The 72089-nt window shown below is 32.1% G+C and overlaps 1 protein-coding gene across 1 annotated transcript; it reads right to left on the bottom strand.

Annotated features, from left to right (window-relative positions):
• Positions 1-50337: 50337 nt before the first annotated feature.
• Positions 50338-51201, bottom strand: LOC105778931 (uncharacterized). Its single transcript, XM_012602692.1, has 3 exons — positions 50847-51201; positions 50530-50729; positions 50338-50424 (listed from the first exon to the last, which is right to left on the bottom strand). Exons 1-3 carry the CDS (start codon positions 51199-51201, stop codon positions 50338-50340), a joined length of 642 nt encoding a protein of 213 aa, XP_012458146.1.
• Positions 51202-72089: the final 20888 nt, after the last annotated feature.

Genomic DNA, 72089 nt, shown 5'->3' with positions numbered 1-72089 from the left:
ACTGCTGTTCTTTTTCTTTTCTATCTTCTTTCTTTGTCCTTTTTTGCAGGTGATGACGGAGGCGGAGAAAAGGTGCCTTTGCCGTTTTGGTGCAAGGTAGCAGATGAGGGGTTAGGCTTCGGGACAAGGCACGGGCGGCGCGATCGAGGGAGGGGTGCGGCGCACATGGGAGCATTAGGGTTCTAAGATAGTTTAGGTTGTGGGCTTGTAATTTTTGGGCTAGGGTTTTTGTATTTTAGGCGTGTAATAATTTTTCTTTTGGGCTTGTAATTTTTGGACTGGACTGTTTAATTATTTTGGAAATTTTATTTATTTTTGTATTTGGTTTTTTTCTGGTTTGGTCTCGGGCAAATTTGGGCATTTACAGCTACCCCTCTATGCTCATTGTCGTGTAACTGGAATGAAGCAAATACTTTAAAAAGGGACAAATTTGCCTGGTCTTGTTGAATCTCGACTTCTTTGGTGTCTCGTTTTTTTCAAGTAGCCTTGTTCTAATCTACTGCAACTTCAGGGGTATAGGAATTGTCGCTTCGATCTGCCCCACTGTAACTTCAGAAAGATAAGATCAATAGCTTCAATTTTTTCCACTGCAACTATAGGGAAATGAGATTTGTAACTTTAATTAGCTCCACTACAACTTCAGGTAGATAAGATTCATAAATTTAATCTGCTCCGCTGTAACTTCAGGGTAGTGGCTTCAATCTGCTCCACTACAAATTTAGGGAAATAAGATTAGTGACTTCAATCTGCTCCACTACAACTTTAAGGAGATAAGATTTGTCATAATGACTTCAATCCATCCCACTACAACTTCAGGGGTGTAGGATTTGTGATTTGTAGCTTCAATCTATTCCACTGCAACTTTAGGGAAATAAGATTCACATATTTTGCTAAGATACGAAATGAATAAGATGAAAATAGGTGACCCAGATATCGTTGCATGAGCTTCTCTGCACAAAACTTCTCGAGGACCCTTTGAACTTGATACGTGTTTAGAAGTCCTAGAAGACTTTGTTGATGCCCCAGGATGAAGCATCCCTCCTTCTTGTTAATTTGGAGAGGACTAGACTACCACATGCCCCTCCTTTGATCAAAAAATTGAATTGCCCATTCTTAGGTTTTCAACTCAAAACCCCTTTGGTCTTAAGGTGCCCTTTTGAGAGTTTTCTCCTTGGCCTCTTCCTTCTTTTTTCTTTTCTTTTTTTTCTTTCTTTTCTTTTTTTATTCTCTTTTCATTTTTTTCCTGTACTACACCGTTTATTTTGGGGTGATATAGTGTTAATATTGACCAAATTGCAAACTTCTAATATCGTGCAGTTGTTCATATTTAGTAACATTGTCAGATATGATTCTTTTTGGCATTCCATACCGACATATGATTTCTATTTTTCAAAAATTTACTAACTATCAACTTTGTGATATTGGCATATGAAGCAGCTTCCATCCACTTAGTGAAGTAATCGACGACCACAAAGATGAATCGATGACCGCCAGAAGCTTTTGGCGAGATCGGGCCAATAGCATCCATGCTCCACATAGAGAAAAGCCATGGATTCCATTGATTCTTTGTAAGGTAGGATATGTTTCTCATCTTGTTCTACCATCCTTAACAAATCAGGAGATAAGCTACAGTCTCGGTTATCTTCAAAGTCTCGAGGTTCTTCTGGACACATATCTTGCTCAAAAGGAGGTTCTAAGTCAATAGCAGTGTCGCTCATATCATTGATATATGGAGACTTGTTATAGGGACGAAGGAAGATTAAAAGAAACTAAGAATGTTTATCTGTATAGTATGATTATGAATGAAATGGAAACAATAAAAGAATATTCGCTCGAAGTGAGAAATAAAGATGCATTTTATTAAAATAAAGATGTTGGACATAAGTCTATCTCACAAAAGGATTCTTATTGCTCCTAGGATTAGAGCAACAAGCGTGTTTTGCACATTACTCTGAATTAGGTCTAAAAAATTCAGGGATCTCTTCCACAGTCCTATTGTTCAAAACACTCCCAGGTTTGTAAGGGCATATGCCTGATAAATTCTCTTCTTCGACTCTTTCTTCGGATATGATGTTAACGTTCAAATTCCTCAACATTCCTTCCTAGTCTTTGACTTCTTCAAGGAATTCCAACTCTTTATTATCCATTAGACTCTGCACCAAAGCTTTGAATTTAGCGCACTCTTGGATTTCATGACCTTTTTCAGCGTGGAACTCACAGTAGCTCCTCATCCCTTTTGGTCTCTTCTCCGAATTCTGAATGATTAACCCCATGTCTATCATTTGTTTCAAAACCCATTTTAGTAGGGTTTTTACTTCTGCAACATTGGTTTTGGTTCTCTTTCCTCCATTCTCAATTATCGCGTTTACCCCTGGGTCTAGATGACTGGGTAACGGATTTCCTACCACATTAGGTCCTGATGGATAGTCAAAATTCACGATGTCCATCTTTATGAACCTTTCAACTAACTTTCTAAATGTAGTACAATTTTCAATTGAGTGTCCTGTTATTCCCGCATGGTATTCGCATTAGGCATTCGCATCATACCACTTCAGGAATGGAGGTTGCACGGGTTTTGAGTAGAACGAAGATACCACATGCGCATCAAACAAATTCTGATACAACTCTCTATATGTCATCGGGATAGGTGTGAACTGGAGTCTTTCTGTGTTTGGCTTTGAGGTGGATTCTTGCCTTGAAGGGCCTTGATAGCTAGCGGTTACGGCCCTCAGGTAGCCTACAGTGATCGATTTGGAATACCCTTTATTATACATGCTCAGGTTATTCTCTTTATTTTTCTTGCTCTTTGGGGTTGACCTTTTGATGCTTTCCCCCGCATCTATCTTCCTACTTCTTATTGTGTTTTCAATCATCTCGCCAGACATTACTATAACTGAGAAGCTCTTCGTAGCGCTTCCCAAAATATGGTTAATGAATGGGGCTTTTAGAGTGTTGATGAAAAGCATCGTGGTTTTTTTCTCCAGAAGAGGTGGCTGGACTTGTGTCGCTACCTCTGTCCATCTTTGAGCATATTACCTGAAGCTCTCACTTTGCTTCTTTTCCATATTCTGCAGTGTAATTCTGTAGGGTGTCACGTCTGTTACATGGCTATATTGCTTCATGAAAGCCTGTGCCAAGTCATTCCATGAGTGAATTTTGGCACGGCTCAACTGGTTGTACCATTTGGCAGCTGACCTAATCAGACTATCTTGGAAGCAATGAATCAGCAGTTGATCGTTATTAACGTATCCTGTCATTTTTTGATAGAACATCATGATGTGGGCATCCGGACAACTAGTCCCATTATACTTTTCAAACTCTAGAATTTTGATCTTTGGTGGGAGCACTAGATCTACGACTAAGCTCAAGTCCTTAACGTCAACCCCGTAATAGTGGTCAGTATTTTCCATTGGCTTGAATTTCTCTTCTAGCCATCTATACCAGTCCTCAAGTTGTTTCGGCAGATCTATCCTTGCCTTCTCTATTTTTGCTACAACATCAAGATCAAGGACAATGGGATTAGTTGGATTATCCCCTAGATTAGAACCTAAGCCCATTGGAAAGTTCATCGGTGTCGAGGTATCGGCCTGATGTTGTTGGGATCTGATGGTAACGGGTACCCTTCATGGGTATGCCTTTGGTTGGGTCTGGAAACTTACCGGGGTAAAAGCTGGGGGATAGGCAAGGTCTTCATTATCATCTCCAGAGTTGACCACTGGCTTTTCCCTTTTTCAAGCCCTCCAGCCAGTAACTGCATTAATTGGCTCATCATATTTCTTTGGGATTCTAGCATCTGATCCCTCATGTCTTGTTGAACTTTGGCTAATTGCTTTTGCAGCTATGCTTGCAACTGATCTTGCATATTCTTCTGCATTTGTTCTAATCTTTCTAATCTTTGACCCATTGCTTTGGTTTTGCGGCGGGTACCGTAGCGATATTTAGTTGGTGGATTTTTGTTAGTTTCCAGGGTAACTGTAACAATTTTGATTAATTAGGGTCCTTTTGTGAAATTTAATACATGCAATGAAATGTAATATAGATGAATGGAATGAATGCAAAAAGAAACGTTGGTTCTGATTCAATTCTATTAGAACAATTTTACTAGAAAACAAATCTCTTTATATAAAATGGATACTTACAAATACAGCATTGCCCTAATACTCAAAGTGAAGATATCGATCCTTTTCCTCATATCCGTATGTTAAGATCGAATCTCGCAAACTCTTCAAAGGGGTGCCTCCTCTATCTCCTTTTTGCTTGATCCGAGCTACGACCCATTGTTCACTCATCTTCGTGATGCTTGTTAGCTTCTATAAGAAAGTTGGAACGTTGGTGGCTCTCGAATAATCTTTGTTAGCTTGAGTCCTCGGGCAACGAAGCAAAGTCCTGTACTCATTCATCAGATTATCACCCTTCTATCATTACATTTTCTCGGACCATATTTGGACGACCGCATTGTCTTTCACTTTATCAAGAAATTTATTTTCCATGACCAGCTCTCTATTTAGGAACTGAACGTGAATCAACACCTCTTTTCTATGATGACAATGCAATGCAATCATAACCAAAACAAAAGAAAACACGTCAGTACAAAAACATAAATAATAAAAAGAGCACATATTTGGATGACCACTAGGGGTTTGGCGTGGTTCTACTTAGGGTAGGCTCTTAGGGCTCATTATATGCAGTTCGGTTCTAAAGTAAGGGTACCTAAACCTACAGATTCCTCGATCCTCACTCATTATAGGCTCATACGGACCGAGTTCAGTTTAGGGGAATACATTTCTCTATGGCTATACGAAGATGGAAATCTCACGAAGACATAGGTACGGATGTATCCCAAAAGCGATCCGCTATCCTATACAGAGGTGAAGACCTCACGAAGGAATAGTTTCTCACTCCTACTTAAAAGGTAAAATCGACCGATTATGGGATGCAATAAGCGGATATTAAAAGACTCAAACCAAAAAAGCAGACATATCAAAATGATGCAGACCATAAAAAATTAAATGCAATGAAAAGATCGTAAATTTAACCAAAATTATCAATTTTCGACAAAAAGACAAGAACTAATAAACTCGTGGCTTGACTCTCTTATTTTGGACCCCAGTAGAGTCGCCAAGCTGTCAAAAACATTTTTAATATCGACTTTTTTATTTAAAAATGAAAATGGAGTAGCCACCAATCATTTTTTATGAGGCATAATCGGGTCACTTCGTAATTTGATTATTTTAATGAATGGTTTGATTTACTAAAACAATGTTTTTCGGTCTACAAAAATCCAGAAAATGGGTTCGGGAGTTGGTTACGCACAAGGAAGGATTAGTACCCTGGTTTCGCCCAAAATTGGTACCTAGTTGATTATTTGGTGTCTTTAGTGTCGAAAATTGAAAACTTGAAGAAAATTTAAAATAAGATCCCACTTTGCATAATGTTATTTTTATTTGAAATAATTTAGTTAAATCCAAACTCATATAAGAAGCTTTCTTATTTCGAGTTGACGAAAAGGTTATGTCTCGTAAGTTAGGACATAACATCTCGTATTCTCAAAAATAAAATCTCTCATCATATAATTATTGTTTAAATCTCATGTATTTTAGTTTTAAATTGTATGTTCGATTATCTAGATTCAAGGAGAAAGTCGAACCCTATAAGTTAGGGCGCGACTTCTCGAATCTCCAAATACAAAATATTACCTTAATTTTAAAATTTCCTTCCTTAAATAATAACTAATGCGACATTTAAACAACGTGTATTCATCTCATTTGGGGTATAATATAAAAAATGAGATATAATATAAAACTGCCAATTATATTTAAGCATAGTACATGATGTAATAAACAAATAAGGAAATGTTAAGTTAATGCTAATGTAATTATAGTAATAATAATATCATTAATCGAATCATAATAATGATGAAATAAATGAGGTAATTCAAGGTAAAATGAAAAGCGAAAATGCATGATTTAAAAACATGGTGTGAGAATGCCTAAAATAATAATAAAAACTAATAAATGAATAAGAACACTCAAAAAATTAAAATGAAATAAAATAAAATAATAAAAGACAATACTAAGTAAAATGTACCCATAAAACATGTATATAATTCAATTCTTAGGTATGTATAAAAGGGAGTAATAAATAAATGAATAAACAAAATAATAATAACAAATAATAAAATAAATAAATAAACAAAGGCTCGGTGAAAAGAAAATAAGAATAAAAAATTTGAATATAGCCACTGAGTAAATAAATAAAAAAGTTAAACTAATTGAGGGACTTAATCATAACCCAAATCAAATTAAAAGGATAAATTAAGATAAAGTAGACAAGTAAAAGACTAAAATGAAAAGTGCGAAAAAAATCGAGGACCAAATAAGAAATTATTCTGATTTTTCAGACACGCGTCCGTTTTCCAGGAGATCAACGAACTGAGGACTAAATTGAAAGCAGGGTAAAATTGAATGGTAAAATATTCAAAAACAAAAAATAGTGAAATTAGGACTGAATTAAAACAATCCAAAAAGGTGGAAGGACTAGCAATGCAAATATCCCATTGGTTGCGAAAATACGTGGATCCTGGAGTGGGTCGGGTCGGTTTTTGGGTCGGCCCCAAAACGATGTCGCTTTGGGGCGCTTGGGGCCTGCGTGAAACTACGCCGTTTCACTACAGCTATTTAAGTTGAAAGTTTTAAAAAAAATCTCATTTCTGCTTTTTTTTCTTCTAAAAAGAAACCCTTCCCCTTTTTTTGTCTCAAAACATCCCAGGCCAGTCATAGCTCCCGCGAACCACTGCTGCATTGACCGCCAGTTACCGGGACTTCTCCCCCGTACACGGTGGCCGAAAAATGCAAAACTCAATTTTCTGCCCTGTTTTTTTTAATAGAGCCCAGATTTGAGGCTAATATACCCAAAAAATAAAAAAGTAACTTTTGACCCGTCTTTTAGTTGATTTCGACACTGAAGAAAGTTTCCGATGAGTATGCGAAACGACTCAGGTGAGTTTCTTTCTTTTCTTTTTCTTTTTTTATTTTTACATGTAAAATATAAGATATTTAAGAGTAAAAAAATAAAAATAAAAAACAATAAAGGAATCACCTTTTAAATTTTTTTTGTATTCGATCTTTTTTTCTGTATCTTTTTTTTTGTAAACGTTACAATCTATGGCCTTTGTAGCCGATATTGCACTGTTTATTATTTCTCTTTGCTACTGTTTCTGCTGCTATTCTTTTGCTTTTCTGTCTTCTTTCTTTGTCCTTTTTTGCAGGTGTTGACAGAGGCAGAGAAAAGGCGCCTTTGCCATTTTGGTGCAAGGTAGCAGATGAGGGGTCAGGCCTCGGGACGAGGCGCAGGCGGCACGATCGAGGGAGGGGTGCGGCGCAGATGGGAGCATTAGGGTTCACAGATATTTTAGGTTGTGGGCTTGTAATTTTTGGGCTAGGTTTTTTTATTTTGGGCTTATAATAAATTTTCTTTTGGGCTTGTTATTTTTGGACTGGACTGTTTAATTATTTTGGAAATTTTATTCATTTTTGTATTTGGTTTTTTTCGGGTTTGGGCTCGGGGAAATTTGGGCATTTACAGAAAGCATAAATACAAAATCAACCAAAACCATAAAATTGTCATAAGAGTATACAATATTATCAAAATCACAAGTTAGTACTCTTGTACATGGTTCAAATGAATTCATCCATAAACAAGTATATTTGCACATATAATCTCACCATTTAGTTCATAATTCATATTCATAAGTTCATGATACATTCCATTTCAAAACTTACCATTTCGTTCCTTTTCATACCCGTTGAACCATCTAGAATTTCCTTGGATACTCGGGAAAGCTCACACGATTTGTGCCTTTACATATAACCGTAACATTTCATTTACATCATTGCTCAAATGAGCTGTGAAATGGACATGCTCACGCGAGCTATAGGTCGGAATGTAAGTTACATGATGCTGCTCACACAACCTGTGGTAAGTCCCTCAACCTTCAAAAAGTTTGCAAATTAACCCTCGGGCTAGCTAGATTAAGCTAAAACGAACTCAAAAACATAAAAATCATTAAAATTGGAGATTGAATACACTTATATGCAGGGAAATAAGCTTGAATGAATACCCTAGCTTGTTTCAATGGTGATTTTCGATGAAGATGTGAACTAATGAAGAAGATGAACATGATTTCTTAGGTTATTTTAGTTTTATTTACTAATTTATTTTTTACCCTTAATAAGAATCATAATTTTCAATAAAAAATATCCATCTTTATCCACTAACACTTAAATTGGAATATTTACCATCTTAATCCACTTACTTTAAAATTTCATAGCCATTTGACCCTTTAAACTAATATAACTCAAATTTTTCACCTTTTACGATTTAGTCTTTTTCACTTAATTAATCATGCAAACATCAAAATTTCTTAACGAAATTTTAATATGGCCTTACTATAATCTCGTAGACCTTAAAATAATAATAAAATAAATACTCGTTTGTCAGAATTATGGTCCCGAAAATCTTACCAGCAAATAGGTTCGGGTATTGCACTTTCATAGCTTCTTTCGGTTCACAGGTAGCTTCTTCGATTTCGTGACGTTGCAAGAGAACTTTAACTTCTGGAGCTAAAATTCTGATCGGTTCTTCACTGTATGTTATATCTGGCTGAATCTCAACATCCATAGGTGAAATCACATGTAAAGGATCTGATCAATACTATCGTAACATCGACACATGAAACACGTTATGAATTTGCTCTAATTCTGACGGTAAAGCCAACCGATAAGCCATTGGTCCAATCCTCTCAATGATCTCATACGGCCCGATGAAACACGGATTAAGCTTTCTTTTTTGGCCAGACCAAAGCACTTTTCTCCAAGGTGATACTTTTAGAAATACTTTGTCGTCGACTTAAAATTCAATATCTTTCTTTTTCAAATCTGCATAAGATTTCTGATGATCAGAAGCAGCTTTCAGATTGTCACGTATCACTTTGACCTTTCCTTTGGTTTCCCTAATCAAATCAACACCGAATAACTTTTTTTCACTCAACTCAATCCAATACAATGAATTTCAACATTTTCGACCATACAAAGCTTTGTACGGTGCCATTTTAATGCTTGCTTGATAACTATTATTGTATGCAAAGTCAAACAACGGAAGAAATTTCTCCTAGTTACCTTCGAACTCTAAAACACAAAATCGGAGCATATCCTTGAGTACCTGGATTACTTGTTCAGATTGACTATTGGTTTGTGGAAGAAACGTTGTGCTAAAATGTAATCGAGTACCCAGAGCTTCATGTAACTTACTCCAGAATCAAGACGTAAACCGTGGATCCCTATCTGAGGTAATAGAAACTGGCACATTGAGTTGTCTAACAATCTCATAATCATGTAACTCTGCCAATTTCTCAAGTGAATAATCCGTATGCACTGGAATTAAATGTGTGGATTTCGTTAAATGATCAACAATGACCCACACAACATTTTTCTTTCTCAGAGATAGAGGCAATCTCGATACAAAGTCTATTGTAACTCGTTCTCATTTTTACTCTTGAATCACCACAGGTTGTAACAAACCAGAAGATACTTGACGCTCAGCAACTTGCTGACAAATCAAACATTTTGATACAAACTCTGAAATCTCTCGTTTCATACCTGGCCAGTAGTACATCTATTTCAAATCATCGTACATTTTATTATCACTAAGGTGTATCGATAAACTACTGTTGTAAGCTTCTTGTAAAATCTTATGAATAACATCAGAATTCCTCGGAACACAAATCTTGTTTCTGAAATACAAACTACCGTATGAATTAATATGTAAGTCCAAATCAGGTATCAACTCAATTTGTTTTCGTTTCACGATCAATTCAGCATCACTTTTCTAAGCCTAACAAATTTTTTTGTAAAAATGTCGGTCTAGCTTTTAATTCAACTAGTATAGAACCATCATCAATCAATGTCAACCGTGTATTCAAAGCTCGCAAAGAAAACAAATATTTTCTACTTAAAGCATCAACAACAACATTAGCTTTTCCCAGACGATAGTTAATAATCAAATCATAATCTTTCAGTAATTTAAGCCATCTACGTTGTCTCAAATTCAGATCTATTTGTGATATCAAATACTTAAGGCTTTTGTGATCTTTAAAGATATGTCATTTTTAACAGTGCAAATGGTGCCGCCAAATCTGTAAAGCAAATGAAATAGTTGCAAGCTCTAAATCATGAGTCGGGTAATTTTTCTCGTACGGTTTCAACTTTCGAAACGCATAAGCTACTACTTTTTCTTCTTGCATCAAAACGCAGCCCAAACCATTCAAAGAAGCATCACTATAAATCATGAATTTATTACCGGACTCTTGCTAAACCAACACAGGGGTTTCAGCCAACAACACTTCCAACTGAAGCAGACGTCTTTCAAACATGACGTCTTTCTGAAGCAGTTTTGTTAACGACATAGCAATTATCGAAAATCCTTTAACAAATATATGATAGTATCTGGCTAAACCCAAAAAACTTATAACTTCTAAAACATTTCTCGGAGGTTTCTAATCCACTATAACCGATATTTTACTCGGGTCAACTCTAATACCATCTGTTGATACCACGTGTCCCAAAAATCTAACTTCTCGAAGCTAGAACTCACATTTGCTAAAGTTAGCAAACAACTGTTATTCGCGTAAGTCTGTAAAACAATTCTTAAATATTGGGCATGCCTTGATTCATATCAAGAATAAATTAGAATGTCATTAATAAAAACAACAACAAATGTGTCTAGATACGACCTGAATATTATGTTCATCAAATCCATAAATACAGTAGGTGCATTGGTCAAACCAAATGGCATAACAAGAAATTCATAATGTTCGTACCTAGTTCTGAAAGAAGTCTTTGGCACATCCAAGTCTTTAACCCGTAACTGATAATATCCAGAATGGAGATCAATCTTTGAAAACATTATTGCACCTTTCAATTGATCAAACAAATCATCTATACGGGACAAAGGATATTTTTTCTTGATCGTGACTTTGTTGAGCTGTCGATAGTCGATACATAATCGCATAGACCCTTCCTTTGTCTTAACAAATAATACTAGAGCACCCTAAGGAGAAAAACTAAGCTAAACAAAGCCCCTATCCTTCAACTCTTGCAACTGCACTTTTAATTCTTTCAACTCTGTAGGTGTCATTCTATATGGAGCTATCAATATTGGAGATGTCCCCAGCACTAACTCAATAGCAAACTCAACCTCTCTAACTGGCGGTAACCCTGCTAATTCTTCTTGAAACATATCTCTGAACTCACATACAATTTGAACTGACTCTAATTTCAGTTCTGTACCTCTGGAATCAAGTATGTAAATTAGATACATTTTACAGCCTTTTCGAACATATTTTTGTGCCGTCATAGCTGAGATAACATTAGATGCACCATCCAATCTATCCGATTCAATTCGAATAATTTCACCATTTTGACATTACAACACAATATGTTTTCATCTACAATTCACAACAGCATCATCTAGATTTAACTAGTCCATACCTAGAATCATATCAAACTCATCAAAGGGTAACAACATCAAATCAGCCGAAAAGTTACAATCCTGAAGCATCAAAGGACAATTTTTACAGACTTTATCAACTAACACATACTGGCCACTAAAAGGTTCGGTATTTTAACCACAAATTCAATAAACTCATAAGATATTTTCTTATCTGACACTAAAGTTGTGCATACATATGAGTGTGTTGACCCCGTGTCAATCAAAACATTAACATTAGTATCAAAGATAGAAAATGTATAATGATTACACCAGGGGTCGAAGCTTCCCCTCGAGCACGAATCACATAAGCCTTAGCTGGTGCTCATGCCTCAGATCTAATAGTAGAATCTTTCATTCCACTCCGAATGTTACCTGCATTACCACTATTTCTGGGTGGTGTTCCTCTCGCAGCCGAATTACTCAAACAAGTATTCTGAGCTTGCTATTTCTCTTATCTTTCAGGGAATTCTCTGAGAAAATTATCATAAGAACCTCATTTAAAACATGACCCATCTTTCAAGCTGCATTCATCGAAGTGTCGTCTATTGCATTGTTGACATTTGGGTTTGTTGTTTCTGACACTACCCACACTCGCTACAGATATAGCCTAAGGTCTCAAACTCGAATGTTACTTCCATTTATTTCTCCCCGAGAAACCTACTAAAGCTGACGAATGATTGTGGAATTCCTTTGATTTTTTCGATTGAGATGAGAATGACTTTCCCACACGTCGTTTCCTGTATCATAAGCCTCAAAATCTGCTTTTCTTTTTACTTTGCTAAGTTCCTCGGCCTTATGTTTTCTATCAACCAAAACCACAAATTCTTTCAACTCTAAAATCCTAAATAGTAACTTGATATCTTTGTTTAAACCATCTTCATATCAGCTACATATAACAGCCTCGGATAGTATGCATTCCCGAGCATATTTATTGAGTCACACAAATTCTCTCTCCTACTTGGCTACTATCATATGACCCTGTTTCAATTCCAGAAATTCTTTGCGTTTCTTGTCGAGGAACCGTTGGCTAACATATTTCTTTCTAAACTTTGTTTGAAAGAATTCTCAATTCAAACGGTCTTTCGATACTACCAAAATCAATGTATTCCACCAATGATATGCTGACTCTATATGTAACGATACAACACATTTGAAGCATTCAATCGGTGCACAAGATAATACATCAAACACTCTCACAGAGCATTACCTTAGAATCGAAAACATTTAAACATCATATCATTCAATGATTTAAATATATCATGAATCATTCACTCACATGCATACTCTCCCTAAATCTAGCCCTCGAGTCCCTAAAAATAACTTAAGAGTAATTTGGGACTAATTTGAAACAAAAGATAAACTTTAGGAAAATGTTGCAAAAACTGGAAATAGGGGTCACACGACCATGTGACATGGCCCTAGGCCATGTAACTTTCGAAATAAGAACATGTGGCCATGTCCCAGTCCCTGTCCTCACCTGTGTAACTCACTGAGTACGATCACATGACCGTATCACACGCCCGTGTGCCAGGCCATGTGCTAGGACGTGTAACTTATTGACTTGTACCCTTTGAAATCCTTAGATGACACACGGCCATGTCGCCAAACTGTGTGCCTCACACGGCTGAGTCACACGCCCGTGTCTCAAGTCGTGTGAACCTAAAATTTTCCTAAAATCAAGTCATTTCAAACCATTTCATGCATAATCTATCAAACCATTTAAGCACACTTTAAATGGGCCTAAACATCACCCAAACACACATCAAAATATCATCTCAAGATCTTAATTCAATTAGCCAATATGTCATTCAAAGGCACCACAATTAACATCCAAACATAACATGCCAAAACAAATCAATAATTCCTTATTTCAAGCATCATAACCTGGTTGAATTGCTTACCAAAACATACCACAAGGTGTCCATTATCAGACCTTTCCAAAAATACCATAAAGAGCTTTATAAACATGTATAATAAGGTAACCAAAATGTCATATTTTGACAAAGCATCAAATGGTACCAAACCAACATAACTTTCAAAGCTTATACATGTCAAACCATTAACTCATACATCAAAATACCATTATAAACACCCTATACATGCCATTATAAACCTTGGCCAAAATGTTCAAAAACTACTGAATTAACTGTTAGATAGTGTGATAGATCTCCGACGAGCTTCCAACCAAATCGAGCTTTCGACAATCTATAAAATAAAGGAAAACAACTACGTAAGCAATGAATGCTTAGTAAGCTCGTATAAACCAAAACATAACTTACCATTTCATTTGCATAGTAGAAAGCATAAGTATAAAATCAACCAAAACCATAAGATTGGCATAAGTATATACAACATCATCAAAATCACCAGTTAGTACTCTTGTACATGGTTCAAATGAATTCATCCATAAACAAGTATATTTGCACATACAATCTCATCATTTAGTTCATAATTCCTTTTCAAGTTTATGATAAATTCCATTTGAACACTTACCATTTTGCTCCTTTTCAAACCTGTTGAACCATCTAGAATTTCCTTGGATACTCGGGAAAGCTCACACAAAGTGTGCCTTTACATATAACTGTAACCTTTCCTTTACATCATTGCTCACCCGTGCTGTGAAATGGTTCTGCGCACATGAGCTGTGGGTCGAAATGGAAGCTACACGATGCTGTCACACGAGTTGTGGAGAATCTGCAATAAATGTAGGACCTCAGCCATCGGTAGGACATTCAAGACCGGCACCAGAAACATGAAATCCCTAATGACATGTCATTTGTGTAATAGCCCGATTTAAGCTAAATCAGAATAGTGGTTTTGGAACAAAAAATTTGAAGTCATAAAATTATTTTAATATTATTTTTGGTATTTACAGCATGTTATTTGATATGTGTGAAAATTTCGTCATTTAATTTTACCGATTGGTTAGTGAATTTGATAAAATGACTAAATCGCGTAAAATAAAAAAGCGGCATACTAATTTTTAATTATTTATTTGCTATGATTAATTAAATGTGAGGTCCTTATGATGTGGTTAGACCATAAAGGACATAGTGGATTTTAATGGCTTGGCATTTGTGTAATTATTAAAGTTTTAAAAGGTTAAAATAGTAAAAAGGTAATTAAAGTTAAATTAAAATAAAACAAATTAGGTTATCATCTTTCTTTCTTCATTTTGAGCTGAACGTAAATGCTTGGGAAGCCATTTTTGGGGTTTTTTTCATTCGGCAATCTTGCATGCTTGATTAGGGTATGTTTTGAGCTCGGTTTTTGATGATTTTTATTTTTTGATATCGTTGTTTCGTATACTAGCTAGCCCGTGTTTTAATTTTCAAAATTTTTGATGATTTTGTGAAATGTCATTGGTGAATATTCAAGCTTTTTGATGTTTGATGATGGAAAATAAATATTTGATGTTAGATTATTATGTTTTATTAAGTGATTTTTGATAAAAATGTTTATTAAGGATTAAATTATTAAAATTGTAAATTGAGGGGTTAAGATGTGAAATAAATAGAATTTATGGATTGCTATTGACGTAGGGAAGATTCTTCCAAGCTTGAATATATTGAAATTTTGTGTATTTTGTGTTATTTTAAAATAGGGACTAAATTGTAAAAAAGTGAAATTTTAGGGGCAAAAGTGTAAATGTGCCCAAATGTGTCTTTTGGATTAAATTGAATATAGTAATGATTGAATAAGCTGAATTTGATATTATATAGATCAAGAAAAGGGAATTCGGACCTAGATCGGGGAAAAACTAAAGTTGTCGACTAAACGACTCGATTCGCCGTCTTAGCATCCCAAGTAAGTTCATACGCGTTAAACATTGTTACAATTATATTTTTAATGATTTTTTATTGCATAAATTATATACACGAGAATACGGTCAGATTTAGCGATAAATCGGCTATATTTAGCACTTAGTCTGAAATTCGAGATAGCTTCGACTATTAATGACACTTAGTGTGCGATTTGGAATAGCTTCGGCTATATATGGCACTTAGTGTGCGAGACTGAGATAGCTTCGGCTATGTAAGGCACTTAGTGTGCGAGATTATAATAGCTTCGGCTATATGATGGCAATTAGTGTACGAAACATTGAGTGTTCGATAATGTTACGAGAAGGTTTAAGTTCGTTATGAATTTGTACAAGTATATACAAGTAAGTAGGAAGTTCAAATAGAAAAGGATAAGATTTTGCACATAAGTATATAAATAAGCTTATGGAAGGTTTGAAATTATCATTAGTTATATATTAATTGTTCAAATTGTTGATTTGTGTTTTATGAATTGTTGAATATATTTAGTACGAACTTACTAAGCTTTGTAGCTTATCCTATTTGTTTTTCCTATGCTATATAGATTTTGAAAGCTAGCTCGAGTTCGGGAATCGTTCAGGAACATTGTCACACTGTCGATCACTATTTGGTACCTTATAAATTTGTACTTTCGACTTATGGCTTGTATAAGCTAATTTCTATATGGTACATTTTGATTAGTGTATATATAGCCAAGCGAAAATGGCTTAATAATACTGTTAATGTTTGTGAATATTATACCATGTATTGAGCTCATTTTGGAAGTATGTTATATAGTATATAATTGTGTGATAATAAGTATGTCCAAATAAGTTTGTCGATTTCGCTTCTTAATGTTCGGATATGAATACCAAGTCATGCTACAAATGTGTTTCAAAGACATTAAAATATGGTTATTTCGCATATTACTATGATATTCAAATGTGGCTATTTTTATATGTTATAATGCTGTCCATTTTGAGCATATTGATGCTGTCCAATTTGATGTATAATGCTATCCAATTTGAGCATATTAAAGCTATCCAATTTAATGTATAATGCTGTCCATTTTGAGTATATTGATGTTACCCAATTTGATGTATAATGTTGTCCATTTTGAGTATATTGATGCTGTCTAATTTGATGTATAATGTTGTCCATTTTGAGCATATTAATGTTTTCCAATTTGATGTATAAATGTTGTCCAAAACAACGTGGGTTGCTTATGTTTGTATTATGTTGCATAGTTAGTAATTTGTTAATGAAATAAATGTATACAAATAGATGTTTTGATATTTGCTCGGATATGATATGTATTGATAAATGTTTAAAAATATTTTAAGTGTTTGAATGATATAAAATTTTGATTAGTTAAATGGTAATGAAAGGGTTGAAATTGAAACATGATTTGAAAATGTAATTTAATTAGTAAAGCATGATCGATATTTGGTGTGGATTGTTAATGACCTATGTTTTGACAAATAAATTTTTTTGATCATTACGTGAGATAAATTAGGGTTTAAATATATATTTACATACACGGCGCATATTTATATACAACTATGGTATTTGGTTCATTTTGTTAAGTTGAGATTTTGATATTTAGTAATGCTTTGTAACTCTAATCCGGTGACGGATACGGGTTAGGGGTGTTACAATTTGTATCCTAAGAATTCCTAAGGTTCAACCGAGACTCAATATCCGTCAATTCATCATAGCATTGATACGTTTATATATCCCTCATTTATAATAAACATAACATATAAAATGTTAAATTTAAATAACACTAACACGGTACCCGTTCATACAAATTTAACTCGATAGTTAGGGCATAGTAGTTTAATCGAACTAGTCCAAAGCTTTAGCTTTTACTCGATATAAGTCCAAACGTCATTTATCTTTATCTAAATAGGTAATTTCAATCAATTAAATACTAGATTAAAAACTTATAGTATTGAATTTAATCCACATTTCATATTTATGAAAAATTAACAATTTACCCCTAATATTTTAACTTATCACAATTTGGTCCTTAAGCTTATAACTTATAATCTAATCATTTTAATCCCAATCCATGTTAATCAAAGATGCAAATGACCTTGAAACAACCCGTATTTATCATCAGTTCAGAACAAAACCCTAAAATTTATACCTTAAAGAAATTAATCCCTATTTTAAAATTTCATCAAAAAATCTCTTAACAAAACATGTTTATTTTTCAACAAAGATTCCTAATCGATCAACTAACATCAAAAATCATTCAAAAGCCTTGATGGTAAGTCCCTCAACTTGTAAAAATTTTCCAAATCCATCCCCAGCTAGCTAGATTAAGCTAAAACAAAATAAAAAATATAAAAATCATTAGGAATGGGGCTTAAATACACTTACATTCAAGGAAATAAGCTTCACTGAATACCCTAGCTTGTTTCAATGGTGATTCTCGATGGAGATGTAAACAAATGAAGAAGATGAAAATGATTTCTTAGGTTATTTTAGTTTTATTTACTATTTTAGTATTTTACCCTTAATGATAATCATAATTTTCAATAAAACCTATCCATCTTTATCCACTAACACTTAAATTGGTATATTACCATCTTAATCCGATTACTTTAAAATTTCATAGCCATTTGACTCTTTAAACTAATAGAACTCAATTTTTTCACCTTTTACGATTTACTCCTTTTCACTTAATCATGTAAACATCAAAATTTCTTAACAAAATTTTAATACGACCCTACTATAATCTCGTAGACCTTAAAATAATAAAAAAATAAATACTCGCTTATCAAAATTGTGGTCTCAAAACTACTGTTTTCGATATCACTGAAATCAGGTTGTTACAAGTTTGACCAAACTTATTATGACAATGATAACCTTTATGCTATGAAAAATACCCCAGATAGATACATGGACTAGATTAAAATTTTAAATTCTATCTATTGAACATTCTCCAATGTGGAAAACATAAATAGTCGAAAGTCCTTATTACCTTGTAATCTGATACAACCCCAAATACTTTCTCATGAGGAGACAAGCCACTGATAGCTTTAGAAGGAAGTCGATTCATAAGAAAGACTGCATTGTTGGAAGCATTAGTTCGGTAAGTAAAAGATAATTTAGCTCGAGCCAGCAAAGTCAAGTCGATCTCTACAACTTATGCATGTCACCGTTCAACGATTCTATTTTTCTCTAATGTTGGAGGACATAAAAACCTGTGAAGAATAGCTCGAGCCTTTAAATATGCTTGAAACACTCCAAATTCCTTAGCTCCATCTGTTGGTAGCTGTAACGCCCTGAATAATTTAAGTTTGCTTTTGGTGAAAATTAATGCAACTGAGTATCTGCTTCAGTGGCTAAGTGTGTTGGGTGTGTGTGAGAGGTATTGGGTTCAAGTCTCATTTATGCAAAATTTTGATATTTTTATCCTAGCTTTATCCCTGTTTGGTAGGCTTATATTATATTGTTTGTAAACTTATATCAGAATGAGTCTGCTAGTTCAAGTGGTAAGGTGTTAGCTTGCCTTGAGGTCTTGTGTTTGAATCCTGTGTGAGCGTGGATGCTAATTTTTGCTCTTATGAGTGTTTCGGTGGTATAGTAGAGGTTCAGTGGAAGTGGAAGTCTGTGGTAATGGATGAGAGTAATTGGTTAGTTTTGGGAGGATTTTTTAGTTAGTGGGATAATGGGGAGTTGGGATAATCTTTTTTATTATTTTTATTTTCTTTTTATTTTATTTTTCCTCTCTCCTAAAATCAATCAGTTCTTTTAACATATTTTTCTTTGGGTTTTCTTTCTTTTGTTTTTCTTCATCTACTTTCCTATTCAAGAATTTCAAGTTTGGTTTGGGGAAATCTTTGTTGTGCAAGTTAGATTGCTATTGTTTTAGGGAAATTGTGAGTCAGTGGGTGTTTCTCCAGCAAAGTGATTGTTTCGAGGTTACTAGGATCATCACCTTTGGAAGTACTCTAAAATATAACCAGGAGTGTACTCTAAACATGAAAAATCGAGGTTCAGTGAAAGTCAAAAAAGGGCACTGTCGACACCACACGGGCATGTGTCTGGCTGTGTAGTTTGTCGTGTGTGAAACACGACCGTGGGAATGTCGTAAGTGTGGCTGTACGCGAGACACAGTCGTGTGACGGTGTGAGTGTGGTTGTGTAGGCCACACGGGCTAGGCCAGATTGGGTGTGTGGGCCACACGGGCTGTGGGATTTGAACCAGGCCGTGTGGGCCACACAGGCAAGGCCAATTTGGGCGTGTGGGCCCAGGATTCTAAAATTTTCCTTAGGGTTGCACGAGTTGTTCCGATTAACTGTGGGCCTACTGTAGGGTCGATAAGGGCTAACCAAACCCAAACTCTTGTGATATTATATTATAATGGTTAGATCTAAGTAGGACATTGATAGGTATGTCTGACTATTCTATTTGAGAATATATGATAACTATATACGAGCATGTTAAGCATGTTAATCATGTTAAGTCTGTATTCTGTATCTGTGTTTTGAGTAGGATTTACATATGTGGAGGAAGTGATCTGTCTGATGACCTTTCACCAATATTTGCCAGCTTGACTGTATATTGTTCTGTTATGTGTCGCATCGATACTATATGGTGTGTTGGGATGGGTGGGTATTTTTTTAACCCCACATGGTGTGATGGAATGGTCGGAGATGGTGTGTAAAGGATGGGGGTAGGATTCTGTATATCTGTTCTATTTATCTAATTCTGATATTTGTATCTGCTATGGACTTAGGTCTGAATTTGTATTTGACTATACATGAAATTCTGTGCATGTTGGGTTAGTCACTGAGTTTACGAAAACTCACTGTTGTTTGTTTGCTCTGTTTAGGTAATCCAAAGACTTAGACAGATCGGTGCAACGGAGGCTCAGTGGTGACCATTCGACAGAGAACTGTTTTTATTTAGTAGTAACGGTTTTGTTTTAAAATCTGGTTTTTCTTGAGAGTTTGTAATTTTTACGACTCTCTGGACAGTATGGTTTTAAATTTTGGATTTGAATTTTGTTTTCTTTTCTTTTCTGCAAAGTTGACGAAAACACTTTACGCTAACAAATGGTTTTAACAAATGGTTTTTGGAAACACGAGCTTGGTTTTGTTTTAAACGATATTCAAACTTCCGCTACGAAATAAATGGTTAATTTTAAAGGGTAACATGGTATGGTTTCAGTAATATATAAATATAAATGAACATGTTTTATAAAACTTAGACGTTTTATCAAAATAACTAAACATGAATTTATCGAAGTATCGTCGGTTTCAAAACCCTTATTCGTAACACTCTTAGATTTAACCATAACGTCTAGGTTGTGTTCGGGGTGTTACAGTAGCACTTTAAGACTACAACCAAGTTGTTTCTCAGTCTTTTTATGAAAATAAAAAAAGGCCATGAATACTTCAAACTTCTTTTTGAGAAAATAAATCCAAAAAAATCGAGAAAAAAATCAACAAATGCCACATAATATCAAAAATCATTTGAACTCACAAGAGCAGGCCCCCGACATCTGCAACCACAAGCTCCAAAAGTGTATGAAACATTGTAGTGGAGTTAAAAAATCGTAATTTATGAGATTTACCAAGTTTACAAGCTTCATAATGCAAGCTACTTTTATTCTCTAAGACAGGAGAAAGATTAGAACTAGAAAACACTTTAGACAAAACTTCACTAGATGGATGTCTGAGTCTCCTATGCCAAGTGACAAATGACACTCCTTTACTTGTAATATAACAAGAGAAAATATCATACTTGACATATGATCATGGCTTTAAAGAGTATGAGAAACAATACAACCCATTTATTCCTGTCATTGAAGCAAAATCTCTTTAGTCTTCAGACCCTTCAATTGACAGTAGGAAGGATGAAACTAAAAAAATTACTTGATTATCCCTTGCAAATTGAGAGGTTGAAAGAAGACTCTTAGCTATCTGAAGGAATTTTTAATTCTTTAGTTGTAGAACTTTGTCTTTAGTAAATAGAAAATAATGACCAGCATGAGATATAGGAAAGGCACTACCATTACCAACATAAAGTTTACTTATTCCCACATATGGAGAGCTATTTCTTAAATGAGTGGATGTATTTTTTATGTGATTGGTTGCTCTAGAATCTAGAAACCAAGTATTTTCAGCAATTAATTCTACTGTAGCCAACAATCCAGTGGGAGAATGAGATTGAGATACAGGAAATTGTGAGCCAAATGAGGATAAAAATTGTGGAGCATATTGAAGTGGGGGTTGCATGAAAACAAAACCAATAAAAGGTTGCAAATGAACAAGACTAGTAAGAGGCCCATATGATACATGATACTGAGGTGAAGATTGCACAGAGCTGAACTAGAAGGAGGAACATGATACTAATGAAATGTATAGGAGCTAAACCAACATTAGGAGACACAACTTGTAATGCCCCAAAATTTCTAATTTCATTATTGTGAAAATATGACACAAATGTTTGTCAACTTTAGTGGTTATGTGTTCTAGGAGTGTTTGGGAGGTCCCAAGTTCAAGCCTTCACTTGGGCAAATTTTGGTATTTTGAATGAATTAGGCCTTACTATTGTTTAGTAGGCTTTTATTTAATTGTTGGGTAAATTACATCAAAATGGGTTTGCTAGTCTGGTGGTTAAATGGTGTGTTATTATGGTGGAGGTCTTATGTTTGAATCCCTATGCAGGCAAGGGTTTTTGTTTTTGTTTTTTTTCTCAGGTTTCGAGATAGAGTTGTGTAATAGGGGGATTCTGAGTAGTGGATGTGTAGTGGAAATTATGCGAAAAGATTAAGGGATTTTGGGGGTTATCAGGATTTTATTTTATTTTTTTCCCATAACTGAATTTTGACTCTCTTTTCCACAAAAAATTCTGTCGTTTATTCTTCTCCCTCTCTTCTTGCCAAAATTCTCTGAGTTTTTCCATATTTCTCTTCTTTTTCTTCTTCTTGATTTTTCCCTAATCCATTTATTTTCCTTCGTTTTCGCACGCGGTTAGTGCTCACTTAGTTTCGGTAAGTGTTTCTCTTCGTTTCTGTCATGAATCTCTTAACGATTGAAGTGGTAATATTTTTTCTCTGCGATTTGGGCTTAGGGGGAGGCTCAGACTGGTGAATTTAGTGTTCTCGTCTTAACAATAGTTAAACGGAGGGTTATTGTTGGTGGTAAGTTGGGTTTCTATTCGGTCTTCGTTGCCAATTCGCTTGTAAATCCATTAAATTCATGTTGAGTGTCTTGATTATAGGATTTGGAGTGCTCAGGGACTGTTTTAGCATAAAAAAATCAAATTGTGTACCCGAAATGCAAAGAAAAAAAGGATTCGACGAAAAGCTGAAATTGCTTGCTGTTTGGACAGCTGTACTAGGCTAACTTTGAAAAATCACCATAAATTGTGAAAATCGAATTAGAGGATGAACAAGCATGAAATTAAATCTTATTGAGTCTAGTTTCTCATAGAGAAATGGTGGAAGTAATGGAATTGTAAATCGTGAGGTATAATAAACTTTGTGAGACAAGGTCAGATTGAATTTGGGTTCCCCTATTCTGAATTTGGAAAATCATCAAAAATTGGGGAAAAATAATTAGGGGTTAAAATTTACATGTTTAAATTATTAATTAGTCTATTTTCATTAGAAACAAATGGAAACATCATCCAAATTTTGTACTAAGAGATAACTAATTTTTAGCAAAGAAGGGACGAAACTATCAAACAGCAGAATAGGGGTAAGTTTGAAGATTTTAATGTACTTATTGGATAAACCAAAAATTCTGAAAATTTTATGGTAGAAAGATATTTGAGTCTAGTTTCAATGACATCAAGCGGGTCTTAATTTGAAATTCTGTAGCTCAAGATATAAATAATTTAGTAATAGTGACTCAAGTAGACAGCTTTGAAGGAACATATAAGTAAATAGTGAAAACATATATGAATAATTAACTAGCACGGGTTACATTAAAAATGGATCACGTGGCCAAGGCCAATTTGGGCCAAGTGGGTCACATGGGCATGTGAGCCCATTTTTCTGAAAAGTTCTGTAAGGTTGCACGGGTCTCCCAAGTCCACTGTGGACCTACTGTGAGGTCGGTAAGCTTTCCTTAGACTCCTATATGTGTGATCTGTCTGTCTGATTTCTATACTGAGCATGACTTATGATATCTGAATGTATGTACTATTAATTGCATAATGGCATGACATATTTTGTATGTTGCGTTGCATCGGGGTGGGTTGATGATATTTGGAGGAAGTGTCTGAAAGGCTATTAAGCATGTTATCTGGCAGCTTAGCTGTAACCTTTTGATTATGTGCCGCATTTTGGTACAGCATGGTGTGTAGGGATGGGTGGGTTGATTTAATCCCCATATGGTGTGCAGGGTTGGACAGAGATGGTGTGTAGAGGCTGGTGGGTAGGATTCTAATTTACTGCATCTGCATTCTGTGTCTAATATGGGCCAAGGCCCTAATATATTTCTGAGACTATATCCGAATGGGATAAGTCCCAAACTGATTCTGTGATGGGCACGGGCCACAGACTGTATCTAACTGAATTCCATTAATTATCTGTATGCATGTTTTCCGTGGGGATTGCACACTGAGTTTGCGAAAACTCACCCTTTCTCTGTTTAATCTGTACAGGTCATCCCCAAACTTAAAGGGTCGGTGCAGCGAAGGACTCGACTATGGCCACACGTAAATTTTAGACTTTATTCTGTTAATGCCTAGAATTTATTACTTATTTTGGGTTTTTGATGTATCTTCTAAACTATGGACTGGCTGGTTTTAAATTTGGGACTTTATACTATTTTTTATAAAAAAAATTTAAAACTATAACTCTACAAAACACGATTTTTTTTCTAAAAACTAAGGTTTTTCGTAAATAGAAACGATTTTCCCTAAATTAATTGGTTACAAATGCTTCCGCTAAGAGACAAGTTTTAAAGCAAATCAACTAGTTTTTATTTTAAATTAAATAAAAGCTAACTTACTGTAACAATTTTTAAACTCGACAATCTTGTCTTCAAATCCCTTTCCATGTGACATCGCCAGATTCGGCCATAACGTCTAGGTCGGGTTTGGGGTGTTACACAACTGCATTCGGACTTAACCAAGAACTCGCTGAACTATGCCATAGATTTGGAGAAGCACCATAGGTGTTGACATGTACTTGAGGATGATAACTTGGAGAAGAAACATTAGAAATGCTACTAGAAGTAGGATCAAACCTAAAATAACACATCTCAACAAGATGCCCCATTTTTCCACAAAGCTGACACTACGGTCTGGACCCTTAGGATTGACCACGTCCTCTACCTTTATAGGATCCAACTGGTCAATATGTTGGTTGTTGATATGACTGTTGCACAACAACACTAGATTGACTAGGCACGATTTCTGGTGAAGATTATTGTTGCATTACCATATTAGCTGAAGGAAATGCTTGAGCCATCAAACTAGACTATCTAGTTTAGGTATCTAACAAATGGTAGAAACTCCTTGACGATCATAAAGAGTGCGATTTATTGTAATCATAGTAATAACTGAATTGTACTCAAGATGAAGCCATTTAAAATTGCAGTTATATGCTTATGATAAAAAAATTTCTCCCCACACCCTGCTAAACTATCACAGATAGACTTAACTTTCAAAAGAAAATTCATGCATACTAAGTTCTCCCTTTTGTTGTAAATAAAATTATCTCCTAAAATGCATCAACATGGAGGTGGTTTTTACCACTAAACAATCTATCAAGAGCCTGCTAAATATCCTTAGCAAAATTAAAACCAATTAAGTGAGGTTGAACACTAAGACTTATGGAAGAAAGTATCCACGAGGCCAACGTACTGTCTTGCTACTCATAAGCTTCAAACTCAGGATCCAAAAAATATTTACCCACACTATCCACTAAATATTGAACTAGTGGAACTAATAACGAATCAATATACTTCTGCAAACAATGAGTTCTCAAAGCAAGTAAGATTTTTTACTTCCACTGAAGATAATTCCTTCCAATTAAATATTTTTTCAACATAATTCTAATCCCGTTAAAGTCATGACAACTTTACCGTAAAAGAATCTATGTGAAAATATATTTAATTTTCATATTCAACGAATCACAATGACTAATTAATTAAATTCTATTTTAAACTTTATTTTTTTAAATAATATTTTGAAAAACTTAAATTAATTCTCAAGTCATTTCCACACTTAGTGAGAAAACACATTCATTTTCAAATGTGACCCATTTCTCTAACTTTATCATTTTCATTCATTCCTATTCATTTGATTATATACGCGATTCATTTATGGTTTTAACGAGCTAGAAGAAGGACCGATTGAATATATATAATTAAGGCTCAAATTATTTATAATTAAATTCTAAGTTTTCACATATTAATATAAACTCATTTAGTAATGAAGTCATTCCATTATAGTATCGTGACTGAGCTCTCCCTAATTACATACCATTACGAAAGCTACTCATTAGTGCTCGTCCAATGACCTTGTCATAAGTGTGTTACTCTCATAGGATATCCTTAATCTCTTTGGGATAAAACTATTCTCCCAATATGATTCTATTTTATCTCATGGTAACCATTACATCTTCTTTCATGAAAAGTAAATTACTATCAAATAGTCATTAAGTCATTTATCACAAAGACAAACGACTTGTGATCACGTTTACTTTTCATCTATCATGTAATTCCAACGAGACGATATCATTTACCCATTTCTTGGGTTATGAATTTCACTATTGTGAATAATGCTACATATTGTAGAAGTCGTATAACCATCACACCAACTTTTGTTTCCTTACCGATTTAAACTCAGGCTTTTACTTGCATCAAATTATATGAGCCAAACGTACATAGTTCATCCACTCAGGATTAAAGTATGTCAAACTATGAATGTCACAAGTGAAAAAAATCCATAAATAGATTTAGGATCTAGTCAGTCACATCCATGTCTCTATCTTCTGGGAATCATCCGCTTCGATGCTCAAGACAAAACATCTCTTCAACTGGACTTGATAGACACCATATTAATCTTTCAATCGATTTACTCATTTCCAATTAGACAAAGGACATGTTTAGGTTTGTAACAACCTATTTTCAATGGTATCAGAAATAGTGATTTCGAGACCACAATTTTGACCAAGGAGTCAATATTTTATTATTTAATTAATTTTTATAGATTTATTAAAAGGTCGATTAAAATTTGGTTATGTATTAAAATTTGATTAAGAAATTTTAACGTTTAGATAATTAATTAAGTAAAAGGACTAAATTGTAAAAACTGTAAAAGTTAGTTTCTATTAGTTAATTTATTAAACTAAGAAAGGTACAAGGGTTTATGTGTAAAATATACCATAATTAAATTGTATATACGGTTAGTGCTTGTTTTATTTTAAAATTATATTATTTAATTAAATAAAATTAAAAGAAAAGTTTAGCTAAAATAAAATAAAGGAAACAAATCATGATAGCCTTTTTTGTTCATCTTCTTCAAACCAAAAAAACCACACTATTCTTGGGAAAAGAAGGTTCGGCCAAGCTCTCTCCCATCCTTGTGTGTGATTTTGAGGTCCACTTTTAATAATTTTACGTTCTTGTAATTGTTTTATCTTAATCTAGCTAACTCAGGGGTTAATTCGTAAAACTGTCAAAAGTCTAATAACCTACCATTAATGATATTAGTGTGTTTGTGAATTTAGTTGATAGATTCTTGAGTTTAATATCTAAATATAAGTATTTTGTTAAGTAATTTTAGTAATTTTAATGTTTAGGGATTTAATTGTGAAAATAGTAAATTACATGGAATTTTTGTGAAATTTTGATAAATATGGGTTGTGTAGAAACCTTAAGAAATTCATCTAGCATGGGCTATGAGTAAATGTGGTTTATTTGAAGGTTCGAATTTAGAGACTAAATTACTTAAAATGTAAAGTTTAGGGAAATTATGTAAATTGATAATAAAAGGAATTTTATGCATAAATGTAATTATTTAAGATGGTTGAAGCAATTAATTGAGTTAAATTTATTATTTAGATCAAGAAACAAATCCATCGAACAAAGGTAAGCTAAAGTAGCAAAATAGTTATCGACCTTAATTCTACAATCGTTTTTGGTTAGGTAAGTTCATAAGTTAGCTTAAGTAATTATTTGGTTATTGATTTCTAATTTGATGTTTATTTATATATGTTTTGGTTGAGCAAATTCTTTGACTTGAGAAACAGGAAACGCCATGGTTGAAAAATACCATGGCATTATACACAAAACGAGAAAGACCATGGTTGAAAAAATACCATGGCATTATACCCAAAACGAGAAAGACCATAGTTGAGAGATACTATGGCATTACATACGAAACAAATAAGACCATAGTTGAAAGATACTATGGCATTACATCGATAACAAACAAGACCATAGTTTTAAGATACTATGACACCACTTCGGGCATGTATAAGACCATGGCCAGAAGATACCATGACATCTTTCGAACTGTGAATTATTCAAAAGGTACACAAATAGAGTGGATACTTCATTGATGGTTCGAAGTTTGTTTTACGAAAAAAAAATTTGAATGAACATATATATAATTTATGATATAATGCATCTTTTAAGCTAAATAATTGTTATTTAGTGAATTATGTTATATTCTATTTGAGCTTACTAAGCATTATTTGCTTATGTTATTTGTACTTTTCTTTTGTAGATTTTGAAAAGCTTTGATAGTTGGAAGTTCAAGTCAGAGCACAGACATTATCCGTTCATCATCTTGATAGATGTTTTTGGTCTTTTGATGTTGGTTATAAATGGCATGTACTAGAAACTTTTAAGCTAATTTGTCAATATGATGTTGTTTTAAACCTACTTCTAGCTTACTTGTATACATATGACTTTAGTTTTGGTTTGTAAATGTATACATAATTCTGTTTTCGTATTTTGGTATGATCTATTTATGAATGAATATAAAATGATGGAAGTAGACATGAATGGTATGAATGAATGGTAAGTTTGGTATGTGATTATATTTGGATATTGTGAGCTTGAATGCAAGTTAGCTTGGTGTGATATATGTGTCTGATTTGGAAAACGAATTGTGGTGTCAATGAAGGCACATTGCTTTGGCACTCAAGTTGAATGTTTTAAAATGTTTAAGGCTTGTTTGAATGTGTTTTGAAGGCATCTGAATGGATGAATTTGGTTTGGCTTGGCATCTAAGAAAAGGGCTTTATTTTGGCTTGTTTTGAAAGGCATTTTAGGTGCACACGGGCTATCACACGGCCATGTGCCACAACGGTCACACTACATTACTGTGTGTGATTTTAATTTTAGGTACAGGTTTGCCCATATGGACTTAGAGAGTTACACGGCCGTGTGACCTTATTTCGAATACTCACAGTCTACAACACGACCATGTGACCCATATTTCAAATTGTATACGTTTTGGCCGTACGACTATGTCCCTGAGCCACACAGCCTGGGCTTTGGGTTTAGGGTTTAAGGTTTAGGGTACCCCTATTTCTAAAATTTTCAAATTTCTCTATAATTTTCTATTTTGTTTCAAATTAATCCCTAATTATTCCCAAACTATTTTAAGGTCGTAGGCTCAGTCTAAGGCCCGTAAATGTATTTATGCTATGAATAAAAATTGGAATTGAATGTAAATATTTACATTTGAATATTTGTTTCTATATGATGTTGAATGTTTCGATTTGTAAGACCTCAAACCCGTCCTAGACGTTATGGTCAGATCTAGCGTGTCACATTGAAGTGTCTTTCGAAAATTTAATTCGTTGCTAAAAATTTGTTCCTAAGTTTAAATAAACCCTATATTAATTAATTAACAAATCAACTAGAGAAAATGTTTGTCTTGTTATCTGATATTGTTTTAATAAATTGGTCTAAAATCGCGAAAGTTTTTTTTTTAAATTCCATTGTTTAAAACTCGTGCCTTTGAAAACAATAATTATTTTAAAAATTCGCCTTCTCCTATCTAGTAGTTTAAAATATGTAAGTAAAAGCCCAATTAAAAATTTAAGCCAACTTAAAAGCCTTATTCCAAAAACAAAACCCAACTTATAATTTAAATTAAAATAAAAGCAAGGGTGAACAGCAGCAGTCGTGTGGCCACCTCCGAGTCCCTCGTAGCACCGAATCGCCTAAGGCTGAGGATTACCTACACAGTTAAAATGAGAGGGTGAGTTTACAAAACTCAGTGTGTAATCCCCTAACAGTCAATCAGTAATCATGTAGTATCAGTCTGGGCCTGAGCCCTATATAGTAACAATATAGTGTGATAATGCAACGCATCCCAATCCAGCCAACACACCACTCCATACCACCAACACACCATGTGGGGATAACATTAGCCCACCCAGCCAACACACCAATATCGTAGCAAAACTACCAGTAATAGAATCGCAGCGAAGCTGCTAATAACAGTATATGTGGCAAAGCCACAAGTACAGTATACTTCCCCCATATCAGTATCCCAACCCCATGCAGTATGTCATGTCATAAATCATACGTGACTGCAGAACGTCATACTAAGTAACAGTCATATATATATCATAGAACAAATCAGCCATACATATCATAAGGCTATAACAGTCATTTTGACCCCTAGGGGTATAACAGTCATTTTACCACTCAAGGGTATTTCGGTCATTTTTCCCATCGGGGGTATTTCGATCATTTTACCTTATGGGGGTATTTTAGTCATTTTATCCAATAGTGGTATTTCGGTCATTTTGTCTTTTGGGGCTATTTTAGTCATTTTATCCCTCAGGGGTATTTCGGTCATTTTACCCCTCAGGGGTATTTCGATCATTTTATCTTTCGGGGGTATTTCGATCATTTTATCTTTCGGGGGTATTTCGGTCATTTGCGCACGAATCGCAAGTTGGGTTTACCACTCGAGCGATCACACGCCCGTGTGATCTCAAACGCTGTGTTTACAGCTTTTCGGCTTTTTGCTAATTTACGGTTGTAGTGGGGTAATTACACACATGTTTACGAGAAAAGCGTAAATCTCCACGTACACCAACTGAAATCAACCAAACCACACCCTCAGTTCCTTGGTGAAACACCAACCAACTCTTGAACTCCACCTAGCACAAAAGCCACAAAACCCTTTTCTTTCAACCCTTAGATCACATCTTACTTAAGAATTTAATTAAACCCAATAATGTATATACATCCTTTCCAACAACATCCTATAGAACGAAAATCAAACACTTAACGAAAATCAAACATTTACTCATTTACCAATCTGTTGACAGGGTAGAGTGCAACTTGAAAACGCCAAAAAGAGCAAATCAAAGAGGGAATCTGAAAATTGAAAAGAGGTGAGACAGGGAAAAGAGATCAATGGATAGGAAAGTGCAAACCGAACTAGACAAAGGGTGTCGCAGAACTCACCTATCAACATTCAGCCAAGGAGACAGAGAAGCACCAACGCCAATACTCCCTTTTAGAAGGAAAACCAAAAATCTAGAGTGGAGAATGAACAAAAACTCGGCAAGGTTTGGGAAAGGTAGGGGAGAGAAGAAGCAGTAAAGAGAAGAGAAGAAGACAGGTTTTGGCAGAGAGGAAACCAAAGAATTATTCGGCCACAACAAACAAAAAGGAATAAAGGTAAGGTAGAAAAAGAAAATGAGGAAACCCGAGAGGTACCCGAAGCCCTTAGCAAAATTCAGCACCAAAAAGAAAAAAAGGTGGAAAGGGAAGCTGACCAAAACCAAAGCAGAAAGAGAGAAAAAGCCCAAACCGAATACCTTAATGCCTAAAGACCAAATTTGGCACAAAACCCTCCCCCAGCCGAATTCTCAAGATTTGAATTACCCCAAACGGCACAACACCCCCAATCAAAATCCTTGACTTTCTCCTAAAATCTCTCCCCTTATCCCTCCACCAAATCACAATCCCACTCTTCTCTCCATGATTCACTCCTCCATTCAAATTCCACAGCATTTCAGTCAAACTCCATCACCTAATAGCACAGGTGATAAAAATAAACACTCCACAGTGCAGCATAGGACTCAAACCTTAGACCTTAAGAGTACTTCACATGCCACCTACCACTGGACCAATAGGCTCTTTTTGTGTCATAAAACAAGCACTAATATTTATAAAGCCTATGTGCCAATGTTCAGATTCAATTTAGAGCAAAATTAAAAATTCTTCAAAAGCCAAAACTTGCACCCAGGCTTCTCAAACACTCCCACACACACCCAAATCACTTAGCCATTAAAGCAAACAACCAACTTGTGTCAAAACATACAAAAATTAAAAACTTGAATTTTTAGGGCGTTACAAGGTTCATCTACTAATACGACCATGTCTCTTGTTAGTCTCTTTGACACAGTGAGAACCTTTCTAGCCTTAGTTGCTCAATTAAATTAACCAGTGTATCAATTTGATGTTAAATTTACCTTTTTTAAATGGTGACTTGGAAGAGGAAGTTTTTGTTTCCCAACCTAAAGGCTTTGTTGTCAATGGCAAAGAAGATAAATTATACATGTTAAAAAAAACTACTTTAGAGTATGATACTTTAAAATTAATTCCTAATTTTAGGAAAATGGTTTTGAAAGAAGTAACTAAGAGCCTACTCTTTGTGTAAAGAAAGAAGATGAAGAAGATATTTTGTGGTATTTCTTTATGTTGATATGATTTATATGAGTTCAGACGAATCTTTTATTGCTAAATTTAAAGATCGCATGACGATGAAGTTTGAAATGTTTGACATGGGTCTATTTTCTTATTTTCTGGACCTTGAGGTGAGTCTAGGAGTTGATGATATATTTATTTCACAAAGGAAATATAGAATTGGTCTTTTGAAAAAGTTTAATATGGTTAATTATAAGGTTTCTGTCACACCCATGAATATTAATGAGAAGTTGTGTTGTGATGATGGAGCTGAAATTGGAAATGTCATACACTTTATGTTGGATCTTGTGCCCTAAGTGTAGTATATTTGTTTTTATACTTGTCTCTTTTCAAACAGATTGGTTTAACAGAGTTATCCATAAGTTGCATCAATATTCTTTTTATATTTTCCTCAATGGTTTTTGCACGTAAAACAAAATAGAAGCAAATATTATCTTACTGATTATCTAATGTTTAACTAATACTAATTGTATTATGTGGTAGGATCGTAATACGAAAAAACAACTTGTATTAGTAGATGAACTTAAACATGTCCTTAATCTAATGGAAAATGATAAAATCGATTGAAAGACTAATATGTCATCTATCAAGTCCAGTTGGGGAGATGTTTTGCCTTGGGCATCAGAGCGAATGACTCCCAAATATAGAGATATAGATCTGACTGACAGTACATTGGACATGACCTAAGTAGAATAGATATTGATTCCATTTATAGATTTAAGGTTCGTTTGTTTGACTGAAAATGGTTTTTGAAAAATGATTTCTGGAAAATGACTTACTTTTCCAGAAAAGTTAATATTTTCTGGTGTTTGGATGAATTTGTGTAAAATATTTTCTCTTGTTTGGCGGATTTCCTGAAAATAGTTCATAAAAGCTTTTTTAAATGAAACAAACATGCATTTGAGAGTTTATTATCATTTCATTGTTTAATTGAGTTTATTTTATATCTATTAAATTTATATTTACGTTGTTTTTACATATATTGCAATGATTTATTTATAAATAAATACATCAAATTTAATATATAATAGTACATGAAGATTATAAAAGATTGATACTCAAGATTATAAAAGATTGATAAAAGAAAAAGCACACACAGAGAAAAGTTTAACTTCACTATCTCCTACTTCATGGAAAGATAATCCATGATGCTATACAAGTAGTAAATTTCAAATGTGTTAGAAATATTGAAAACTTAAAAGAAACAATTAAGCAATGATCTTTTTTTTTCAATAGAACTTACTTTTCTTCTTCTTCTTCTTCTTCTTCTTCTTCTTCTTCTTCTTCTTCTTCTTCTTCTTCTTCTTCTTCTTCTTCTTCTTCTTCTTCTTCTATCATTAACCATTAAATTTTAGAAGCAAGGTTGTTAAACAACTTGCTTTCCATGGTACAACAAGCTAGGCTATTAGGCTCTTACTTACTTCTAATTGTCGTTCAACATGGCTTCAGCAATGGAACCTAGGTTTCAATCCAATAACTCTCTACTTTAGAGAGCAAAGTTACACCAAGAGTGGGGCCATTGTAGTTTCAATAGCTATGGAAAACCACTGTAGAAAAACACCATTATACAATGGTAAATCAAGGTTCATATAAAGCATTGGATCACCTGGTAGAGTGATTAAGCCATGGGACCCACCAAAAGATAAAAATGGAAATGCTTGAGAACACTTGCGAAATGCCAAGAGATAAAGTTGAAGATGCACTTGAATCATGTAAAATGGCAGATTCAAGATGAATAACATGAAGATGAGAAAGGTGTTGATGATGAGACTTTTACCATTTGAAGCAGATGATAACATTATAATAGGTAGGGTAGACTTTTACCATTTGTTGGATATTTTTCGTACCCTACTTGAATTTATGCAATAGTCAAATGGGAAGTATTTAATATGCTTAATAATTACAACAAAGTTTGAAGATGATTTCTAGTATTTCCATATCTAATTTGACCAATGTATTCAAAACATAAGTATTTTGCTGATAATCCAACATTACATCAATTGCATTATGCTTAATACATGAGTTATTCGGATTATGAGTGGCACATAAAGGGACACAGAAAGGGGTAAAAGAATTTTGTTGCATATTTTCATACTCATGCTTGACAATGTACTGAATATGGGAGTGAGAAAAATATTTTGCATTGCACCTAAATTATCCTCTTATTAGGGTTTATGTAGCTGCATTTGATTGATAAAAAGGTCATCCCCAAATCTAAAAGTATTGTAGTTAGATCTTATGATACTACATTCGTGTTATGTTCATGTATTATATTTTTTATTTTTTATTACAAGTGTATCAAAGTAAAGTGTTATTTCAAAGGAAAAGCAAACACATTCCAAAACAGCATGTCCAAAAAGGATCCAAGTAGCGCAGATCAAAAAGCTTAAACATAGAAAAGAAGCAAACAAGTAGCAACATAGTTAAAACACACAACACTCGAATGAAAATAAAGAAAACCAAGCGCCATGATTTTGACTGTAAATGAAAATCAAGTGGATTCACACCCATCGCATGTTAATCCCTATTTTTTTTTTGTTCAGGAGACAACTAACCTTCTCTTCCTACAACTTACTCTACTCTTAGGAGGCAACCAACCTTCTCCTTTGTAATAAATAAATCAGATCTATCTATTTGTTTTTTGAAGAAGCATCAATACTAGAGAAGTAACAGTAAACTACTGATCTTAAAGCTATCCGAAAGTCAACTTTAAGAAAAATATCAGATGTAATGGTAATTGACTTTTCATGAAAGAAGATGTAATTGACTTTTCATGAAAGCATTATAGGATAGATGAAAGTAAACTTGGTCACAAGTCATTTGTCTTTGTGATGAATAACTTAATTACTATTTGATAGTAGTTGACTTTTCATGAAAGAATATGTAAGGGTTACCATGAAAGAAGATCATATTGCAAGAATGAATTTATCCCAAAGAGATTAAGATATCCTATGAAGGTAACACACTTATGACAAGGTCATTGGATGAGCACTAATCGAGTAGCTTTCGTAATGATATGTAACTGGAGAGAGCTTAGCCACGATACTGTAGTGGAATGACTTCTTGACTAAATGAGTTTATAATTAATATGCAAAAAGTTGTAACTTAATTATAAATCATTTGAGCCCTAATTACATAAGTCTAATTTGTCCTTCTGCAAACTCGTTGAAATAAAAAATGAATCGTGTATAGAGTCAAATGAACAAAAATGGATAAAAATGATAAAGTTAGAAGAATGAGTTACATTTGGAAACGAATGTGGTTTTTCACTAAGTATGGAAATGACTTGAGAATTAATTTAATTTTTAATTTTATTTAATTAAATAATTGAAGTTCTAAAATGAAATTCAATTAATTGGTCATAATAAATCTGTTGAATATGAAAATTAAATATATTTTCACATAAATTCTTTTACGGTAAAATTGTCATGACTTTAACATAATTAGAACTGGATTGAGAAAATTATTTAATTGAAAATTTTAATTTATTTAAATTAATAAATAATATTTTCTTTGGAAAATAGAAAAACATGTACAGGTTGGATTAAATTATAAAGTGTTGGGTTAAAAATATAGGAAGCACATATAGTTGAACCCAATACAGTAGAGGCCCAAAATCCTTCATAATAAGTATGAGGGACGACAACTCTAGTATAATAAACAAGTGTTGGCCACCCCTCTCCTATTAGAACTAGTGAACTTGTTTTTCTATCAGATAAGTATTATTTGTATTCTATTAAGTCAACTAAGATGCTTCAATATCTCTCTATAAATAGGTGACACCAGTAGAGCTATTAACATATAAATTTTCAATATTTTTATTCTACTCGAAAATAGTCAAATTTTATTTCTAAGTATAAATTCTATTTTTTGGGATTAATAATTCTACCAGTTTCTATTGAGTGAGTGATTTACTTTCCAACTGAAAGTAAGAAAATTATTTCTAGTTCTGTGTTTGATTCGTAATTGTTCGAGCTCACACTCGAAACAATTCGTGGTACGAGAATAACGGAGAAAGTCATTTGGTTGAAAGTTAGAAACAACAATGATTCGTCTCGCACAAAGCATAAGTACTTGTTGAGACAAGTTTCTTGTTATAAATATCACAAACCGACTCAATTTTCAAAAATTTTAATGACCGACTCAATTTTCAAAAATTTTAATTTTCCATTGTGACAAAAAATCATTGTTAAACTGAATTTTTTCCAACACTTTAGAAGTCTTTTTGGTGGTTTAAATTATTTTTCATATATAGAAGACCAAATGTTTTTTTCTCTATTGGAGTTGTGTCGAGATTTATGTACAATCCAAGCAAACTTCACCTTGGAGATGCAAAGAGAATTTTGAGATATAGTGCAGGGAGAACTGAGCATGGGATTTGGTATTCTAAATGTTCAAAGTTTAGATTAATTGGCTTTATGGATAGTGATTGAGCTGGTAGCATTGAAGATAGGAAGAACACATCAAGCTTCATTTTCAACCTTAGGTCTAAAGCAATTTCGTGGAGTTAAAAAAAATAGGAAATAGTGGCCTTACCAACCTTCAGGTTGAGTATATAGTTGCAACTTCTTCAGCTTGTCAAGTAGTTTGGCTAAGAAGAATTCTTGCAGATTTCAATCAAAAGCATATAGGTGCAATAGAGTTTTTTTGTGACAATAAATCAACTATTGCTATGGCAAAAATCAGCACATCGATATTTGTTATCATTTTATTCGAAGTTTTGTTTCTATTGAAGAAATTATTTTAAAGCAATGTGATACAAATGAATATGTTGTAGATATTTTTTACAAAACTACTTCAGCAAGCAAAGCACAAACTTTTCAGGGAACAACTTGGTGTTTGTAGCTTTGAGTCAAAGGGAAGAGTTGAATATTTATTCACCTTGATTTGAAGTTGACCTATTATTTTAGAGTTAGTTAAATACGTGATAGAATATTCTGTCAATATTTTGTTGCTAATAATCAGCTTAGAGGTTGATTGTTTTGAGATATTTTAAGTTCATTAGTTTCATGAAAGCCTATATATATACTCTTTATTTATTTTATTTATCATTAAATTTTAAAAGTAATAAAAATAATAAATAATTTTACTTTGTGTGATTTACAATCTCTTTCATTTTTATATATTTTTATGATCAACACAATATTAGAAAATACATATTGACACCATCAATTGTTGAACTTTAGAGGCGTGCTTCATATAAACGTCGGTAAATTAAGAACATAGGGTGTTTTCCTTGTAAACGATGTGATTAAGTGTCGCAATCAATTCATTGTGCAGCTAATGTGAACTGAATTTAAATTTCTTTTTAGTTTACTCTTTAAAAGAAAATGAAAACTTTGATAAATATATTCCATATGCTTCAATTATGAATAAGACACCAACTATATACAAAAATTGAATTTAATGTTATGTTTTGGAGAATATATCATTGCCTTTAAAGAGATTTTGCTTTTAAGCATTGAAAAGCATCTTTAACATGGAGTTTCTGGATTTGGGCATCGACTGTGGTGGAACATATGCAAAGTTTAAGTGGGAGTAAAAAAATAGTGCTATTTTTGGAAGCTAGGTATCTATCAAAGCATTTTTTTTTCTTTAAAAAAGGTACCATCTTTTTGCACAATGCATTACCCATAAATCTAATTTTACTATTTTTTTTCTTATAATTCGAATCTACAGATTAAACCAACACAAATATTAATTCAAAAAAATGAAAAATTGAAAGGCTAATGACAAAAAAGTGAGAAGTGTCGAATCTGATGTGATGGTAAAGTGATTGAGGAAGGTGGTGATGGTGGAAACTGTGAAAAGTTTGAAGAATCCCCCAATTCGAATTGATAGTTCATACTTTCATTTAATGGTATTTTCAGCTGTTACTTCTTCTTCTTCTTCATGTGATACATCAAAACAGGGCAAGCACATAAACATGGTCATCACAATTATATTATGCTAATCCTACTCAAGCCATTTAAAATTACAAAATCATGTCGATGGATGCCTTTTCAATCAGGTCGTGTTTTCAGTTAGAATTATAAAATGGGTTTTGTTCCTCGTCTAAATTTTCCCATGTATTTTTAAAGAGGTAAAATAATTTTTTTTAATTATAATTTTTTTATATTTTAAACAAAAAAAATATTTTTAAAAGAGTAAAAATTATGAAAAATAAAATAAAAATAAAGAAAATGGTTTTTTAATAATTTAAAAATATAAAAAATATTATTATTTAAATCGAATTAGGCCGAATTGGTTAGACCAATAATCAGTTAGGGTATTTGTTAGCTTGGACACTTGCTAAGAAACAAACCATACCAATGAAGGAGTGACAAAGGAGTGGACACTTATTCACCACCAAATGTTAAAAATGGTAAACACACACAATAAGGAAATGATTTACGCAGTTCGGTTTCCCCATGTCTACAGAGCCTAGTTTAGTAAGAAATATCTACACTCTTTAACAATTACAATAAGCGATTCTAATTTATTACACCCTGTGACAATTTCTCTCACATTTGTACCTTGAATACTTTAATACTCTCACCACTAAATCATCATTTGTGAATTCAACAAATAAAACCAAAACACAAATGTTTTACTATCAAAATCCACCCACGCAATATGGTTCCTCACATTAGCAAATTAAATGCTTAATTCTCTCGGTACATTCACCTGTACAAGTCTCTCAAATATATAAATTATTTCAAGACTTGCTAACAAATAAAATAAGTAAAATACAATATAATAATAACAATCAAAGTAAATATGGACTCTTGGAAACTCAATAAATAGAGTTTCAAACCAATCCCATGTCCATGATCTAAGGGATTAACTTGGGTAATCCGATCCAATACAATCTTCAATAAGCTAGATATTATCCATATACTTAGCATAACCCATATGCATCGTTCAATAAATTGCCAACTCTTCAAATATGTAAATTATCTTCTCATAGTTTTGGTGGCCATTGAGTGAACATTCCTCTAGCACCAAATTGCCAGTTTTATATTTTTTAATAGTATTGGTTCAATGAGAGGTAAAAACCAGATGACTAGTGAACTAATATAAACTAGTTGAATCAAGCTAAAAAAACTAGTTGAACTAATAGTCGAACCGATTTTATAATTCTTAATATTTTTTATTTTTTATTTTTTATTTTTAATAAGTTTTCTTTGAATCAATCAGACTAGTCGTTCTAGGAATCAATTGGTCAGACCAATTCAAAATCGACTTACTTGCTAATTCAATTAGTTTTTTTAGCTTGGTTCAACTAGTTTGTCTCGACTCACGGGTCAACTGATTTTTACTTCTCACTGGACTGATACCCCAGCTGGTTCTCAATCCAGTCGATCTAGTCTAGTTTAAATAACATAGAAATTTTTTTATTTTTTTATATTTTTATTTTTGAATTTTAAAGAATTTTTAATTATATTTTTTAATTTTTTTATGTTTTTATTTAAATATGAAAAAAATCGTTAAAATTTATTTTTTTATTATACTTTTTAAGGGCATGGATCAAATTGAAAAAAAAAACTATAAATGTTGATGGCTAAAAATGTTATTTTACTTTTGGCATCATTAACTTAAATGGCAAAATTAGACGGAGGGGCCAATATTTTTAAATAAAAAGTATAGAAACTCAATATCTCAAATATAAAGTATAGAGACTAAATTTCAAAAGAGTATATGAACCTTTGACATATTTAAACCAATAAAATGATTCGTGTAATTAAATATTAAAATTTAATTTGAAAATAAGGGAAAAGTTGTTAATGTTGAAATTCATTTTAACAATGATTATATGAGTTAAGTATGAATCAGATATTTTTACTTATAATTTATTTAATTGTTATTAAATCTAACTCAATCAATTCCAACTATGGAATAAATCGAATACAAATATTTTAATGAAGAGATTTAGGAGTCTAATACTTTTTTATTAATATTGAAAAGTCTCAATTCAAACTTAACAAGCTTGATAATGGAGCTTACTTTTTATTAGGTAATCAAGTTGGCTCAAATAATTTAGTTTTTATCTTGAATTTTGAGTTTTAAATTTGGTGAAAACTTCTCTTAATAATAGTTATAGTAATATGTGGAATATATAAAATATTAGTGTTAGTAAGTTATTCAAATTCACTCTTTAAAATAATTTTAATTCAATTAGATTATTTTTGAGTCGAACTTGAATAATTTAAACTATCAAGCGAGCTGAATTCAAATATTTAATACTCAACATGAAAAGATTACGACTTTAATTTATATATTTTTTAAAACTTTTAATTAATATTGAAAAATCCTAGAGTTTAAAATCTAACATGAGAATTAATGTTTTTTAGTAAACAAAATTGAGCAAACTTAATCATACAAATTTCTGCAGTTCAATTGTTATATGGAATTCAAATTTTAAAAATAAAATTCGCTCAATTTTCATTTTGTTTGAGATAAACTTGACTCAATTAGGCCACTAACATGAAGTAAGCCCACCCCTTTTTTGATGATGATGCAAGACAACAAATGGCAAAGTGTTGAACATTAATGAATCTTGAAAATCAGTGTCATATTAAATAGGAAGCAAAGAGAAATGGCAGCAGATGACTGTTGTGGACCTGTTTTTAGCACTCCAAGTAAAACATTGCTGATCTGATCTGATCTGATATGATCTTCCTCCCATCTGTGTTTGAAGAGTGGATGATGTTTGGTTCAATGTAATTCGGTTAAAGTGCTTGTGGTGTTGGGGGTGGGGTGGGGGGGTCCCTTTGTTGTAGTCCAAAGAAAGGGACAAGACTAGACTTTGCCATTGAGAAAACCACATCTAGAAGCTCCACCATAGCTTTTATATCGCCATTTGCCAAATCCAAAACAGCACCTCTATCTTAGCTTTTGCCACAATCGTTTCCGATTTGGAGAAAGACCCAGAGTTTCTTTTTACATTAATGTTTCATAAATAAATGAAATTGTAGAGCTTTCAAGATATCAATTACAACCACAATCTTTATTCACCCACCATAATCACTTCCACCACCCACCAACTGTTTGTTAAAATAACAAAAAGAAGCTACAACTTATAAATAGGACTTTTAACTTTTTCACTTTTCTGCCTGTAAGTAGACAATCTGACCTTATCACGATTAAAAAAAATGACGCACCCAATGACTTCTCGAATACCCTTAAACACTCCTTAAACAAATTTCATGATTTCATCCATCAATTCAAGCTCCAAGGAGGGAAAAGTGTTTGCTTTTTCCTCCATGGCAACTTGCCCTCCATTCTCGGCCCCTGACAGTTACATCCACTTTCAAAAGCACATTGAGGTGAATTTCATCAAAGTGGCGATTGCTTTCTTCTTTAGTATGCATCTGCCTGATGGGATTCCTCGCTAAAATTGCTAATAATTACTAATTCAATGGCGATCGAATTTACAAGACGAGCATCACACGTGCTAGAAAAAAGAGAGTAAAGCTAATCAATCTACTGATTATTTTCATTCAATAATTGTGATGCTACGTTTTCCGAAAGGGCAACATTATCAATCTTTGATGTTTCGGTTAGCACCTAACAACTATTTGTTTATTTGATATTAAAGACAAAAGAAAATGTTCTTAATTTTGTCTAACCCGATTGCTTTTAAGGCATACTAACATATTCGATATGTAAATAACTAAGGCCAAAAAAATATTTTTATGCATAGTTACTATCTCCTCAAATCACACTTTGATCAAAAAAAATTTGTCTAGTTAAAGATTTACTTTTATTTCTTACATGCCGATCGCATAGATCATCAATAAATCACATAAAAATTATTTGAAAATTCTATTGTCACATTCTAGCACACATGTAATAAAATTTTCCATAACCCTGTAGACATGTGACATTCTACTAAAGCTCTTCATAATCTTACCACCAACTCTACCAGTAGGACATCTTTCCAAGAGAACTTATATCAAGCTTTTTATTTATATAAGCTCACTCCATTCAATCAACAAGAAAATTTTAAATACCTATACTTTACTCAATTATTCTCAGATCCTTTCATCTTCTTAAACTCTCCAGATCTACTACTAATAAATTTTGACACACTATGTATCAATAATTAGCATTGTTTGTTGTTTGTTAGAACTTGAACAATAAACTATGCCTCCCCCCAACGACAATATCCCTAACATGTATAACCAAGGAATCACATAAGATTTCCATGAACCACACGACCTAGTTGTTGCTTCTATTCCATTTATTATTTAACGCATGCAACCAACATTAACCAGTAGGCCAAGGATACTACTAGGTCAGGCTTTGATATGGTCAATTTGATTATTATGCTGGTTATTCTGGTACAGTGACCATTATTATTTTGGTTATCATCAATATCCCTAAAAGAATTACATGCACCTTTGCCCCTAATATTATCATAGTTATCAAAACCAGTCACCATTCCAACAACAATGGAAATGTTGCAGCAAAATGCTACAAGTTATCCAAGAAATTTGAGCAGGAAAACCCTAGGTTTCCTTAAGATGGGGCACTGAGATTGGTCCAATAAAATTATAAATAGTAGTGGTTATGAGATTAATCACTATAGCAGTGAGATTAAAATTAGTAGTAGAATATATAATTGGATTCAAACGCAGTTATAGCGGTGAGATGAAACTACAAAATGACCATTAAGGACACTAAATTAAATTATATATGTATTAAATTTCATAGTCAATAAAATATACTAAATTTGTACTTATTTATTAATTAAATTTTTGTTTTATTTTTCTTATATTTATTAAACTATATAAAATTAAATATTATTAAAATAAAATGTATTAAATAAATATAATGAATTATTTAAAATAAAAATGATCAAAATTATTTTAAAGTCTTAAATAAAATTTGATAAATAATAAATAAAACTATAAGCTTTAAAATAAAAGAGGAAACTATACAAATTGTAACCTAACTATGCTCGAGTTCCTATTTTGGTCACTCAATTTTAAAATTTTCAATTTAAGCACTAACGATTGTATTCATTCCTATTTTGGTCACTCACCGTTAAATTAATAATGAAAATAATAGCGTTTTTTTTTTCTAATGGTATAATAATACATTTAATCTTTCAATACTTATATATTCTATCAAATTGATCTTAATTCTGAATAATTTAATAAATTTAACACTTTACATTTACAAATTTTATTTTAAAAAATGACGTGGCCTTGTTTCACATGGCACAACCTAAGCAATCCAAATTTTATTTTTAATAGCAAATAACAATTAATTCATGTTTTATTAATTCTCTTACTACCGTTTCTTCAAATTTTCGTGGGAATAAAATAATAACAATAACACTTATTTTTAAGATGATTGATCCATGAATTTCTTTTTATTTAATTATGTTCTTGACCTGGTTCGCATGCATGTTGTTCCGAATTTCATTTTATTTTAATTATTCATGTTTGCATTAGTAATAAATCAACATGGATATAAAGTATGATATTTTAAATATATGAAAAACACGAATATATTCATCTAAACATATTCATATATAGCAATTATCTCGAGTTTGGGTAACAATAGTATTTTTTTAAAAATTATTTTAAAAATATGTTTTCTTCTGTTTGCGAACTGTAAGAGAATTTTGTTTTAAAAGTAGGAAGTTTTGGTTAGGATATTTAAGGATCAAATTGATAAAATTTGTAAATTTAAAAGGTTAAATTTATTGAATTATTTATTATTAGGATCAAATTTATATAACATGTAAGTATTGAGGACTAAATGTATAATTATACCAGTTAAAAAAGGTCACCTCATTATTTCCATTATCAATTTAACGATGTATGATCAAAGCAGAAATAAATATAAACATTAATGTTTAAATTGAAATTTTTTTAAAATTGAATAATCAAAACAGGAACACAAACATAATTGGGTGACCATTTATATAATATACCCAAAATAAAATGAAAGCAAAAAAAGACAACCATTGAAGAAAAGCTAAAAATGAAAGAAACTCCAAACAGAAAGCACCAGTGCAATTGCACCAATTGCGCGCTATAGCCGTTTCCAAACGAAGCCCGAATCAACCACCACATAGATAAGAAAATGTAACCAACACAAGTTGGTGTCTAATATTTTTAGAATTATTAGAATTGTATTGGTGGTTGAATTGGCCAGTTTAATTAATATAAAATAAAAAATCTAAAAATAAGAGAAAGTAAGGAAAATAAAAAAAAATAAGAAAAGAATTATAAATACAAATAAGTAACAATAATGGCATATATATAAAATTATACACACCAATTTAGGTTAGTTTTTATTTTTAATCATTTTAAGTATTTGGGTTGGTTAGGTGAATTAGGCTTTTTCTCAGTTCCAGCCATTGATTTGGACTAAAAACATAAAATAAAAAATGGTTTAACCAACTTTTACCAGTTCAACTAGTTCACAGTTTTTGGTTCCAACTTTGATTCTAAATGTATATGACCTCATCATTAGCTTTTTCATGAAAAACAATTCTTTAAAGAAAATATCCACTCATTAATTACCAAAAGTTTTAACTAATTATATGTAACATCACAGAGATTGTTTTATAATGAAAAGATAACTTAATAAGATACTAGGTAATTTAAAATGATTCATGGTATGACTATTACGTTATTTAAAATTTTATTAAAAAGCAATTTGTGTTGCGTATCGAAGTAAGGTTGACGCCCAAGATAGAGACATAGATATAATTGTGCGGATTAACAATATATTGAATGGACTCAAGATAAATTGATCATAAATATGTTTATATTTTTTTTTGACGTTCATTGTGTATTTCCTTAATCTCAAGTAAGTGAAAGATTATATATGTATGACTTGCATACTTTGATGTATTAAAATCTATACATCTCGAAATAGTAAGAAAAGGTTGGTATATTAGGTATGTAACTTACACATTATGTAGTTTCAATTATAGATAGTGGAACCATAATTCATGTAAAGAGTTAATGGTATCTTCTTAATGACATTGTACGGTTTATGAAAATGGAATGTGATCATGAGTCATTTGTCTTAAAAAGTTAATCATTACTTATAGAAGCGATGATGATTTTCATTATTGAAGATAAAATAGAACATTGAGATAAAAGTGATCATGGTAAGAGAACATATATAACTATTTTTTTGGTGAAAAAACAAATAAAATGAAATTACATCAAATTAGACGCTAAAAAAATCCACACGTTTTTTCTTGTTGAAGAATCTCTGATATATCATTAGAAGGCAAAACAATAATCTGTAAATTTGATTTCCATGCTAAGCTGAGCTTTGCCAATCAATCCATAATCAAGTTGCACTCTCTGGGAATATATTTGATCACCCACTATCCTTCAAAACTCATGATCCATTTAATCCTTCTGAGCAAGGTAATTCCTAAATCTTCCAACCCTTAACAGTCAATGCATTAACTACTTCTAGGTTATTTGTTTGAATTGTGGCACATTTGTATCCCTTATTTAATAAAATAAGGAGCCCGTCCAAAATACCCCAAAGTTCCGCCTCAAAAGGTGTACAACTTCCCAAATATCTATTAAAACCCAATATTCATTTACCGCCCAGATCATGTACCACACCGCTAGCCAAAGCACTCTCAGAGTTTCTAGCCACTGCTCCATTAGAGACTAAATGAACCCACTTTTCATTAGAGTATGATTGAACATCCGCAGTAAATGATTTGATCTTGTAACCATCATGGGTAATTTGATATTGTCTTGCCCAACTGAGAGAGACTTTGAGAAGTTCGTAAGCTAGCCAATTGACGTTCTGAAAGCTGAATAAATTCATATTATTCTAAATTTGGCAAACAATTAGACCAAATTGACATGACCACGTAGCTCCCTTATCCCGCAATCTCATGCAGCAACAAAGATTAGAAGAAAACCAAACCTGAAAAAAGTTTTAAAAAAATGTGTTGTTGTTCAAATGGGACCACAAGCATCCACAGTTCTTTTGCTATCGGACAACCCTGTAACACATAAAGAATATCCTCGATGTCATGAATGCATAGAAGACAAGAACTGACATGTCTAATTCCCTTCCGAGTATGTTCTGAATTAGTAAAAAGCCTCTGTTTAGAAGCTAACCAAAGGAAAATTTTGATTTTTTAGAGTCCTTGGTATTTCCAGATGTCCTTCCAACTGGCTTCTTTAGGGTTCAAAACTCCTCTTTTAGACTCTAATAGGCACTTCGAACAAAAAATGATACTGAACTCGAACAAGCCCAAACCACCTTATCCAAACCGGAGGCAGGATATGGAGGAGGAATATTTACAATATGTTTGATCATCTCTTCGGGCAACCAAATGCGAAATAAATCCAGATTTTAAGAACCATCAGGCATTATCATGTCTCTTAGGATACAATCCAAGTCTAAATTTACATGAACGGGAACATACGATAGTAGAGGGCTTACTCCAGGAATCCAAGAATATTTCTAACATCTAATATTGGTGCCATTACCAATAGACCAAGCTAAGTTTTCGCAAAAAAGAGGCCAAACCTTAGCTAGGGATCGCCATAAGTGCAAGCACTGCCTCCTACCAATAAATTTTAGAAGTTGATTTTTTGCATCCATATTTTGCTCGCAGGACTTGTACCCATAAAGCATCCTCCTTGGTGACTAAATTAAACTCAACCTTTATTAGAAACGAGTTATTTTGGTCATGAAGATGTCGAAATCCAAAACCACCTCGAGACCTTGGCTGACATATAGAGTACCACCCGACCAAAGCAAGTTTTAGATTACCACTAGAACAACCCCATATAAACTACCTTACAATACATTCGATCTTAATGCAGGTACCTTTCAAGATCAGCATGGACTACATGAAGTAATTAGGGACAGCCAAGAGAACCGATTAAGCCAAAGTGACTCTTCCTGTAACGGACAGCTTCCTAGTTTTCCAACTTTACAACTTATGTCTCACCTTTTCCACAACAAAATTCAGAGTACTCTTAGTAACTCAATCATGAAGAATGGGTAGTCCCAAGCAAATACCAAGATTCTGAACTTCTTGGAAACCAAATAATTAACTAATCTAATTTCTAAGGTCAACCTCAACTCCTTTGGAAAAAAACATATTACTTTTCTGCGCACTGATCTTATGCCTAAAGAAGTCACAAAAATGCTTCAGAATGCACTTTAAGAGAAAAGCTTGTCCCAACTCTACTTTGCAAAATATAACCAGATCATCCGCAAAAAATATATAAGATAAAGCCGAACCCAATTTTGAAAGACGAATTGGGCACCATTTACCAGTATCAATTTTCTCACGAATAATGATCCTAACCATTCCATACACAGAACAAAAAGATAAGGTCGATAGTAGACACCCCTGCCTGGTCGCTCCAACTAGCTTAAATTTTTGAGTGACAACTCCATTCTAGAGGATCTGCATAGAAGAAGAAGTAATAGCCGCCATAATCATAGATCTGAGGAATTCAGGGATCTCAGTAGCCTGATAAAAGCACTAATGAAATCCCAACTCACTCTGTCGTAAGCCTTCTCCAAGTCCAATTTGATCTCCATCCATTTTTTGTTATTCCGCTAACTACGCATGGAATGAATGACTTCTTGTGCTATAATAACATTATCAAAAATATTGCGACCAACAATGAAACCAGCTTATTCCTATGAGATGAAATTAGAAAACACCAATTTAAATATGTTAGCAATCACTTTAATCACCAATTTGTATAAAACCTAGAAGAGACTAATTGGTCGAAATTAACTGAAACCCTTAATACTATTTTTCTTCGAAATAAGCACTAATAGGGTATTATTAAGATCCAGTTCAATATTGCTACTCACAAAAACACCTTAGACCCATTTACAGATATCATTACCAACAATGTCCCACTGACTCTAGAAGAAGTGCACATGAAAGCCATCACTTCATGGAGCCTTTAAAGGATCCATGTCAAATAAGGCCCTCTTGATCTCTTCATTCGAAATGGCCTTTTCCAAAAAACAATGTCTTGAGACTTTAAACATGAGAAAATATTGGAAGGGAGACTTCTCGATGGATCAGGAATTTTTCCATAAAGCCTCTCAAAAAAACTCATTGCCTTATCTTTAAGAATATTCTGGCTTGAACACCATTCCCCATTATCAATGCACAAAGCCATGATACGATTAAACTTGTGTATTTGGATAGTACGATAATTGGAAAAATTTAGTGTTATGATCCCCTAACTAGAGTCAGTCGCACCTAGCCTTTTGTCTCCAAAGAAGCTCCTCATGAGTGAGTAGATTTCCAATTTATCATGAACCTCCATTTCAAGTTTGACTAGCCAATTAGATGTCGATTGCTCTATCGCCTTTTGAATACTTAAAAGTAATCTTATAAGTTGCCTTTTTTGAGTTCCTATAAATTCGTAAACTGACTTATTCCAATCCTTAACATGTGAGGTAAAATCAGCAATAGAATCAATCATATTACCTGAAAAATTTCACTTATCTTTCACCAAAGAAGAAAATTTAATGTGTTCCGTCTACTCCGCAAGAAACCAAAAGGGTCTTCGTTTAGGCAAACTTATTTCCGATTTCATTCTTAGAAGAATGGGCATGTAGTCAGACTTAACTCATAGGAGATGATAAACACGACAATATGGAAAAAAAGAAACCCAAGAATCATTAGCTAATGCCCGATCAAGCATCATAGATGTGCTACTTCTTTGCCAAGTAAAGGATGGTCCAATGTACCCCAAATCTTACAAATTATAATAATCAACAAAATTTCCAAAATGATTACATCTCGTCCCTATAACACTATTACTTTTTTTATCATCAAGTGAGAGAATGGCATTAAAATCTCCCATCAAAGGGTTCTTGAGGTAAGGCTTCTTTCAACTCATCCCATATTTCCCTCTCTTTCTCCTATCTGGACTACCATAAACAAAAAAATATATAAATAGATTTAGAAGGAACACTGCCAAAAACACGTAGGAAAGTAAACTGGGAGTGATTATGAATAATTTTAATCCAGACAAATTCTTTCCAACCTACCCATATTTCACCTAAAAACCTATACCTTCAACACGGTGAGAATAATTAAAGCCTAATTTGTTAATAATCAAATTAGTTTTTTTTACAGCTTACTCTAGGTTCCAGCAGACACACAATATCCGGTCCATGCTCAACATTATACTCTCAGAAAACATGAAGAAATTTACTACTAGCGCAACCTTGACAATTCCAAGAAAATATCGTTAGATTAAAATCCATAAAAATAAAAAAAAATCTTACTATCCAGGATAAACATTTCAAGCCTTAAGTCCAATGGCTTTAGCTGGATCACCTGGGCCCAACTCCTCAAACAACTATGACGATATTGCCTCAGCCAAACGGGCTATGGAATCATGCAAAACAACATTAGGCGAGCTGTTTGCTTTAAATCTGCTTCCCTTTCCATGTAAAGTTTTATTTAGTTTTTTTGGAAAGCATGTAGACCTAACTTTCTCCACCAAAAAGCTACTCGAGATATTTGATTTCCCTCTAGCTGGAATCAAAACGAAACCCCCATCCCTAGAATTATTGGTGTAAGGGACTTTGATTCTTTTAAAAGTGACTCATGTGTGTCTGTAAGGATTGAGGTCGTCAACTGTTTCAACAGGTTTTGTAACATCAACGGGTTCTTTCGAAAAAAGACTTGGATGAGAGAAAGGTTCCAAATTGATATCGACTCCATCATTGAGAAGGTCAGAGCCTGAATTTGAAGAGCCACCAACAACGACCCAAATATTTTTCCTATTTTTAGTAATCGCTGCAAACAAGCTTTTCTTGCCAAATTCCTCCACACCTCAATCTTGCAAGAGTGGATCCGTACTTACTACTAACCCATTAGGTGACCCGTTCCGCTGACCCAGTTTAATGCCCAATGCTAAGCTGCTTTCCCCTAGGCCCTTAGAAGCCCATTATGCAGTACCCTTGAACCATCAACATATTTTTTGGACCAAATGAGCCCAACATCTCACCTATTATCATTATAAATTAACCTTGAAGGGCCTACCAAATTCTTAAATCCTAATTCATTCAGAGGGCCTCTATTCTGTGCCCTATTATCCAACAAGCTTTGAGTCCCATTATCCAAACAGCTAACATTACAATGGAAAATTTCAATCCCTAGAATGACTCCAGGTAAAATTTCTCTCCCCTTATTCTTACAATTATATGGATATTCATATTTATCTCTAGCGTCCATTCCAACGATTTTTTCCATTTCAGATAAGGCCCTAAAACGATAACTCTCGTTTTTTTATAATGATTCTAGAGACAGACTATGAAGAATCCCTTAGTTTTCACTGTGATCTCTCCTTAACATGCATCCAAGGCCCATAAGATCCACCATTCTCACTCGTTTCTTCAACAATCATGCTCACCACTACCTATAGCGTTTCAGAAGACGGCAGGTTCTTTTCCACTCTGGGTTCAGAAATTGTAAAAGGGCAAACATTTTTCATGTGGCTGTACCTTCCATAGTGGAAACAGACCTTCAGTAAAAATTCATACTCGGCTCTCTGTATTTTACCATTGATTAAAACTTGGGACACTAGTGGTCTGTCCAAAGTAACATATACATCCATACGTGCAAATCTACCTCTCTCTTTGTTATTCGTATTCATATCTAACTTTGTGACCTTGCCCACCAATCCCCCTATTTCCACTAATATCTTGCACTTGTACATGTAACCTGGAAACCCCGAAAATCTAATCCACGACATCACCATGCTCAAAAACGTTTGTGTTCGATCAAAGGACACCGTCTAAGGTTGCACTGTCAGATATTGACCAAAAATAATCCAAGGACCTTCTAAGAGGACCTTTTCGTAGTCAATTTTGTTCACAAATTTGGCCAAAAAGAAACCATTCTCGATATCCATCAGATGGACTGTCAACGATGGCTTCCATAAGCTGTAGATTCTATTTTGTAGAATCGAGAAACCAATATTACACCCCAGGAGCTTCAAAATCACAGTTTTTTTCATATCCTGTATAATAGTACATTGAATACCATTAATAATGGATTTTTGAATGTCCCCTTCCAACACCTCAAAATCCTCCTTCACCTTTAGATCTTCCCCACCAATGTTAGAAGAAGAACCTACTAAATTTTCTTTCCATGAAGCTGTTGGTTGCCCAACATGATCTGCCAATAGATCCATATTCACGCTCTCATCTTTATCCCTAAAATGTACTTTCTTAGGGATTAAGCCTTCCGCAGAATAGTCACCAGAGACAGCGTTTTCACAAAGAGAATTAATAAAAAAGTTTGGGTTTTATCAATTTCAAAAATTTGTAAAATTTTTGAACATATATAACTTTAAGGGATCATTGATATAACTTTCGTAATTATATATAATTTGGAGTTCGATAATGGTACTTTAAGATTTCACTCCATGAATTAAGAACTATGTAACTAATAGACGAAAAGTCAAAATTTACTTACATTCAAATTTAGCCCATATTATATATGTGCAAGTGGTATCTTCACTAACTCATTATAACTCTAAATAATATGCATGTTAAACTATGAACAAATGGATATAAGAAATAAATTGTGAAATTTATTTATAGAAGTAATTGCATTTTCTTAATTTTGAAAAAGATGATCTAAGGATTAATTTAATTAACGTAGTAGATTATTATTTAATTGAATGAATAAATTAAATAAGTAAATCTAAAATAAATAATTAAATTAAAATCCAATATTTTAATTTTTTTACTAAAAACAATTTATAAATAAAAAAAATTTACACATCATCTAATATGATAAAGTTGTTTTGATTTAACAAAATTAAAAAGATTGATAATATATTTAATTATGGATATAAGTTTAATTTAATTACTAATTTAATTTGGGTTTCTAATTAGTGCTTCAATTTTTTTTGTTTTTATCCAATTCAAGAGAGGATAGCCTAAGGCATTAAATCCCAACGTTGTTGCCATATGAAGGCAATTTGGCCATGGGCTGCTAGCCAGGGGAGTTACTTGCTCTCAAGCTATTGGCTAGAGTCCCAAGTGCATGAGACTCTCGTATTTTTTATTGTTTTGAGACTTTGAACTCAGTCTAAACTCTTTTATATGCTCCCCTATAATATAAAGGATATCCTCACTCTTTAATATACTTTTCAACTTAGAAAAACTTTGTCGAAATTTAGATAAATTTATTTTATGTAAATTCTTGTACATAAAATAAATTGGAAATTTCTTGGGTTTGGATTTAAACTTAGTAGAGATTATAATATTATGGGGTTAATATTTATTTTTTCTCATGAATTTGTTCATTTATACCTAGTTGATACTTGAATTTATATTTCATCAATTAGGTTGGTACCTCTGTACTAACACTATTAGTTTGTGTTGATATGACAGTAGTAGCCAAGTTAATGGTGCCACGTGCCAAGTTTTTAGCATGTCACGTGTCAAACATAAATTAAAACTTTTTTTTTGAAAATATATATACAATAAAAATATATAAAAGGCTATAATGTTTTGAAAAAATTATAAAATATAAAATATATATACATTTACAAAAAATTGAAAATTTATAAATATATAAATATATATATATAATAAATAAAATAAATAAAATTTATAGATTTATAAATTTATAAATTTATAAATTTATAAATTTATAAAAATATATAAAAGAACTAGAAAGCACATCTAGAGTAAATCTTGACAACCATATGCCTAGGTTCATTCTTGATGTAATTTTATATACTCTTTTCTTACTTTATATATTTTAATTTTTTAAATTATATATAATTTTAATTTCAAAATAGCAACAACAAAAATATAACTAACCTGATATTTTATAAAATATATAAAATTATTAAAAAACATATCTAGAATGAATCTAGATAAATGGTTGTCTAAAGATGTACTTGGACAATCATTCATTTTTATGATAATTTTTTTACTTTTTATTAAAATTTTAAACATGAATAACTTAAATGCTTTTTAATGGTTATATTGTAATATTATATATATTATATAAATTAAATATAACATAATATCTACATTATATATTAGGCCCTTTATTGAATTAGTGTCACAAATCGATTGAGCACCAATTCGGTTAGGTAATGACTAAAATATCATTGATTTACAAAGTAAATTATGTTATTTTGAGGGCATTTTGTCTCTTTGTATGTTTTATATAAAAAAATAGAAAAATACACTCATAATAGAGTTCCATTTTAGACACTACTGTTACATTTAGTATGAGTATTATTTTACAACATGTTTAAGTATACGAGTTAATAATAAACTAGCTTAATTTGGTATTTTTAGCTACTCACATGACTTACTTTTAGAAGGATTTTTTTTACTTATTTTGAAGAGGTCTTTTCTTTACTAGAGTTCTACTCTACCTTCTAATTTCAAGTTTAGATTTATACTAATTATTCTTTATGTTATGACAAACTTTTTAATACTTATGTAATAATTAAGTTTTTCCTTGTGTTTTAGGTTAGATAACCAAACAAGGCATTAAGTTTGGACACATCTATCTTTTAGGATGAGTATTTGGTATACTAACGATGTATTTTTTTTTTAATTCCATAAATAGCCTTAAAAAATTGGCATGTCCATTTTATTATACCCCAATAGGACACTTGTTAACCTCTAACTCTACTTGTGGAGTTTTAAGAAATATGTTAAAACTCCATAAGCAATGTGCCAAATATTATTCCTTATTTTTATATCAATATTTTATAAATATATTTGTTATATAATTTTGTTTCGATGCATGTAACTGAAAGGCCAAACCCATTTTTAACTGTGGGTTATTTTTGGTTGAAACTTATTTTTTAGTCTAATATTATTATATGAATCTTCCAAAATATCATGAAAAAGAAACCTTTCAAGTTAAACAAATAACCCTATTGTTTACAAAATACTTATCTAGATAAAAGGAGTAGAAAATCCCATTTCAACTAGTTGAGCTTAGACAAATATAACATGAAAACAACTATATTCCATAAGGATCTGAAATATATTTGATTGAAACTTTTCAAAAATGTCATTGGGATTTCTACAAAATTACATGACTATAATATAATATAATATAATATCTACATTGCTTATCATCAATGCAAAGACCTCAAGCATTCCCTTTTCTTTTTTAAGTGCTGATTGTGTCATAAAAGCAACAAGCTTCATTAATTTCACAAAACTGAGGATCTGTAGCACCGTGGTAGAAGCTGATCTTGCATAGATTTATCATGGGTCGGGATAATTTCCGCCGGACTATCTCAAATCACAAAAAATACTTGTTCAATTATCATTTCAAACAAATAACTCAACTTTTAAATAGATTTAATCAGTCTTAATGATTTTTTATTTCTTTTCATTAGTAGTTGGGACACATGTCCTTATTGATCTCCAAAGTGGCATAAAAGTTGAGCTAATAATTATCTAAGTTTACTGATCAAGATTTTTAGTATATTGAAGAGTTGATTGATTGTTTCAACTTTACCCAAAACAAATCGATAAAAGGCTTGAAAAACCCCACTCTCTTTCCACTTTTAGTAGCCCTCAAGCTGCACTGAAATGCTCATTTAGTCAATAAAAGTGTGCACATCTTTCATCAAAGATATTGAATCTTATGAGTTGCCACTTGATTAATAAAGTGTAAAAACAATTAGATTGATGAGTTGCAACAAAAATATATAATTAGATTAATAAATTATTATTTATTAATTAGTCTGCATAGTCACATTATTTGCTTATAAGCTTCAAAAACAATCAATATTTTAAAAATAAATATCATATCATGGCTTCTAGCAGCTGTCATTGTTTTCAATAATTCTTCGATTAACATCATTGGCATACCATGTCAGATATTTTATAACTACCCTTCTATTTATGAAAATAACAAGTTATTTATATATTTTATAAATAATAAAATATAAATTTTATTTAATAGTTATATTTTTATAATGAAATGATAATTTATGTCCGACCAAATGATAACATTTTAATAATTTAAGTTTAAGAAATTATTTTATACAATAATAGCATTTTAATTGTAGATATATAATAAAAATGCAATTGGTTAGTTTAGTTAATTAACTTAAATCGGTAAGTTTGTTCCACCTATAAATTAATTTATTACTGTTCATGGAAAAATATTTGGTACAATCGTTAGTAGGGTTTTAAGACTCCGGTTGAATTATTGACAAGTGTCTTATAGAAGTATAGTAAAATATTAAAAAAATAAATACTTTAAAAAAATAGACACAATGTAATTTTTTAAAGTTGCTTGTAGAAGAAAAAAAAACATTGTTAGCATAACAAATCCTAAGACTATATATATTAACTTTCTATATCTAGCATATTATATGAAATAAAAGAAGGGTAAATTACTCCAACAATCACTCAACTTGATGCAGCTAACAAAATATCACTCTGGTTTCAATTCAGTCACTCAACTTTCAAAAAATAACAAAACGGTCACTAACGTTATCGAAAAGTGACAAATCAATCACCCATTAATATTTTTCGTTACAAACCTAACGGAGCAAGTGACGTGGCCAGTTAACTTGCCACGTTGGACAAGGCAAAGTTGCGTGACATTTTTTCGTCCTTCCTTTTCCATTCTTAATAAATGGCCCAATATTTTTTCCTTTTTGCTAAATGGCCCAATATGTTTATGCTTCTTCTTCTCCATCCCAAGAATCTTCTCGTCGATGCCTCTGCCACAACCATCTTTGCCGTCATCATCATTGACCTCCAAACCACCACCATCCTATCTTTTTTTTCCTTTTTCAACCCCCAATAGAAGAGCCACCACAGTTGGGATTCGACTGTCTTTTTCTACTTCCCAAATTCATTAACTCTTTAAAAACCATATCGAAATGGGATTGGAGACAATTTGGGGTCAAACTATCAGTACCCATAACCAAACTAGTGAAGGGAAAATCTTCCAAAGCAACATTACCATATCTAGGATATGATATAAATAAAAAGGGAACATCCAAACAAAATCAAAAGCAAAACAAAATCAAAAGAAGAAAAACAAAATAGGAGAAACTCCATTGCCAACATTATCAAGTTGCATAAAACAAAATTAGAAGCAAAACAAGGGGAACATCTAGACAAACAAATAATCGATTGAACCCGCGATTTTCAAGAACAAAGGAAATGGTTCCTCCAAAGGGGCAGCTAAATACCGACAAGTGAAATTCTGGGTCGGGTCAGTGGTTAGCAAGATCCCAAAGTTGAAATCGGACTAGGTATTGTAGCAAAAAAGGATGAGAGATAGATTAGAAGAAGAGCGGCGGAGATGGTTGACGACGAAAGCTGAGGTCAAGGTAAGGTAAGTCCAGTCCTTGGAAAAGGATTTGAATCGGGTCACGAGGTCAACATATCCATTTCTTCTCATCATCTTATTCTTCTTTTTTCTCTTATTCTTCTTCTACTACCTAAACTTAAAACTAATGCTAAAATAGGCTATTTAAATTGGTGTTAATCGTCTAGCTGGCCAATTAATGATAACAAGAGATTCGTTAAATGTCATGTCACTTTTTCGTTACGTCTGTAATGAAAAGTGATTAAAAGTATTGTTTTGTTATTTTTCAAAAGTTAAGTGATTGAATTGAAACCAGAGTGACTGTTTTGTCAGCTGCATCAAAGTTGAGTGATTGTTGGTGTAATGTACCCATAAAATAATCATCAAAAATATTCCCAATCTTAATATCTAATATGGTAAATGAGCTTTAACATTTTTTCTATTCTCCTTTCTTGTAATTTTCTCATCATCCTAATAGTTTTTTCTTTTTTTCCCTTCTTCTCTTGATCGATCATCATGACAAACCCCTCACATAATAATGCCAATCTCTTTGATATATTAGCTCATGGTAGTATTCTATATATCTTCGTCAGTCCAATAGCTCAACCCTTTATAGGATAATTACAATATCTGAAAACAATGTTGATATCTCTCTCTACCAAGAATAAAAATAGATCCATTGATGGACCTCTGCCTCGCCCATTTGTTGATATTCTAGGTAATGCCCCAAAATTTGAATGCTTGACTAAGAAATATTAGCATAATTAAGTCTTTGTATATGCGGATGTGTTTGAGTTCAGGAGTTCAAGTCATACTTATAGAAATTTTTGCTATTTATTTTAGCATAACCTTTTCCCCTGAATAGTTAATTTAAGTTTAATTATATGCAAAACCATGACAAGAATGAGCCTGTTGGTTAAGCTTCTGTATTCTCTCTGGTTTTATGTTCGAATCTCAGCGTGTGCTTTAGGAAATATTTTTTCTTGCTGTCAGATTTTTTATTTGTGGTTTTAACCATTAAAAATTTAACGTTCTTTCCTTTTCTTTTCTCTTCTTTTCTTGTCTTTTTTCTTTCGTTCTTTCTTCTTTTTTTGTTCTGATTTCCATTCCTCTTTTCCTGCTCTTAAAATTTTCTTGGTTCGTTCCTTCTTGTTGGTTGTCGTTAAATCATTTACAGTATATTCAAGTAAGTACGTTCGTCGTATTGTTGATTGAAAGTTAATTGTGTAAATCTCATTGTGAATTTCTTAAAAGTGCTAGGTTGTTCTATCGATATAAGTTCGTTTTTGTTGAGTTAGATTATTGTGACTAAACGTCTTCTGGCTTCTTTATTTTAGGTGTAGACGTCAAAGGCAACGTTTCCTGATAGGTTATTTAAGTGGTCGTCGTTGATTTGCTAATAAGCGTTAGTTTCATTCGAAGTTTATGTTAAGGTTTTCAACATAGTTCAGTAAAAGTTAAATTGTGCAAATTACGTTGTGGTAGTCGTTTAATTGGTTCTCAGTTGGTTAAATTAGGCTTTGGGATTCTAGTGTGTTGTTTCTACATCAAAATAACTTTAGGTGCGTATCGAAAACTCGATTTTCTGCAAACTTTATGTCGAAAAACATGGCTATTTACGTTGCATGGTCGTGTGCCAAGTCATGTGGTATGTCGTGTGTGTTAAACGGGCATGTGTTCAGGCTATGTGACTTACTATTTTCCCCTATAGACCACACAAGCCAAGGATACAAGCGTGTGTCCAGGCCGTGTGACTCACTGTTTGCCCCTATAGACCACATGGGCCAAAAACATAGACATGTATCCAAGCCATGTGACACACTGTTTGTACATTAAAACCACATGAGCAAGTGACATGTGCGTTTGTCAGGCCGTGTGAGGTACACAGCCAATCAGACGGTCGTGTACTAGGCCATGTGAAACCACATAGTCTAGTTATTCAGGTCGTGTGAAACCACACAGACGTACAAACCAATATTCTGAATTTTTTGTTAGGGTCGTAAATGTCGGTTTTGATGAATGTAGGCTATCGTAGGGCCTGTATGGTCTGATTTGGGTTATAAATCCACTAGCTGATAATTTATTTTTGTATAAACTATTACTATGTACCTAACGATGATATTGTAGACAAATTAGTAAATGTATGTTGTTTTAATTGGGTATAATCTAAATTTGTTACCTCACATAATTATATCTGCATCTGTTAGATTGCATCAGCATCGGGTTTGGGACTTTATAAAGAAGAAAGTGTGACAGATTAATTATATGTTGAATCTAGTAGCGATTGATCGCATTCTGATCTGGCAGCTATGTTGCAAGTATTCTGAAACGTGACATACAGTCACTACGAAGTGTGTAGGGATGGATGGGTACTTAATACCCTATATCATGTGTTGGGATGAGTGGAGATGGTGTGTAACAGACGGGGTTAAGAATCTGTATCTGAATCTGATTTATTCTGTATTTGTATCTGATATGTCATGCATCTATATCTGACATATAATCTATGTACCGGATGATTTACAGGAACTAAAATTATAATTGTAATTTACTAATCATTATTAAATGTAAGTTACACATACTGGGTTGCAAACTCACATAGTGTTGTATAGATTTCAGGTAACTCACAAACTTTGGCAGGTCGGCATGGCGGGAGTTCGGTCATCTTTTTACTTCTTATTTAATGTTTTATCTAGATTTATACTATTATATCTGTTTTGGATTTTAGATTATGAATTGGACTCCATATTGACTTAATTATATATGATCACGGTTGTCAAACTTTAAATAGTTAAAAAGTAGGTTTTTTTGAAATAATGTAATGTAGCTTTCCAGATTTGGTCTTAATATCTAGGCTAGGTATGGGGTATTACATTCTTTGTGCATGGGTCATATCTAATAATATGGTCCTTTATTATATCATAAACTCTAGATCTAAGGACATTGCAACAAGTCTTATTTATCGTGATTTTGTTTCCTTTATGGAAAGATAAAAAAGAAAGTCTTCAATAGTGTAATGGTCCTCTTATGTTTCAATTGTGCTAGAATCTTTCAAAAATTTCTTGAGATAACCTTTTAATAGCCATTCCACTATAGTATCGTGACTAAGCTCTCCTCAACGACATACCATTACGAAAGCAACTACTCAGTGCTCGTCCAATGACTTAGTCATAAGTGTATTACCCTCATAGGATATATTTGATCTCTTTAGAATAATATTCATTCTCTCAATGTGATCTTATTTTATCTCATAGTGATCATTACATCTTATTTCATGAAAAGTTAATTACTATCAAATAGTGATCAAGTCATCCATCATAAAGACAGACGACCCATGACCACGTTTACTTTTCATCAACCATGTAATGCCAACGAGAGGATATCATTTACCCATGTGTTGGGCTATGAATTCTATTGTAGTGAATGGCACTATATACTACAGAAGTCATACACCCAACACACCAGCTTTTAGTTCTTTATCTATTTGAACTCAGGCTTTTACTTACATCAAAGTGTACGAGTCACGCATACATAGTATATCATCCGCTCAGGATTTAGATATGTCACACTATGAACATCACAAGTGAATAAATCCACAAACAAATTTAAAACATATTCTACTTGGGTCATGTCCAATGTAATGTAAGTCTAGTCAGTTACATCTATGTCTTTATCTTTTAGGAGTCATCCACTCCGATACCTAAGAAAAGGCATATCTCCAATTGGACTTGATAGACAACATATTAGTCTTTCAATTGATCTACTCATTTTTTTTATTAGAATAATGACATGTTTAGGTTTGTCTACTAATACAAGTTGTCTTTTTGTACTACGATCTGACCACGTAATACCGCTTAGTATTAGTTAACCATTAGATAACCAATGAGCAACATTTTCTTCCATTTTACTTTTCATGCAAAAACCATGTGAGGAGAATATACAAAGTATTAATGTAATCCATGAATAATTTTATTAACCATTCTATTCGAAAAAATTACAAGTGTACTTGGATGAAAATACTACACTCAAGGCACTAGATCCAACAGTTTCCCACTCACCCTAGTGAAGTAGATGAGTCATATTTCGCATTATTATACCTCTTCCACATGTTTCCCAGAAAACTCTCTAGCTAGTGGAGTCTTGGTAAAACAAATCCCAAGGTATGTCATCAGATACGTTCTTTGACTACATCCACTATTCTATCAAACACTACTGTCTCCCTTAATGTGTTATGCCTTATGTGGTTTCGTTTAGGTTTAGTTATATCCACACTATTATAGTGTCATAGCTTTTTCGTACCTCATATTCGACCATCTATAGTGAAGTTAGCAGTGTAACCCTGCTTAACACTTATTCACACTATGGACCTGCCGTTTAGGATAAAAACACAGTCTAATATTGATTTCCTCAAATCTCGACAAATTTAAATGTCAAAATCAATATATCCGATAAGAGTAAGACCTCCTCCAAAGTACAAAAGCATATAATCCCTCGTTCTCCGTAAATACTTAAGTATATGCTTAACTACTTGTCAGTGCCTTAGTCCTAGATTCGCCTGATATAGACTAACCAACCCCACTGCAAAACAGATATTTGGGCGTGTGCATAACATAGTATACATGAGACTACCTATTACCAAGGCATGAGGAACCTTTCTCATGTTCTCTCTTTCTTCTGCTGTCTTAGGACAGTTCTCTAAAGAGAGATGAAATCTCAATGCAGAGGGTTGATTTTCCTTTTTCAAATCAGTCATTACATAATGCTCCAATATCTTGTCTATGTATGAAGCTTGAGATAATGTTATCACTTTATTCTTTCAATCTCTTAGGATTCGAATACCTAGAACAAAATTAGCTTATCTCAAGTCTTTCACGCTAAACTATTAGGTTAACACAGTTTAACCTATGACAATGTTCGTACATCATTTCTAATGAGTAGAATGTCATCAACATATAGAACGAGAATGACCACATTTTCATCCCCTAAACATTTGTAAACACCAAGTTCATCTATGTTTTTCTTAAATCCAAAAGTCTTAATTGTTTGATCAAATCTTTGATTTTATGAACGGGATGCTTGCTTAAGTCCATAAATGGATCTAAGCAGTTTACAAACTTTATACTTGTTTCATTTAGTTATATATTTGATGGGTTGCATCATGTAGATGCTCTTTTTAATATAGTCGTTCAAAAATGCTGTCTTGACATTCATTTGTCATATCTCATAATCGAGAGCCATCAAAATGGATAGTAATATATGGAATGACTTGAGCATGGCAACCGAAAAAAAGTTTTCTTCGTAATCAATACATTCTTTCTAAGTATAACCTTTTTCTACAAGCCTAGCCTTATAAGTTTCCACTTTTCCATTTGCATTTCTTTTCCTTTTGTAGATCCACTTACATCCTATAGGTTTTATCCCTTCTGGCAAGTCTGCAAGTTCTCATACTGAGTTGAAATACATAAAGTCCATCTCAGCTTTCATTGTTATTTCCTAGAGCTTGGAATCAGTACTCAGCATCGCTTCATCATATGTGAGTAGGTTATCAACTTCTTGTTTGGCAAACTCAGTGTTAAAAACACTTCCACCAGATTGGAAGAACTCAGGCCTATGAGAGACCCAATGCTATTGATCGTTTGCAGGTCTACTATTAGAAGTTGGTTCTTGAATCGTTTCCGTAAGGTTTTTTATATTTTCGGAAAGCTCCTTGAGTACCTATTTACTCTGAGGTTTGAATTCATTCATGTAACTTTCTTCAAGGAAAGTAACATGAGTTGACACTATAATAGTTTGCTCTTTCGGGTTATAAAAGATAATCAATGTGTAGTTGGATATTGTGATTCAGACTATGTTGGTGATCTGGGGAAACAACGACCAACTACTGGTTATGTGTTTACTCTTGCAAAGGCACCAGTTAGTTGGAAGTCTACTTTACAATCAACAGTTGTTTTATCTACTATAGAAGTAGAGTATATGGTAATCAAAGAGTAAAAGAGGCAATTTAGCTTCAAGGGTTGCTTGGTGAACTCGAAATTAAGCAAAAATATGTCAAAGTACATTGCAATAGTCATAGTGCTATTCTATTAGCAAACAATCAAGTTTATCATGTAAGGACAAAGCACATTGATGTTCATTATCATTTTGTACGAGAGATTCTAGAAGAAGGTGGAGTAAAGATCCAGAAAATTCCAACCACTGAGAATCCTACTATTATAATGACTAAGGTTGTGACTGCAATCAAGTTCCAACTATGTTTGGACTTGATCAATGTTAAAACTTGAAGGTTAAAATTTGAAAACATTATCAATGTTGTTTTACAAGGAAATTAAAATTGTGGAAATTTGCTAAGGTGAAGATTTGTTGAACTAGCACAATCCCGCATCTAAAAATACAAAGTTGTGAAGATTTTGTACTACCATAAATAAGGGTTGTTTCTCCATCTTTGAATCATCCTAAACTTTCCATATTCTTCATAATGTAACTTTTTCCCTCTCCTTATTTGTAATATTTCCCTTGTATTTTTTGTAGTGAAATATATTTGGTAGTGTTCGAAGACATAGGTGTAATTTGTCAAACCTCATTAAATTTTCAGTGTTCTTTATCACTTTTTATTTATCTTTCAGTATTTTGTATGTCATAATTGTAGTGATATATTGTTCCATTAAGTTAAATTGTAGGGAGATTCTATCTAGGAAGTTGGGTTTTAAGTGGGACCGTTTCTGACCCCTCCAATCTTTCTTGGGAATTAAACTTAGTGTGACTTTCTAGTACAATAATTTAATCTTTTTTATCCTATTGGCACAACAAATTTCATATTTACAAAACTAACATTGTAATACGAACTTTACTTACAAATATCTTATTCAATAGCACATTTCCAAGAAGTTGTTTCCTATTTTCTACAATCAGCTCTCTAATGTTGATTCTCGTAAAGATCCAGATTTTTTTTAATCAAGCTATGAATAGCCTGTTTGGAGGGAGCAATGGATGCAGAGATCTAGGCTTTGGAAGCTTAACGTATTTGGTCAATTGTACCACTTCTACCTAGTAAGCAACCCATTAGCTGCAAATAGGTTTACGAAATTAAGAAAGTGTTGATGGTAGTGTAGAATGGTTCAAGGCAAGGTGGGTAAGGGTTTTAATCAAGAAGAATGTGTTAATTTTATTAAAACCTTTTTTCCAATTACAAAGATGGTTTCCTTCAAGGTACTCATAGCTTTGGTTGTCATGAACTTTACTGACATTTGCTTTATTGGATGGAAACAATGCATTCCTTAATAGGACCAGTCGGGCCCAAAATGGGCTTACGAATGAACTTTTATCTTGATTTTATTTGATTTCAATCAATTTGATTTGATTTTAAACAAATTGATTTAATTGCTCCTTTAATACAAATTTTTTTGTGTCTTTATTCATGGATGTTTCCAAAATTCCTCCATATTGAATGTCTATAAAAACCTAAAGAATTCTTTAGAAATTTTTAACACTCTCTCACATTGAGTTTATTTTGCTCTCCAAAATTCTTCTCTCTTTCCTCTCCATATTTTCCAATGTTTCAGTGATAGAAGAAGGCAACGTTTATTCGTTGATCCTTGCAGAGGTGCTACTACTTCGATCATCTTGTTGTTGTATCCTGGGAGACAGTCGACTAACGTTTCTCCAAGTACCATAGGAGTGGTCGAGTCTGTTTTAAGGAAATTGTGTAAAACAGGTCTCAACATCTAGTAAAACTCGATTCTTTTATTTGATTTCTGATTTTCATAATCTTATTTATTAGTTTTACGTATATGATATTTTAAATATAAATTATTTATTTTATTTTATATAAATACTTATTTATATTTATATTTGTTCGCTAACTTATCTCGTCCAAAAATATTTAACCAACTAAAAGCACCGTTAAATTTTGATTTGTACGGATATATCTACCTAATAAGAAAAACCAAATATTTGAACATTTCTACACGCTAATATTATTAGTCTTTAATTGTCGATATTCTTTAAATGAATTGTGAATTACATATATATGTGAATAATCAATTTCACATTCTTTAAATAAGTTAGGTATAAGGAGTTGTAAAATAATTAACTTTAGTTTTGAAATAACTAAATTTAGAAAATTGTAACCGTTTTTGTGTTATTTTAATGTAATCGATTTAACAAATATGCTATAAATAAATTAAGTTAAAGAAAATAATTTGGTGTAATAAAATAATAAAGGAATAAAATGTTTTAAGAAAATCAACTTCACTCGCAGAATCAATTTTTTTACTAGAAATGTACCAAATGTTAATCTTAATTTAAGTCTTGAACTTTAGAAATTGCATTGCTAATAAAAATGGATTTTAACCAATATTTAATTTAATTAATTTTTATTTAATGCAATATAAAATTAATATTTTATTGTAATTTGTAGCATTTACTTATAATAAACTAATTTATATCACTCACAAAGTCAAGGAAAGAAAAATTAGAAAGTATATTTATTTTTTAGAAAAATAAGGGTAGTTATTTTAATATATATAAAAGGAATGTCCAAAGGATCTTCCTCCTATTTACACTAGGATATTCACTCATGTTCTTTCTCTTCTTCTTTTTTATTAAAATGGTTTAATTTCAATTTTAGTCCTTCTATTATATACCTATATATAAATGGAAGATCCTATTGACACATGGACACCCACCCATAATTTTAATTTAAGTCCTTCTATTATACTTAAATTTGAAATTTAAGCTTTATACTTTAATTCCTAGCATAATTCGGTACTATGTTTTCATAATGCTATTAGTTAGTCCAAATAGTTAATATAATTAAATTTTTTATTAAAATGTTACATGATTATTTATTAAAATATTACATGATTATATATGATTTGAGTACTTTAAGAGTCTTAGAGACGATCACATCTTTTGGATTTGTCTTACTTTTCTTTTCTTTCTTTTTTTATGTTATAAGACTAATCAAATTTTAATTTTGGCTCCTATTAGGCTAAAACTTGGACTAAACCCATATACTTTAGTTTTTGACATAATTTGGTCCTTCTACTTTTATAATGTTATTAACTAGTCTAAATAGTTAATATCATTTTTTAACAACACTATTTCAATAAAATAAATTATTCTATCATGGCAAGTTCGAATAGGTGTTTTTTTTTAAAAATTACATAAATATTTTCAAAGTAATTTTTATTACATCACGAGTAAGCTTAATTTTTTAATTTTAAAATATCACATAATTAAAGAATTTTAACCATGGTAATAATAGAATCTAAATTCCTTAAAATATTTTCCTGTAATGGAGAACAATTATGATAATGGCTAAAACTTCTCAATTTCTTTTTATTTGTTTTAAATATATAGAAATTTTAGATAATTACTTTTTCTCCTGAAGCGGAGTAAGGGGATTCGTACTAGGGTGCTATTTGAATGAACGACTTAACCATCACTAAAGGGGAAAATTTTATACGTGTAGTTAAATTGTTAAAAAATAAATAATAGAACATGCAGCAGACTTAAAATTTTCCACCTGATGTGGTTTTGAGTAAAAGATTAGTTTTTTTAGATATTTGATACATTAACAATGTACTTTTTAAATTTCACGTGTTACTTTCTTAATTTTGTACTTTTTAATTTCACTTGTTACTTTCTTAATTTTGTACTTTTTAATTTCACTTGTTACTTTCTTAATTTTGTAGAGTTTTAAATTTCACATGTTACTAGGAGATTTCACTTAGAAACTTCCAAGAATATGTTTTATACTAATAGATTTGATCTATAACTGTTAGTTCTGCTACATAAAATATTGCTACACTTACCAATTAGGTCTTATCAATTAGTATCTAGAAGAAATCAATTATAAACACTAAAACACCGGATTTGCAATCTTAAGTAAGACCAGTTTAGGATCACATGATCCTTTTTATCACAAAAAACAGTTATAAACACTGACATAATTAGAATTGTTCTCTATAGACAAATTTGAGATTTGCGATCCCAACTAGGATGAGTTTAGGATCATGAGATCATTTTTTGTCGGATGGGAAAGGTTGTTGTACAAAATGTACTTTTAAGTATATTTTTATTGAGTAAACTCTCAACTTAATTGGTATCACTTGACATAGTGGCACCAAACTCAGTCAAGAGGTTTATATAAACTTGTTGATGCAAAAAATAAAAAATGACGAGATTAGAATGAGAAGGTGTTGTATAAAAAAATTGGTTGGATCAAAATTGATATTTTGTAAAGGCAAAGTGTTTTCAAGAAACTATCTTAAGAAAAGTTATTTCCCCTCCATTTGCAGAACGGTCAAGAAATATTATTCCTATGATACAATGCATTTACTCGAACAGAAAAATTTGTGCTACACTACAAATTGTTTTAAACCAAAATGAACCAAGAGAAACGCTTAAGAAAGAAAGAATATTTGTAATAATCATTTTCACTGAAAATTGATGAACTCAAAATTAAGTTCTCAATTCTAATTATTGATATCTATATATAGAGTACCAAAAATACCTATGTACCTCTTTAAAAGGATACAACATTTCCTTTAGAAAGATTTATGAATAGTTGTGTCCTTTGAAATATAGACATCTCTTTAATTTTATATTACAATATTTCTTTCTTTTTTCATGATATATACATATTGTATATGCATATGTATATATGATTGTTGTATAAATATTACAAATAATATAAAACTTTAGTAATATATCTTTTATTTGAAAAATACTTTATATAATATATATAGTATATAATAAAATATATATTATTATATATTAAATACAACAGGAGGTAATGGTGATGGTGACTGGAGTGTCTGTTCACTATGATAGGTGGAGAGTCGGAATAGAAAATTGAGGGAGGAAGAGAGGAAGGAGGGAGAAGGCTATGGAACACTAGGGTTTTCTTGGAGAAGAAGAAGGGATCCTTTGCCCTTCATGCTCTAGGATATACATAGGGGGTATCCTTGTTTGGTAGTGCCATGTCATCGACAATATAGATGGTAAGCCTGTCTATGCGGTCTGCTAGGTGACAGGTCTGTTGCATGTCAATTGTCGCCATGTATAATACTATGTGGTCCTATTTTGAAATTCCTTTTAGTGAGATTGTTTAAGGTTGTTACACATTAGTGATCCCTGCTAAGGATTGAGATAGACCATAGTGAAGCTATTGCGATATAAGAATATTGTTGGGATAGACCCATATAAATAACAAAATAGAAAAAATAGAAAAGATCGAACATAAATTTTATGTAAAAACTCCTCCGAAAAGGATAAATATCACGGGCAAGGAGACTTCGACTTTTTACCAAGTGAGTAAACAAACAATATTACAATACGGAGAAAATAAACTTAAATGTACTAAACGTATAAACTCAGACCCCGAAAATAAAGCCCTAACTCTAATAGAGTTATCTCAAAAGGGGTACAAAATTCTCTCCATAGTTACCATGAAAACTCTCGCCAAAACTCATCTACGACTACATCTTGTCGCCCCCAAAAGAAAAGCCTTGTAGCACTACATCCTTTTTTGCCTTATCAAAACAGGGATACAAGGCATTTTTAAATATGCTAAGTTTAAAGGGCTAAAATGACTAAAATATGCCTAAAGTAATCAAAGTTTTACTGGGAGAAGAAGTCTTGCTTGGTTGTCAAAATGCGACTATATTATTTGAGGAATACATCGCATCGCCACGACATCCCATGCATGTTCGTCATGACATTGCCTTCTCCGTCAATTGGAGAACTCGTCGTGTCGTCATGACGTCCCAATGTCTCTCATCGTGACATCACCCCTCATCACGACGTCAGTGTCATTTACATTGTGCCTATTTTGCCTCTATCTTTATTAAGTGCCTACAAAATGCCCAATAAATACGAGATGCACCCCACAAATATTTATAGGGAGAAATACATGTTTGTAGAGATAAATACATTGTGTTAATTTCTACTAAGAAAAACAAAGTTAAAGGTTTAATGCTTTCGCCATTTTTTAATTATTTTGGTGTTTAAACTTCTTTTTTCATCTCATTTTCGTGCTCAAGATATCATTTGATTATCTGATTCTGCCTAATTTTTGTAACAACATTTTCAAAATCGATTGACATGTGACACTAATCAGAATGTGTCACGTGGCATATCCAACCAATCATAATATGTCACATGGCATTCAGATTTATTAAAATTTTTAAAAAAATTAAAATAGAAAATGTTAAGAAATTAAATATTTTTAAAATATACATTTGACTTTGACCGATTGACCAGTGTTGAGCAACCATTAACTACGGTTAATTGGTGTTTTTTTTTAAAAAATTAATATTTTCAAATTTTGTTTTTTAAAATATATATACATCTTTGCAATTTTGAAAATTATTAGAATTGAAATTTTATATTTTATATTTTTCTAATTTTTAAAAATTTAAGTTAAAAGTTTTCAATTTTTCAATTTCTAGACTTTATATTTTTTAGTTAAACTTTTTTCTATTTTTTGAATGTTTTTCATTTTTAATTTAGTACTTTTGAAAAATAAAATAAAATTTATTATAAAATTTCTAAATTATATATTTTTAAAAGTTTTAAGTTTTTTTGCAATTTCTAGAATTTAAATACTTTTTCATTTTTTATAGATTTTTATATATTATTTCACTTTTTAAATTTTAAATTTATATATTTTAGAATTTTATTTTTTAAATGATGTCGTGATTTTTTGAATTTTGAATTATTTATATATCATATATAATTTTTTACATTTTTAATCAATATAATATACATAATATTAAAAATAAAATAAGATTGGCTTGATGTATTCTAATAGCGCAACATGTCAATATATATATATATATATATATATATATATATATATTTAAACACCATAGGCCAATTTGGACAATAAAAGATAATTTAAGTGTAATACTCCTTACCAAAGCCCAAATCTAGACCCGAGCAAAGAATGCAACATTTAAAACCAAACAATCACTCATGTTCCATTCATCCTTTAGACTTATTTGAGGTCATTTAATACTTGAACCATTTCTAAGCTTATTTTATGTTCCAATTGCAATCAAAGGTCATTTGGGGTCCTTCTGGTGTAAAAATAAAATGAATTAGGCAAAACAGGGCAAGTGTATCGGTACCACTACATTAATGTTGTTTATTTTTTGCATTCAGTTTGAGTTGTGTCATTACATATCCCACTTGTATTGGAACTTAGGTGTGAGGGAGCCAAAATCAAGCCTAAAATCATCTCAAAACATGTCAATACTTACTCCAATCATTCTCAACAGGTTAAGATTAAATTAAAACAATACTTAAATGTTGATGGATAAATTTGTTATTATCTAATTTTAAAACTTGTCACGATATCTTTCCATTAGCTATTTAATGGTTGGTGATCAAAAACGACAATGTTGAATAGTTGAATGACTATTTTGTAATTTTTATAGTTGAGTGATTAAAAAAACCTTACTAATAGTTAGGTGACTACCAATGTAATTTATCCTAAAAATAATTGAGAAAGTAAATAATTGTTTTAGCGCTAATTAACCTAAAGCTAATTAACATAAATTTAGGTGTATACTATTTTAATTGCTTTTTTTCCGAAAAATGAATAGAATGGTTTTAGAAAGTGAAATTATACATAAAATATGAATAGTGATATTTTTGAAGGAATGAATAGAGTTATTATAGAAAGCAAAATTATTTATAAAATAATTACATAATTAATAGTATTTTATTAATTAATTAATTAATTAATTATTAATTATATAAACGTTTGAGTTTTTAATAGTTAACCTTGTTAATATGTAATTTCTTTTTACTTTAAATAATATAATTAATTACTTATAATAATAATAATAATTTAATTCATTATTAAAAGATAATCAATTTAACGTTTTTATTATCAAATTAGTGTATTGAGTTTTAACAAAAAAATTATCGTATTGAAAAATATATTAATTAACTAATTTGTATATTTGTATGATGCACGGATTTCATTCTATATATTAAAAATATTATATTTATTTGTTACAAATTAGTAAGGTGGTAAAATATTGTGATTGAGAAAATAAAACAAAATAAAGTAAGTGCTTTGTTTTAAAATCCTCATAGTTTCTAATATAATAAATAGGGATAAATATTAAATTTATACATAAATTTTAGTCCAATATATAATTTGATATATGAATTTTGATTGAGTACAATTATACATTTAAAATTTGAATTGTTCATATGTATACACCAAACTTTGATTTTGATTCAATTGTACACATTCAAATAAATGAATACATGCATTTATTTTTATATTAAATTTAATATAATCTTTTGTGTATGCAATATATCAACATAAAATAGTGCTAACTCGATACTTTTGTTAATGATTTATAAAATTAAATCAAATTAAAATTTCATATATAAAATTATACAAAATCAAAATTCATAATTGTGATATAGTTAGTCAATAATTCAGATAACGAATTGCGTACTAATTCATTATGGTGGTATTTCAAATCTTTAGCTTCATATTTGATCATTTTGGTAATATTCGATGCAGTTTTTGCAAATAAATACAATAATTTTATAATTAATACACTACACCAAAATAGGCTTTTAGCGGCGTTTTTTAATGCTAAAAGCGCCGCTAAAAGTATTTGCGGCGTTTTTGAAAGCGCCGCAAAAAATGCCGCTATTATCAACGCTGCTATAGATCATGACATTTAGCGGCGCTTTTCCTACAAACGTCGTTATAGATCAGGACCTTTAGCGGCGCTTTCTCCACAAACGCAGCTATAGATCAAGACCTTTAGCGGCGCTTTTCCCACAAACGCCGCTATAGATCAAGACCTTTAGAGGCGCTTTTTCCACAAACGTCGCTATAGCTCGAGACCTTTAGCGGCGCTTTTTCCATAAACGCCGCTATAGCTCGAGACCTTTAGCGACGCTTTTCCCACAAACGCCACTATAGCTCGAGACCTTTAGCGGCGTTTTTCCCTCAAACGCCGCTATAGAACAAACCTTTAGCGACGTTTCTCGCAAAAACGCCACTAAAAACATAACATTTAAAAAAATATATTTTAATCAAATAATATTTATTTTTATGATAAATATTATATTATGTTTTATTTTTTAAATTTGAACTTTAAATATACTTTCAAGGATAAATAAAATATTATTTAAATTGAATTTTCTATGAAATTTTTAACTTTAAAACTAAATATAAAAATTAATGAATTTAGTTTTAGAATTTAAAATAATAAATTAATAACACAATTAAAATCCAAAAGTTAGAACTCAAGTTGTCATAAATATTAAAATAAAAATAAAATTTAGAATCAAAACTAAAATAAATAATATATATGAGAAACAAACCGACTAGTTGAACACGCCTATGACTATACACATTGCAAGGTAATAAATGTGCACCTCATCTTTGAACATCATTCACATAGTGCACCTCATCAAATATAACCTACATTCATATAGTCACAATAGAAAGAAACATCTTAAATATCATGTTCACAAATTAGACAAAAGAACTAACAAGAGCGTTCAAAGAAAAAGTAATGAAACTACTATGTAAAGTAATGCTACAAAAGCAACCCTTCACCCATTCAATATCGCTAATAATATCTCGCACCTCGATAAAGCATTGACTTTAACAATTAAGTTGTCATGATGAGACAAGAATCCTCCGGTCTCAAACTAACATCACCTATGAGAAGGCCAACATCAAACTTCCTACGAAATCTCTAT

The sequence above is a fragment of the Gossypium raimondii genome, chromosome 4, assembly GCF_025698545.1.
Source record: "Gossypium raimondii isolate GPD5lz chromosome 4, ASM2569854v1, whole genome shotgun sequence".
Lineage (NCBI taxonomy): Eukaryota > Viridiplantae > Streptophyta > Magnoliopsida > Malvales > Malvaceae > Gossypium > Gossypium raimondii.
This window is presented reverse-complemented; position numbering and strand designations above follow the sequence as displayed.

Excerpts from the sequence above, each read along its gene's own strand:
- LOC105778931 (XM_012602692.1), bottom strand. The coding sequence starts at position 51,201 with ATGGATCTATTGGCAGATCATGTTGGGCAACCAACAGCTTCATGGAAA. Across the intron at positions 50,730-50,846 it reads CGAAAAGGTCCTCTTAGAAG|GTTACATGTACAAGTGCAAG; the intron begins GTCCTTGGATTA and ends CGGGGTTTCCAG. Across the intron at positions 50,425-50,529 it reads AGTATGAATTTTTACTGAAG|GTAGTGGTGAGCATGATTGT; the intron begins GTCTGTTTCCAC and ends GAAACGCTATAG.